Below are 68,432 nucleotides of genomic sequence, written 5' to 3'. Positions count from 1 at the left end.
TGGTAAATCAATAATTCATTAAATTTATAAGATAATATATTTTAAACAAAACACATAGATCCGACTTGATAAATAAATTAATAATCTCTTTATACATCAAAATTATATATATACATGACTTAATTAAAAAACCTTTATAAAATATGGTTTTAATCTTACTAGTTTTCTCTTGAATTTTTTAGTCTTTTTAGAACTCATCTCTAACTTTTCTTAGTATATTAAAAAAACTTTGATGTAGTTTCTCATGTTTTAAGAGAAAATTATGTAATGTGATTGATGTTTTGAGTGCATCTTTGCATGATACAAACTTTAGTATATAATTATCATCTTAAACTTCATCTTCTATGTCATTTTCCATGAAGTTCCTTAACAGCCATGTTTGTTTCCCGGAAAGTGGTTTCCGGGAAACCACTTTCCAAACTTTCCTGTGTTTGTTTGCCATTAAAAAAGTTGATCAACGGAAAACACTTTCCAGTCAAAGGAAAATTTGGCTTGGTTTCCAGGAAAGTGTTTTCCTGGAAAATATGGGCGGAAAACACTTTTCGGAAGTTGTGAAAAATTTAGAAATGTCATATTATTTGCTGATTATATCAAATTTGGTCCTCAAACTTTTGATTGCTATATATATTTTGTTTTGAATATTTATTTTTCAATTTCATCTCTTAAAATTTAATTTTTATATTAACTTTGATCCTCATTTTTATAATTGTTATTTGCTTTTTCCTTATCATTTTCTTATTGAAATTTTTTATCTATCAAATTTGATCCTTATTCTTTTGATTATTACTTATTTTATTTGAAATAATTTATGAAATGTTAATTATTATTATTTTAATTTCTTTATCTTTCATTTTTATTTTATTTTTTAGATTTGATTTTTATTATTTTGATTTTTATTTATTTTATTTGAGATAATTTATGAAATTATTTTTTTTTCAATTTCATTCTCATTCAACTTTTTTAATTTGTAAGATTTGTTCCTCATTATTTTAATAAACTTGAGAAAATAAAATATTAATAAGTTATTTTTCAGTTCATTTTTCATGACATAATTAAACACTAGAAAGTATTTTCCAACTTATTTTTCATTACACTACCAAACATCGAAAAATAATTCACATTCCTGAAATTTACTTTCCAAAATAAAACTACTTTCCAGTAAATAAACGGGGTTATTCATCACTCAACAACTTTGAAGTTTATTTCTTTACACCTTTGAGATTAGAAGCCGTTTAATCATTTATGATACTATATGTTCTTTTTATTAATGTTTTTGTTTGACTTATTGTTTATGAAATATATTAATTGAGTATGCAACGAATGTATAATTTTAGTTTGTTTCAAAAATGAAAAATCTATTTAATAAAATTAATTACATTCATTAACATGTTTTGGTTAAACAAATATATAGAATAATAATAGCTCATAATTTTAGGAAATGCTATAAAGGTTGTTTTAAAAAGCACATATTTTGGTTGAAAAGTTAATTTTATTTGAAAAAGTTATAGAAGAATTTTTTCAATGAATTGAGGCAATTAATAGAATGATGTATCTTATTAAAAAGGATAAATATTGAAACTAAATTATATTTATTAAAAATTAAATATCTATTTGTTTAGAAAACCTTAAAAAAATTATTTCAAAAAACACATATTTGATTGAAAATGTATTTTTTATGAAGAAGTTATAGGTTATTCAATGAGTTGAGAATATTAATGGAATAATGTGTCTTATTCATAAAATAAATATTAAGACTAATTCATATTTATTAAAAATTAAATGCATGTTTGTTAGGAAAACTATAAAAGAATATTTTTAAAAACATGTATTTTGATTGAAAATATACTTTTTATGGAGAATTTAAAGAAAACTCTATTTAATGAATTGAAAACATTGATGAACTGAAGTGCCTTATTAAAAAATATAAATGAAAAAAAAACCACATATTTTGGATGGAAATGTACGTTTTTTTTGGTAGAGAAATTATAGAATATTTTATTCACAAAATTGAGACCATTAATAAAATGATGTGTATTATTAAAAAAAAAGTTAATTTATATTTATTAAAAACTAAATACATATTTTTTTAGGAAATATTAAAAGAGCGAGTTCCAAAACAACATGTATTTTTATGTGTAAAAGTTATATTTAATGGATTGAGATCATTAACTGAATGGTATGTCTTATTATAATGAAACTAATTAAAAATTAAAAAATAATGTTGACCTTAAAGATTTCATGAAAAAATATGTAGCACACTATAATATAAATGGATGTGCAGCCTGTAATTTCACAAAAAATCTTATAAGAGTGTTAAGAAAACATAGAAAAGGACATTTCCAATGTCGTTATGAAAGATGATTTTTGGTTGTGGAATGATATCGCGCGACACCCACCAACAACACACGCATCAACCACATTGTATTTTATATTTATTGAAATACCAAATTGTCCCTCAATCAACTTTATAATAACTAAAAAAACCTATAGGAAAGTATGAAAAAAAAAGCTCTGGATGCAAGTTAAATAATTTTTTTCTTTTAAGGATAATTTAGTCATTTTATTATGCTTATAGAATGTGAAAAGACCATATTTCCCTTTATCAATCCGAAAATAGTAGGGGCATGAGGAAAAAACCATATTACCCTAATAAAAAGTTTAATGATTTTTCTTCAAATGACAAAATAATCATTTTACTATTCCAATCCACATTAATCTATGTCTTAACATACAATAAAAAATCAACTCTCTTAGGTTTTTGTTAATAGTGAAAGTAGGAAATTTGTTGAGAAAACTTTAAAAATAGTATTTTAAAAAACATATATTTTAAATGAAAAGGTACTTTTCAAAATAGTATTTTAGAATTTATGTGGTTGATTTTTTTTAAGATAAGAAAAACTTTTAAAATAACTCGAAAGCTTTTAAAAAACTCACAATTTAAACATTATATAAAATTCTACTTTGTGTTTTCATTTTAAAGAAATATATTTTTTAAATGATAGTAAAATAAAAATAAAATATTTAAAAAAACTTAGCCCAAATCATGTTTACGTAGGCGGAAAACCCAACTATATTGATCAAGTCTAAACACTTGAAAGACCTAACCATGTTCATGCTTTTTCTCTCTCTTCTGCATGCCCCGTACATTGCATGCAAATTCCCCTACCAAGCATTTGATTGAACAAAAGTCAAATCTAGGTTTTATCCAAATCTTATTATCAGTAATAAAAGCCAAACAGATTCAATGGCTATGAAGAGAATGAGATGACACAAAAAAGACAAAAATAGGAGAGCTAAAATACCAAAAAAAAGGGAAAAATAAATGGAAGTTGGTATCACACTTGAGCTTTAATTATGACATCTATAATACCATAAAAAAGATCTTAACGAGATGAATTCATGGACACCTTGAAAAGGTCACTATTAAAGGCTAGAGTGAGTTATGTGTATCACTTGAAGACAACGAGTTACCCACTCATTATTTGGTTGGGACTAGCCCAAACAGCTAGCATTCTAACCATTTAGCCCATGCCCAATTGGCTAAAAACTTGCATTTTAATCCTTGTCCAATTAGCCTAGGTAAGAAAGACAAGTTACAAGTTTGTGTTGGGTTACCAAATATCATACACGAAGCGGAAACAATAAAACAAAATTTTTTATGAGTCCCTAGGATCTCAATAGACAAATTTAAAGTTGTCTAGAGATTTATTACCTGAAAATTTTATATTCTTCGACTTTGAATAATTCTTTAAAGGTTGGATTGTCGCAAACCACAAGCTGTCCAATTTTTCAGCCTCTAATGATAATCCACATGAACCACTAGTGAGAAATCTCCTAAATTCATATTTAGGATAGATGGATTGTTATGCCTAAAGTGTTAGCTTTCTATTCTATGACTTACGTAGTTTTTCTGTCTAATAAACAACCTCCAATAATAAGAGACATAGCTAACTATTTATAGAGAAATCTAAAAACCCTATAAATTGGTAGAATATCAATTTTTCACCTAAATAATATCCACATATTAATTCAAGATAATTTTAGAAATTAACTCGATCAAGTCCTTACTTGATTTTTCTAGGTATAGAAATATAATCCTTGTATTAAATATATTCTCTAAATTATATTTTAATTAAATCATCACAGTTTAATTTTTGAGTAATGATACTTAATGTATGTGATCCATTAGGTTTTTAATATGTTGGCCCAAAAGTATTAAATATATTTCAGTCTTTAATTTCTAAACTATATTTTAATTAAGTCATACTTAATTAAATCATCACAATTTAATTTTTGACTAATGATACTTAATGTGTGTAACCCATTAGGTTCATAATATGTTGGCCCAAATATAAATTATAATTCTAATTAATATAATTAAATAATTTAATTTATTATTAATTCAATAATTAATTAATTTATATTTAAATATAAGATGCATCGTCTACCAACATGTCATGATCCTCTAGATATTAGAAAGATTGTTACAACGAGCTCTTCTTTTATAGTTATATAAAAACCAAGAGTTGAAAGATTTGTAATAAGGTGGAAAAGAGCTCTTCTTCTAGACTAGATAATTTTTCTTATTTTGTGTTTGGTAGATATTGGACGGACTTAGCCTACCTGTAAACACAAAAAAAAAAAAAATAGAGAAGTAAAGTCGAAATGACTCCACCATCGTTGTCGATTTCAGAAATCGACAACGGCACAGTTAGCTGCCGATTTCTGAATTGGCAGCGCCACAGTTTTTTTGCTGATTTTTGAATTAGCAGCGAAAAAGTTTTTGGTTTTTTCAATTTTTGAATTGGCAGCGACACAGTTTTTGGCTGCCAATTTCTGAATTAGTAGTGTCATAATTTTGCTGTTGATTTTTGAATCGATAGTGACACAGTTATTGGTTGTCGATTTCTGAATCGGCAACGACATAATTTGTGGCTGCCGATTTCTGAATTGGCAGCGACACTGTAAAACCTAACAAAACATTAGTGTTAGACCAACCTATCCTAGAGGAGAATGGAATAGAAACCAATCCAAGGATAACCTAAAAGGGGGGGTAAGGACAACCTTGGTCCAATGTCTAAACACCTATTTGCATTTAAGAGGGGTTTACGTGTAGCAAGGAGAGAGAAAGGGACACTCTTTTCAAAACAGGCTGCAAGCTCTTGCTTTCTTCCTTTCCCTAAAAATCTATCTACAACAACTGCATACCTAGCTACATGTATTGCCTTTGAATGCTGGAGAAGAAGGGTGACCCCTGAAAGATAAAAGTGGCTGAAACCATGGAAGGAGAAGGAGTCCAGACCCTTTCCCTATAACTAGCCAGCAGCTATGACTGCAACAATAACCACCCTCTCCAAGAAAAAGACCCACTTACACCAGTTGCATGTCCTATGCCATTAGTGTTTAAAGAAGAAAAGAGTTAGGGAGTTACGTTGATGACTGAAACCATGAGAGGAGAGGGAGTATGACAGACCCGTTATACAACAGAGATGGAAAAGAAGGAAAAACCAAGATTGAGGAAAGAACCATATCACCAAAACCTGTTCTAAAGTTGTCAAAAACGTGAGGTAAGAGAAGTATTCTTCCTTGGTTGGTTTCTACCTTATGATTTCAAAACAAGGAGGGGATGAAAGCCCCAAAGTAGAAGGTTTAGTGTTCATGCACTCATAGTTACGGAACTAAGTGGAATGATGAATATAAGAACTTATATGCAGACTCTTACTAAAGAAATCTAAGTGAGTATGAGTGATTTTAAGGGTGTAAACCTAAGAAGAGGATCGACCAAGTTGGTGAACTAAGGCAGAATTTGTATTGATGTTAATGTCTGGATTTCCAATGAATGATTGATGAACTTGAATGAAATGCGGAATGAGATGAAGAAATGAAAAAATTATAATCTTGTTGAACTTTTAAGGACATACTTGAACTAAAATAGATTACATAATGGCATTATTATCTTGATTCTTGCATGTATGATAGAAGAACTTGTGTTAGAAAAAGTTACGTACAAAATTGTGTAGTCATTGGGACCTTAGACCCTGTTGAAACCAAAACTAGAACTATGTTGGTGTTAATGACATAAATTGCTGCTTGTGTTTAATGAAATTATATAATAATATGTTAAGATAATGTTATGTTGTCTGCAGTGAATTAGTTCGCTATCACATTGTGTGGTCTGCAGTGCATTAGTTTCACTGCTGATTTGTGTTATTTGCAGCGAAGGAATTTTTGCTGCCGAATTGTGTTGCCTACAGCGAATTAGTTTCCCTGCCGAGGGCGTTGTTTGCAGTGAATTAGTTTCGCTGCTGATTTGGAGTGTTTGCAACGAATTAGTTTCGCTGTCGTTTTGTGTTGCCTGCAGTAAACCAATTTTGTTGTCGAATTGTGTTGTATGTAGCAAATTAGTTTTGCTGCCGAATTAAGTGGTTTGCAATGAATTAGTTTCGTTGCCGATTTGTGTTATCTATAGTGAAGGAATTTTTGTCGCCGAATTGTTTTCTCTCCAGTGAATCAGCATTCGCTACCGAAATTGCGTTGTCTACAATGAATCTGTGTTTGCTGTTGAAATTATGTTATCTACAGTGAATTAGCATTCACTGCCGAAATGGTGTTGTTTGCAGTGAATCAACGTCTGTTGCTGAAAGTGTGTTGTCTTCAGCAAATTTGTGATTCGCCCCCGAAACTAAATTGTCTACAGCAAATCAGCGTTCGTTGCCAAAAGTGTTGTTCTGCAACAAATTTGTGATTTGCTACCGAAATCTAATTGTTTGCAGTGTATTAGCATTCTCTATCGAAAGTGTGTTGGCTGCAACAAATTAGCATTTGCTGCCGAAATGGTGTTGCTTGCAGCGAATCAGCACCCACTGCTAAAAGTGTGTTATCTTTAGTGAATTTATGATTCACTACCAAAATTGGGTTATCTGTAGCGAATCAGTGTTTGCTGCCAAAAGTGTAGTTCTATAGTGAATTTGTGATTCACTACCGAAATCTAGTTGTTTGCAGCAAATTAGCATTCACTGCCGAGAGTGTGTTGGCTGCAGCGAATTAAAATTCGCTGTCGAAGTTGAGTTGTTTTGCAGCAAATCAACGTTCGCTGCCGAAAGTGTATTGACTATAGCAAAATTGTGATTTGCTGTTGAAATTGAGTTGCCTCTAGCGAATTAGCATTCGCTCTTGAAAGTGTGTTGACAGTAGTGAAGTAGCATTCACTGCCAAAATTAAAGTGCCTGCATCAAAACAGTTTCTGCTATCGAATTGTGCGGCCAACAGCGAACCAGTTTTCGCTATTGATTTTCTACAATAGACTCCCCTGCTAGAAATGACTTAAATGTCTGAACAATTTTATTGTGTGATGGTGTAAAATGTGGAACACTTGAATGTGAACATATGGATTCTTGAAATAATATGGTGATGAATGTGATTTAAGGATGCAAATATACTGATTTGTGGCATTGATGTCTTAAGTGGTGCAGCCGAGATCAGACCATCATCAGGATAAGGACAAACCGCAAGTGGAACAGGTATGTGGTTCTCACTTTTTCCCGTATGATGTTTATATTTTGAAATGATTTACCTATGATGATATATTATTAAATCCTTGTTGAATGATGAAACGACGATGAAGTGTTTGATTGAATTCTGGATGATTGTCGAAATGACTATGAAATGTCTATCAAGTTCTTGATGAATGTTGAAATAGTGATGAAAATGTTAATGTTCTAAAATGACTTGTTTGAGGTGGATATATTATCGTGTTGCGATGAATATTAAACCGACTATGAGATGTTGATTGAGCTATTATGAATTTAGTCTGCTGACAAATGGTTGTATGAGTATTGCGAAGGACCTATTGTTGTATTTTATTGAGTGTAAATGTGACGAATGGTTGTATGAGTATTTTGAAGGATCTACTATTGTAGTTTATTGAAAGTAATTGTGATAAATATAGTTTATAAGTATTACGAAGAATCTACTGTTTTATTTTATGGAATGTAATTGTGATGAATGGTTGTATTAGTATTAAGAGGGCTCTACTGTTGTATTTTATTGAATGTAATTGTGATGAATTTTTGTATGGGTATTACGAGGGATCTATTGTTGTATTGTATTGAACATTAACCGCCATGAATGGTTGGATGAAAAATATGAAGGGTCTATTGTTATGTTATACCGAATGTTAAACAACTATGGAATGTTTGTTGGTGTAGTACAAATGATATATTATCTTCTTATAGTGATTACATAAACTGCCTCTAAAATGTTTGATGGGTTAATGATTAGTTTCGGGTAATGACATTCTAAGTGGATGACTAGGAGTGAAAAATGATTAGCTTCGGCTAATGACATCCTAAATGGATGACCGGGACTGACAAATTATTAGCTTCGGCTAATGGCATCCTAAATGGATGATAGTGGATGACCAGGAGTGAAAAATGATTAGCTTTGGCTAATGACAACCTAAATGGATGACCGGAACTAACAAATAATTAGCTTCCGCTAATGGTATCTTAAGTGAATGACCGGATTTGGGAGTTATGAGTTAGTTTCAAGAGTTGATGCGTTCATGGATACTATGTTTTGTATATACCAAGTATATGAAAGAACTATGATTGTTATACTTTAAACAGAGAATAACGTTAGTTTGGTTAATGGTATTTGAGATGGATGATCGAATTTGAATGTTGTAATTGGCATTAGAAATTGACGAATTATTAAGGGTGGTATTTACATAAGTAAGGAGAAATGAAATAATTATGCTCTTTTGGTCCATGAGTGAAATGTAACGTTAATATTGCTTTATTATGTTTTATTTTAAATTGCTTATAATACATGAAATTATCTTGTGCTGTAACAGGGACATCATACCAACATGGTGCGTAAGGAAATCCATTTAACGACTCACTCATTTGAAAATAATTATATATTCACATGTTATGAGTGATATGAGTTTTGTATGAACAGACGTGTAAATCGCTTAATTAGTCATCTGACCCCTTTTGTAAAGACTTGTAATGACAAAATGAAATGGAACATGGATGTTAATGTGCGATCATGTAGATATGATGTGTATGAATATACATATACGGTATTCTTCTTATCAGGATGTCATGTTGTGAAATTACATGAGGTCAGAATAAGAAAAGTACTAGTTGTGTAACTTGATGTTCGGCACTCTCGTATGAACTTGTGATGATAACGAGACTAGAACAAGAATGTGAATTTATGAATATGTCAATATGATATATTGTAAACCTATGAGTATGAAAATAAAATATTATGGGCATGTGTATTGAGAACATGTTTTATGAGAAGGTTGATTTATATTATCCTACGTGGATTGTGCCTTGTTAATGAATAAAATGCAATTATAAATTTGCAAGAATGATATGGTGAAAAACATCTAGAACCGGATGATTAAAAAAAATTCCATCGATTTTAGCCATGAAAAAGCCAGGTCGTTACAATACTGGTTTGGTTTGAGAAAAAATAGAGGAATAATTGATCTGAACTGACTCGGTTAAAAACTCGGGTTGACTTGGTTTAAAACATGGGTGCAAAATCCATTGAATTTTATTGGTCAAAATAAGGTTACTTTGATTTTTGTTTTTTAATTTAAGTGTACTCGGGTTGGCCTTCCTGACTCATGACCTGGGCCTTGTCTCTAGTTGATCCTCGAATCAGGTTTTAAAATTATAATAATAATCACTTTTATCCATATGTTGACTAAGGTCAAGTGTTAACCATCTCGACTTATGACTAAGACCTTGTCTCGGGTTGACTTCTAAGTCAGGTTTTAAAACTATGATAATAATTATTTTTATTCTTACATTGTCTTGGGTCAACATGGATTGATCATCCTGACTTGTGAACTGAGCCTTGTCCTGGGTTGACTTTAATGGTCAACATGCCCCATGAACTAAGCCTAGCCCCGAGTCGGGTTTAAAAACTATGATAATAACCACTTTTATCGTTATATTGACTCAGGTCAATGGTCAACTTTACTTGTGACTCGGGCTTTGGCCTAGGTCGATCACCAAGTCCGGTTTTAAAAATACGATAATAACTATTTTTATCATTATATTGACCAAGTCAATGGTTAACTTGATCTTGGATTGATCCTCGAGTCAAGTTTTAAAACTATGATGATTGTTGTAACTCAATTTTTGAACCCATGTTTTTTTCTAAATATTTTCAACATACAAAAAAATAAAAATATATTCTTGATCTATTTACATTATTTTCAACATTTTCAGCGTCCTAAAAGAATTCAAATTTCAAATTTCTTTTCAATGTATTCAATTTTTAATGTGGCATTTTCAAATTCCTTGGTTTTTATCATTAAGTCGGTGTTGATGTCTTTTTTTAAAAAAAAAAATACAAAAAAAAAATAAAAAAAATATATTTGGATAAAAGAATCAAAGTGAAAAGATAGAAAATAGAAGACTAGAATGAATTTAGGTTGCTTGATGGACTTGGAGGAGAAGGCAAATAAATTAATTCTTCAAGCAAGCAACTGCAACAGCTCTTCTCTGCACAACACCGTGACCTTCCTTTCTTAGTACAGCCCAGCCGACTACTCCTCCACACTAGCAACAACATAGCACTAGCCGTGACCTCTTGACAGACTGTCCTCCTCCTTCTGTAGCAGTGCAGTCCAACAACAACGATGATCATTCTCTTCAGCAACAACATCGACTTTTTCTGCAGCAGCTCAGCACAAGGTTCCAGCACTGACTCACTTCCTTAGCACCAGTCGTGCACTCCTCTAGCATTCCATGAAACCACACCATGCCACAATCATGGTGCAATGAGAAAAATTGACGAGCTAGTGGAGAGAGAGAGAGAGAGAGGCAAATTTGAAGATAGAAAGAAGGAAATGGTTATTGTAGAACCGAACCTTCAAAGGACCAGATGTCTCTCCAGGAGTGGCATTTCATGTCACCGCCATTTTAGGAGTAATTAAAGAGGAGATCCAGGCGCTTCAGATCAAATAGCCCACTCTTCTTTAGTTGTGATGGCGTGTGAATCTATATGCCAGTTGTAACGACTTAAAATTTTCATGTAACTTTTATATTTTTAATTATCACGTCTGAATATAATGGGATAAAAAACATTTATACAATCTATGTAATAATATATTCTATTATTGATCATTTGGTTTCTTAAATTTACAACAAAGTTAACTTATATATTTTCTTAGTTCTTTTCTTATTCTCCTAGATAACACAATATCAAATAACTCTATTATATATACGCAATAGCCTAACCACCCGCCAGTTCAATTATTTTTCCATTTGATTCTTTCACATTGCTTTTCATAATTCATCTTATATTATTTTCATTTTTTATTTATTTAAAACATACATGAAATGGATATATACACATAACAAAAGAGATTCAATAACCAGCTATTAGAAATACAATCATTTCATTTAGTCCATTTCAAGATAAAGTTATTAACACAATTTTAAATATTAATAGTACATAAAATAAGTACCTAACAAAATTATAAATAGTGAAATGACATAATCAACGCTAACTCATTTTATGACATAAACTTACAACATATATAACATTATAAGAGTTATTAGTCTTAAGAAGACTTATGCTCATGATTTTTCATGAGGGAAAGGAATTATTATGTTTATTAGCACTTTTAACACCCCTACTCAAAACATTCATCTCAAGTTTAATAATACCTCAACTTATATGAAAATACTCGTGCTCATCATTACAACTAGAATAACATTACAAATTTAACAACTAGCCATAAAATACATGTTTGGGGTTTTCATAAAGGAAAGAGAACAATATGCTTATCTAGAATTCTCTTAACATCGATTACATCATATATAAATTGAATTGCACTCTAGTTTTTGTGGCATCTAAGTTCATATTTATCACTTTTAACATTGCCTTTACAATGAATTATGTAATACATTTAAATTTAAGATTGTCGACTATACGTCACTACATAGTAACTCATTTTCTTGATTTTTGATTCACCAATCAATAATTAATATTTCATTTTCTTAGTCACTGATTTCCTTGGGTACAATCCTTGACACGTATTAATCTTATGTCTACACATTATCATCATCGCTTAACATAATTTGTTTGTAACATTACCATATTTTCTATTTTTTAGGTATCACAACCGTTTGTTACATTATCATCCCATTAATATTTGCTATGATTTAGTAGTACATCAAACAGTATTAAGTCTTAAGTTGCCAATCAACCCCCCTATCATATACACTTTTAAGCATCAGTTAATGGTTTTATACAATAATTTTCATTATACAATTGAGGATAGTTTCAATGGTTTCCATTATTTAGAAACAATAACACCATGATTTCCACTCATTGGAAACAACAACACAATGGTCTCCATTCAAAAATAAAGACAACCACATGAATTTCATTTTTATTTGGAACAATTAGGAAGTAACTTGCGCTGCCTACAATTTAAGTTAAAGGACTTATCAACTTAAGTAAAAGCATTGGAAAATGAGAACCTACATCATCATCCTATAATTAACCAAATCATACTTTGCTTCCTTAGTTATCGTTCTTTTGGGCAATTAAACATCAATAGTTGTAATATTCATAGATATCAATAATCGATCATCAACTATCAATTTATATCATGTCCTTAATCATTGATACTATGGTCATTAAGTATCGTTTCTTTTTTATTCTTAATCACCGATACTACGGTTACTAAGTATCATTCCAGATCTTATCCTTAGTCACCGACACTACGGCCACTAAGTATCATTCCAGATCTTATCCTTAGTAACCGACACTACGACCACTAAGTATCATTCATTTCTCATCCTTAGTTGTCGATACTACGACCACTAAGAATAATTTGGTTATCCCTTTGCCAATGCTAAAAATTCTTGCAAACCCATTTGATTGCCAACAAATCCAACTAATAATAACTTCCTACCGAGTCTATTTTTAATATTTTACTTCACATCTTCAAACAACCTTATGTCGTATTATTTTATTTGAGCTATGTTCAACAAACAACTGATGACATGTAATATGGTCTAGAAATCCTTGTACATATTTAATTCTTCTATACATAACTGTTCATTCCTAACTATGATCAATTTTGTATATGGTTCCTTAAATATTAATTCCGATTATGAATAACACATTATACTCTTTATTTCATTGTATCAGTGAATGCTTTCAAATGAGATTGTTCACAACACTCATTACCGGTGATCCTAGTATGGACCATATTAACCGGAGTTAACCTCATACTTTACTTTCGGCTATCCAACATGAATATTATTATCCAAAGCTAATCTTTAATGCTTTTTTCTAGTTATCCAACATGAATGTCATTAGCCAAAACTAATCTTTAACATTTATTCCAAGCTATCCAACATGAATGTCATTAGCCAAAGCTAATCTGATCCTTCATTCCTAACTATCCAACATAGATACTATTATCCAAAGCTAATCTCATCATTTATTCCCAACTATCTAATATGAATACCATTAGCCAAAGTTAATCTTATCATTCTTTACAATTCATGAATAAATTAAGCAATTGAATTCAGATAGTAATACTATATAAGAGTACTTTGAGAATTTAATGGAATTAGATGAATGTGGAAATCACCAACCTAAGTCAACTATTTCATCAAATTTCTCATGCATAATCTCATCCCATTCCAGGTATTTACCATGCAATCTACATCCTTTGTCTCATTGTATCTAATTTAAATTCACAATCAATTAACACATAGTTTTCATTATATCCAGTTCATTCACAAGAACATTAGTATACAATCTCATCAAATACAATATCAATTCACAATTACATCATAACATTGAAATTTTGAATTTTATAAATTAAAATTGTATTAATTCTAAAAAGATAAGGTGTCGAGCATCCACTTTGATCCTATGCATGTGTTGCTACTCCCTACTACTATCCTATCCCCTTAGCCTCCCATGTACTACTAAGGATACATTTATCATCAACAATGCAACAAACATCAACATTTCATTTCAATTCTCATTCAATCATCATTTTCATTCAAACCATTAGGAAGGAAAATCCTTAAAATTCCTTAGACATACATATTTTCCATGTTCATAATGATTCTTATCAATCCAAATGCTAGAACACTCAATTAACAACAAATTCAAAGTAAAGATTAGAGATTGGTTAATCCTAGCTGGTTTAGTCCACCCAACCCCGAACATTATTTGATGTTTTAATCATAAATAAAGTTTCAGAACTCTTTATTTAGCGTGGTTTGTCTCTATGAAAATATAATACACGGGGCTACAACTTTCATGAGGGACACAACACCTAATTTTTTCATCTACATTTCTAAACTCACTCATTATAACAACATAAGAAATTTGTACAGTAATATATCAGTCTGGACCCTTACTCATTGTTTTACTCATATATGGAGTCATATAATTCCAAATACGTCAATACCAATTCCATTGGAAAGCTAGAATTCATACCTACAGCCTTTATAAAGACATTAACTCCAAATTACATTGTTTTAAGGCTTAACATTAACAATTCTAGTAGCACCCGAAATCTATCTAGTACTATATCGATTTGGACCGTTACTTAGTGTGTTTTCCATATCTAGAGTTATACAACTCCAAATAAGTCAGGACCAATTCTTTTTGAAAGCTAACATCTATACGTAGAATTTTTATAAAAAACACCAACTCCAAATTATATCATATTAAAGCTTAAAATTAACAATTATAGTAGCATCAAAAATTTATCCAGTACTATATCAGTTTGGGCCTATACTTAGTGTTCTTCTGATATCTGGACTTATACAACTCCAAATAAATCAAGACTAGTTCCATTTGCTACAACTTTTATAAAAACACCAACTCCGAATTACATCGTTTTCAAGTTGTAATTTCAACTAGAAGTTGGCTAGTAAGACTGTCAGAATTTTAGTTACATGAGAGATAAATTTAACAAGCATACTAAGTGTTTTCATGCATCACAACATCCATTATCCAGACTCCATATTCAAAGAAATTCTCATTTTCTATATATTTTCAGCAACCTTATAATCACAAAATTGAGAGGGTTTTCAATTATCCTTTACTAACTATAAAATTAAAGAGGAAAACTAATGAATAACAATTTTATCAATAATTCCAAGTTCAAATTGAAGAGTTATTACCAATTTCTTCTTCAATTGTTTTTCCTTTTTAGCACCTATACTTTTCCCTCAAGTTCCTCTCCTCCATCCAAGCTTTCTAATTTCAACCTAAATGTGTTTCTCTTATCACAAACCTATTTGCAAGCTTCATTCTCATAATTTGAAAGGATTTCTCAAATGATTTTTAAAAAGAGGCAAGAGAGAAGCCTCTTCCTTTCTTTTTAGTTGTTGTCTAGCGTGAACAGTAGTAGTTACCATAGTTACATTAGGTTTTCCGGGTCAATTACTATTATACCTAAACTTATCCCCTCATAATTTTGGTTTATTACACTGACCCAACACTGTGGCTTTATTTTCAGGACCTTCCCGAACTCTGATTGAACTCATATTTTAACCCAAGATAAAACAATTTGTCTAATACCCCACATAAAATTTCAGCCCAATCCAACAGTCGGATTGAGAAATACGTTTCATGTTGTAAAATTAGACCATCAAAAATTTCATGTCAAAATTCAAATTTCACATACTATATAATTTACTTAAATTATCTTGGGTCTTAGACTAATTCTTTGGATATTTCTAATCATAATTATCATAAATTTTTTCTTAGAGTTTCTTACCACTTTTAGTCCCTATAGCACGATTATACACAGGAATTATATTGCAATTCAACGCTTCTCACGTAAAGGGTCATACATTGATTTATTTGGCATTTCCTTCTATTTTACACAATATCACCCAATACACACACACACACACACACACACACACACACACACACACACACACACACACACACACACACCGTAACAGCTAATTTGGAACTTTTGGACTCAGCTGCAAAGGAATCCCACTATTTAATTTTGAATTTCCGAACAAGTACCGAATGTTCGTTTTTGTAGATTATAGTCATAGAACCAGGAACATACCCATGGAACAAAAAAGTTTGTACAAAAAATGAGAAGGGAAGAAAACTTCCTTTCAGAAGGGACTGGTTGAAAATTATTTTTGAAATGGAGGTAACCATTTTTTCAACAGTCTATCCAAGTAGGTTTTTTGAAGATGGGGATCATCAAGTCTTTTAATATCTTCAAGAATGAATTCTTAGTCTTGGGAGGACGTTAATTTATTTGGAATCCGTAGAGGCATCTAAAGTAGCACTGGTGGTTACTATTTCATCAATTTGAAATTCTTCTTCAGAAGTGTCTGAAGGAGAATGGTCAGTGTCAGTGGCTTCAATATAAAGATTTTGTATTTGATTGATGGTATCTTCATCTAGTTGGAGCTCATGAAGTTTGGTATTGACTTTGCAGAAACAAGATGTATGTCCTTTCTGGTTACATTTGTAACAGGTAATATTTTTGGGGTCAAATTTGGGTTTGGGTTTTGACTGGAAAGGTCTGTGGGGTTTGTTGAATTTGTAGGGCTTTTTGTAGTAAGGTTGATTTGGTTTGGGATAAAATTGTTATCGGTATATATGGGCCGCTCATTTATAAGGAGGCTTGTGGTTCGAATATTTTTTGGGCTGTGAACAGAATCCACTGCAAGAGGGTTTTTTGGTGGAAAGGTCAAACCCCTTACAAAGGAAGGCTTAAACACCTCCATTCTAGCTGTCCTCCGTGATGCTAGATTTTAAAACTTTTTCCAAAAACCAAATCCAAACATATTTTCAAAACTACTTTCCAAAATATTTTAACTATGGAAGAAGGATTTTATCATGAAAATCCTTCCATTGCTACTTCAAAGATTTTCCCTCCAAATTGGTATTACAAACCCTGGAATTTAGCCAAACCACAATCCTACTATGCCACCATCCTTGAGATTACCAATTTTTTCAAGTTCAAACACTACAAACTACATTCTGATTACACTGAACTAGCATATTCTACATGCATCATTCACAAAGTTATTCACTCTAAAGATTGGGGGCAACCCTTACATCAACCTCTCTCATTTCCCATACACTTCCGTACAAATCCTCAGGACTTCATTACTACTTATACGTATTGGGATTACCAACATGCATGGTTCAAAGCCTTCCTCTTACAAAATCACAACCATAGTCATTCTTGGCTTTTCTACTTCCATAATACAATGAATACTACAAACCTTCCCCTCTGGTTCCTCCAATGATGGGACTACTATGGTTGTCACGTTGACTACCTCAATATATATATATATATATTCTCCTTCAAATTGTTATTTTTACCCAGTCAGGGAGTTTTTGTGATTTATTGTTAATTAATATTTCTCATAATATTTTATTACTTTATCTTATCTGAATTTTAAATCAATCTCCCGAAAATGTTCATCCCAATTCATAAGATTTTTTTCTCTAATTTATCATTTTTCAAATAATAGGTACCCTATTTAACCTAGATTTATCTATTTTTGACTGGGAATTTACACTGGCAATGTTGGAGGTGTGTGGTACATGCGCTGCCACTAATCTAGTAACACTTTTAACCATTTTAGTTAATTCTTGGACATGCTAAACACCTCGGAAGGTCGATCTATAAACTCAAATCATTTTTTAACAATTGCTATAACATTGTGAAGCTTGAGACAAATTGTTTATTGTTGTGTATATTTTTTGACCGTTTGGATATTATTTGATTTGAATTCATGTGTCGTTTTTTGTTCGATAATTTGCTTTGAAATGTGATTTTGTTTTTTTGGGTTGTGATTGCTTTTTGGACATTAAATGTTGGTTCATGATTTATGCTTGGGTGTATGTTGATTTATTTGAATTAACATGGAGTTTGAATGAAGTTTGTGAAATTAATAAGATTTGTGTGGATATTTGACGTTGTTTGGTTTTTAAATATTGAACGATAATTTGTTTTGAATTGATATCGTGGTTAAAGTACTTTTATAAAAATATTTTATTTGCATCTTGCCAAATACATTCTTTGTCAGTTTTTAATAATTTTTAAATGTTCAGAAGACAATTTTGCAATCAATTTTGATTTCCCTACCTTTTTACCCCTCTTGTACATAATATTTGGAATTGTGACCTATGTGCGAGGTGGTTTTTTGATATTAAATGAATCGGTTCCCTTCCATAAAAAATAACAGCAAAAAATCTTTCTTTTTTAAAATACAATTTTTATTGCGTACTGTCAAGTCTCTCAAAAAATAAAAAATCATATCTTGTTTTAAAAAATAAAATACATGGTGTGTTTTAGTATTTTTATACAAAATTCAAAAAATATATATTTGCATGCATTTTGAATTTAATCACCAATTTATTAAAGCCAAGAGAACTTATCTTACATTTCAAAAATATAAAAAAAAAAATTGTTCTTTTTAATATGTTGTATTACGAACTTATATGTAAGATGTATTCCCGATATTAAATTAAAAAACACCAAAAACATTATTTTGTTTTCTGTTAGTATCTAGGATTATGAACTTATACATAAGATGTATTCCCAATATTAAATAGAAACGATAGTTTCTTTTATTTTTATATTGGCATTAGAACAATTAGGTTTTTTAGTCCAATAAGATAAGAACCTGCTTACTGAAGAGGACTTTTCTTTAACCATAAACAAACCAATGGTATGAAAACACAACATTTCTTTAGTTTATATCATATAGATAAACAATGCAGCTTACCTCAGATAAAATGTATTAGGAGTGCTAATATCTTTTATTTACACAATCAGTCCCCTTTCTCAAACTCTGAGACCAATTAAGGTTTCTAGAGACCAAAATATTAGGTGGCGGCTTCCATTCCTTTTTTTACTGATAAATGACTAGAATTCCATGTTCTTTTCTCCCATACCATTCCCAACTATCCCAACCCAAGAGGATAATCATCGCAACGCCGCACACTTGTATAAATAATAACCAATATTATCTTTACATTGATCTAAGTCAATGGTCAATTTAACTTGTGACCGTAGCCTTGCCTCAGATCAACTTCTTAGTCAAGTTTTAAAACCGTGATAATAATCATTTTAGTTCTTATATAGATTCAAATCAACTCAGGTTAACTCTTGTGAAAAATTGAACAAGTTTGTCCCACCTTTTTTAGTGAGACAAATATTTTTCTCTATAACAATCTTAGAAATGATGAAAAAATAATTTTTATATTGTTCAAAGATACGAAAAAACAACTTTACAAAAAACATTATCCTCTCTAGTACATTATTTTCCAATAAACAGAAGAATACCTTGGTGGGGATTGTGTGGCCTTGAATGCAATTATAGCATTGCAATTTAGAAGTTTTGAATGTCATGTTCTTTTAACTATTTTTTTTTAATTTAATCTGTCTTTTGTTACACAAGCACAATCTCTAGAGGACTTAAAAGAAAGACAATGCAGATACTTTCCAGCCCTATGCCCAGAATGTTCTTCTGGTTTGCGGCTTCTTATTTTTTTCTCTTGAAATGTAGCTTAAATAGTCTTTGCAGAAACTTCTGCTCAGACTGAACCCTTTTGTGTGAGACTTGGAATTCTCAATAATCGATGGATGAACTTTCTCTTCTCTCAGTAGCCTGAGCAAGATAGACAACAAATTCTGCTGGAAATGGTCGACTCTGATATAGCTAACATTCTGATGATTCAGAGGTTGACATCGAAAATCTGTTCAAATGATGGAAGGAGGCAAGTGCTTTGCCAAGTTTAGACATGGTGCTGTTTTTCCCAATTCTGCTTGCTGCTTGATGTCCTCTCGTCGGTGGTATAATGAAATTTCTTTCTCTAATTCACTGCATATTTGACACTCGTAGCATTAATTGGACTGGTTCTCTTCTTTGAAAAAATGCTCTTTAATTTCCAGCAGCTGGTAGGAACATCAGTTTTCTCGGTTTATCATTATATTAAAAGGAACATCTGATTCTGCTGCGTGCTTTTCTTTCCCATAAATTACCTTATCTTTCTTATGTTATGCATATTTATAGAAGAAAATGTAACAAGGGAGAGAAGAGAATCATATTCATTGGGCTCACATGTTCTTGTTCGCTTTAGTTTTCAAGCAGAGCGTGTAGTCCTCGTATTTTATTTTATTTTTGGTGAATTTAATCAACACGGGAATTCTCAAAACAAGATTTTGGTTTTACCCACCACGTTGATTTTACTCCCTTCACTTAAGAAATCTATTAATTTTAACTTTACTTCTTATCTGCTCTCAACTAGATTGGAAATCTTCTATGTTTTGCTTATACATTTGCTAATGCTCGAGAGGAACTCTTCCTTGGAAGGGACTGAACTTTTGCAGGCCTAATCCATTCCGTTTTAGTATCCTAAACTGGTGGGGTTAGTGCCTTGTATTTGGAGCAGAAGTGGCTGAACATAACCATGTGAAAATATTTGTGATAACACAAAAATATGCATTACATTGCTGGTGGTAGACATCAGTTGTCTTCAGCAACATTAAGACAAGCTTTTTAAGACAGCTGAGTTAGGAAAAAAAATGCGAGAGGAAGAAGCGAGGAAAGCATGGTGGAACACATATTCTAGCTGATAATATGTTACTCGTATAGGAGAGGAAGCTCATTGAACTTGGACTTAGACTGCAATACTCTTAACATATATATATATATATACACATACTAGTCCAAGGATAATTCCAGAAACCTAAAGATAACCACATCATTAATGTTTTACATATATGAACCTAGAACAACTAATACCTTCAAAATTAATTCCAACAAGTTGTAAACAAAGGTAGTCACACACTCATTACACAATTCAGACAGGCAAAACTAGTCACGTATCCTCATCCAAGTAGTGAGACACCTTGAATGATAATATGTTACTCGTATAGGAGAGGAAGCTCATTGAACTTGGACTTAGACTGCAATACTCTTAACATATATATATATATATATATATATATATATATACACATACTAGTCCAAGGATAATTCCAGAAACCTAAAGATAACCACATCATTAATGTTTTACATATATGAACCTAGAACAACTAATACCTTCAAAATTAATTCCAACAAGTTGTAAACAAAGGTAGTCACACACTCATTACACAATTCAGACAGGCAAAACTAGTCACGTATCCTCATCCAAGTAGTGAGACACCTTGAACAAGAATTGCATCAGCAAGAACCTGATTAGCAGCCTGAGAAGGATGGATACTGTCCCAAAACACAAACTGAGTGGCATTGGGGCAAGTTCCTGGCAACCTTGGATTGCACAATACTGATATTTTCCCAGCAGTCCTCGTCTGGCAGCATCCTCTTCTTGCTTCGACAAAACCTACCAAACATTATAGGGAAAAAAAGAAAAAGAGAGGTCAGAATTCATCCTTATAGTCATAATTCAAATGACCCCAAAGGTTTAGAGAAAGGTTAGGACCATAAGTTAAAGGAGATTTAACCAGATCCTCCAATGGCTTGTAGATATCGAAGATAACTATCTTTAGACCCGGAAGTTGCTTTCGGAGATTATCTGCAGCTAAGTTGAGATTTTTATTAAATTGCCGTGCGACAGTATTGACCCAGGAGACACAGTCATTTCCACGATATCCGAAAAAGTTTCGGGCTTCAGGAACGCAACCCAATGGCGGAAGTGAAGTTACCCCAAGTTTCCTTGCCCCCGAACTATACAGGTCCTGCTTGTAGACAAGTCAAAATTCAGTGAAAACGAAGACTGGTTATAAATATGCCCCACCAAAGTGGGGTCCTTGTAAAGAGAGTCCTTAGAAAGTCTTGTCCTTCAGAAAAGTTTTCGTGAACAGAACGCTCTCAAGACTCAAACCTGAAATCTTCCAGATTGCGATTTCAAGTCCAAGATTTCTACCATTGCCACACCAATATTGGCCTTTAAAAGAAAACTAGAGACAATATTAAACAGTAAGATACCTTAACAAAGCTTGAGAATGTAGTGGCAAGGTATGAGGAATACTGATCGGGAGTGTAAACTTTGTTTACAGAAGGGTTGACATAGTAGTTCTGAAAGAAATCAGCGGTGCCTGCACTCAAGATGTATAATGCGTCTTTGATGATTGATGCTGCTTTTCTACCACCAGCCACCTTCACTAATTTAGTCTGATACTCCTTGAAGTGCTTTAACTGCAGGGACAATGGAATTGCATTCTGCAAAAAATAAATAAATAAAAGTGATTTTGCATGCTTTTTTAGTTTTGTGAGGTTTAAAGTACGGGTATAAACAATTTATAGTTGTTCGCTTACATTCAGAAAGGCAGTTTTATCATCATACCCAGATGCTGCCGATGCAAAGTTGACTCCAATAAGAAGGTTTTTTCCTGATGCTTCTGGGCTGAGATATGCTGGTGCATAAGTCTTAAATCCTAAAGTTTCAGCTGCATACAGAAATTGACGCAGATTTGTTAGAATATATTTCATATATAGGCAAGTGAACCTGAATACATAGGGCAAGCCAATCTCGTGAATTTGATATTTTGCACTTGCCGGTGATATCAATAGTTAATTTTCCATTGCAAAACCTCCCTGTGGGTTTATGATTGGCAAAATCTCTTCCATAAGGAGGGTAATTGGCCTTGAAAATTGTGGATAGATGGTTATTATTGCCAACATCCGCCGATGAGTCACCGAATGATATGATGGCTGGAAAAAGAGTATCTTGAGCATAGCCACCACAGACCAATGCTAAAGCTAAAGCTGAAGCTAAAACAATGGCTTTTCTATAGAAACTATCCATATAGCTGTAGCAAACGAGAGGATTTGTGCTATATGAGGCGCTACAATGGAAATCCAAGAGACTCAATTGAACAAATCATTCAACAAATTAAGATCTTATATAGATCTCTTCCAGTAAATTAATCATCCAGACATGGTGATCTGTACCATTCGTCGAGTAATATATTATTATTATGTCATGAGTAAGGGAGTTAATGAGTTTAGGGGTATTGTATTCTAAATTTTTAAATTCAAACATTTTATACAAATTAAAAATAAAAATGAAATCCACTTATTTTAAAGATTAAGATTTTTTTATAATTTAATCTCTAGCGTAACCTTTTTCATATTAAATATTAACATGTTTTAAATAAATTATAAGTAAATAAAAAATTAAACTAAAAAAACTATTGATTAATATATTTTAATAAAACTCAAAACTCTTTAAAAAAATTTTATTCTACAAACAAGATTTTTCATGGTGTTTATAAAGTATAAAGTATAAAGTTGATAATTTAATCTCTAGCATAAACACTCAAGTTTTTAGATAGGAGATGCTTTTAACAAAATAGATTTTGAGTTTAAATTCAAACATGTACACCAGCCCTACCCAACTCAAACTTGAATTTGAGTTTATTATAAAATATTATTTTAGACTATAAATTATTATTTTTTTCCAACTAAAATTTAGACTTGGGTCTAATACATGAAGAATTATTTTTTCTAACCCACTGGTTTGTCCAATCCAAGAAAGAAAGAATTTTATCTATTTTCCAGAAAATTTTCAACACTACGTAAACAAAATTTTCAGCTCAAAAGTTAATTAATTTAAATAAAAAATATTTATATTTAATTCTAATTTATTATGAGTAATTAAAGTTGTCTTAGTGGTGGAAGTTCATCAGCTTTTGGTTCCTAAAATTTTCTATAAAAAAAGAAAGAATAAAAATGTTTGTGGTTGATTAATTTTGCATTTCAACAGAATTTGTCACTTTTCTTCACTTTATTTTTCAACATTGCTTTTTTTATTTTAAACCTCTGATTCCTCTCTATATTTTCATCTAATCGAGAGCTTAAATTCAATCCTCGTAAAGGAATACCTAAGTAATATTTTATTGATTCGTTGTACATTGTCTAGAAATACACTTAAACAAGGTGGTATTGTTAGAATCCTAGTATATTTATTAAAAAAAGTTTTATTGCACCAATAACAAAAGATGATCCTTGATAATAACAAATCTTATCAATTTTTAAAGTGATTTAACAAGTATCGTTTTTTGATTTTGTGTTAATTCTTACAAAGATATATGTATAATTAATACGCATACTAGGATTGTATTTCAATTTATTTATTTTCTTAATAAGTGTGCTAAATTTATTAAGATAACAAATTTACCATGATCTTATAAATTGTAAAATTATAAACTAAATATACATGCTAATTTGTCTAATTTTATTTGCCAATTTTGGACAACAACATAAATTATAGTCTTTTCATATTAATGAGTTAGTTTGTTTTTATGTTTCAAAAACATTTTTAAAAAAATTTGAATTTTTATTTATTTTTTGTTTGCTTTAAATTATTTTTTTTGTGTGTTTTTAGATCGTTTTGATGTAATGATATTAAAAATAATTTTTTTAAAATAAAAAAAATATTATTTTGATATTTTTCAAAATGAAAAACACTTTAAAAACAATAGTTACTTCAATATTTTGATGCATTTTTCCTGTAAACTTTGTAATGTACTTTTTTATATTAAAAAAAATAAGAAACGGATAAAAAAGTTTAACTGTAAACAACAAATGATAAAATAATAAAACCAAATAAATAATGTTTTTTTTAAAGTAAAATTCTACCACTTTTGTCTTTCTTTAATTTACAATTACATGTATATTAATTAAAAATTATAAACAAAAAAATAATGAAAATGAGTGAAATCGAAAAGCGTGAAGTCCCACCAATTTTGAAATTTATTAATCCAAACCATGCACTATAGTCCTTTTATAGTGTTAATGAAAATGAGAGATATGGCATGATGGGTGGTTTGAGAGAGAGAGCGCACTGGGGTAAAAATGAAATTTTTTTTTTTTGGGAAAAAATAAGTTAATTGGCAGAGTCCATTGAACTCGTAAAATCACTAATAAACTTGTGATTTTACACAATTTTGATCAAGTTTAGTACTAATTTTATAATATTCAAATTTGATATTGCTGATTTTTAATTTTTCAATTTAATTTTGCATAATAAATACATATTAATTTATTAATTCATATAATTTTATAAGTCTCACCTCTGTAATAAGATATAAGATTTTCATTTGAAAAGAAATTATATATAAAACATTCAATTAAATTCGAAAGCAATTTCAACCGCTAGCATAGCAGATGACAAATCCTCATCTTCAAACCACCATCTTTATAACAAAGTTAAATGGTAAAAAACCTTAGAACTCACACAAAAAAATGGATTTTTTTAGCCAATTACATAAGAATTTGGGTTTGTGATTTGTGAAAGTTTGGTTTTCATAAAAAGAAAAATAGGAGAGGGAATTTTGAATATTTTTTAATTTAATTTGTTTTTGATTTCTTTTCTTAATGGAATTGATAATTATATTATTAATTTTATGTTGTTATTAATTTAATTTTATTCTTAATTTCTAAAATGATTAATTACAGTGAGGGGATTGAATCATTGGTAGGACTTAATTTTCTTTCTTTCTTTCATTTTTTGACATTTTTAATTCTTTATTTATTTCTTAGTTCTTATGACTTTATCACATATAAAAGAACATATTCTAAAATATATTCCAATGTTAACATTTAAATAACATCTTTAGTCATAAAGAAACTAATAATGTATTAAAAAAATAATTGATAACACAATAACTTCTGAATTCATTAATAATTTTGTTGATCCATATATAATTCGTAATTGCTTTTCCAAAGAAGCAAAATGTGTTTGTTTATAAAAGGCACCTCACATGAAATATGTATTTTATGAAATGTACTGCTTGACGTACCTTTTAAATAAATATTCTTTAAATAGTTAGATACTATCAATAAACGAAATCCAACTGTATTATTTTTGTCCATGAATTATTAATTGAAGTATAATTAAAACTAGTATATTGACGAAACTTGCTAGTGGTTAATAATAATTTTTTTTAAAATGTTAAAAAAATATAGAAAATATTTTAAGTGTTTTTAGTCTCAATAACTTTGGATCTAACGGTAATTCTAGACCCCAAACCATGAATCTAGCGGCCAAGTTAGATCTAATAACATTAAGTCTGGTGGCATTTCTAGACTTAATAGCATTGGATGTGGCGGCAATTGCAAACCTAAGACATTAGATTTAGTGGCTAAATAAGACCCAATAGCCTTGAGTCTGGTGATTATTCCAGACCCAAGACCTTGGGTGTAGCGGCCAAGTTAGATTCAATAGCTTTGGGTCTGACTGTAATTCAAGACTCAAGACCTTAGATCTGGCGGTCATGCCTAATAATTTTTTTTTATTTTTTATAAAAAACATTTAAAGTATCCTCGAAGTATTTTAAACTGAAATTCTAATTAATTTTCTTTTATGTTTTATACAAAAATATATTTAAACTATCCTTGAAGTATCCTAAATAGAAATCCTAATTGATTTTTTAAAATTTTTTTTATTTTTTATTAAAAACAATATTTAAACTACCCTTGAAATATCCTAAACATAAATCCTGATTAATTTGTTTTATAAATGTTTTCTATTTTTGTATAAAAAAACATTTAAACTATCGTAAAAGTATTTTAAATAAAAATATTAATTAATTTTATTTTTATTTTTTCCTATTTTTTATAAAATAACATTTAAACTATTACTGCATCCTAAACAAAAATTCTAATTAATTTTTTATAAATTATTTTTATTTTGTATAATTTTTTTTAATTATCATTAAAGTAATCTAAACTGAAATCCTAATTTATTTATTTTTATAAATATTTTTATTTTTTTTTAAAATATTTAAACTACCTATAAATTATCCTAAATAGAAATTATAATTAATTTTTTTTATAATATTTTTTTAATTTTTATATAAAAAATTTAAACTACCCTTAAAATATTCTAAATAGAAATTCTAATTATTTGTTTTTATTTGTTTTATTTTTTATAAATAAACTTTTAAACTATTTTTAAAGTAATTTGAAAAAAAATTCTAATTTATATTTTTTATAAAACAACATCGTGCACCATAATATGACAAATTTCTTGAAGTAACCCAAACCTTTTGTATTCTTTATAATTTGTTTCTAAAGACAAATCAAATCAATTTTGTTGAGACTGCTAAAATGGATTGAAAATGAATTTTACTTTTATTTTTCTCGCATGACAAAGTATTTACTATTTAGATTATGAATTTGATTAAAAAGAATGTAAAGGATGGAAAGGATGGAGGAGAAAATTCTTGAACTACCATGTTTTATTAATTCACAAATTTAACCAATATAATAATAATAATAATAATAATAATAATAATAGCAGGAGGATCAATGAATTGTTTTATATTAAATAAAAAGTTTTGACCAACACAACTATTCATTGATGCACTAAAACTAAATAAATGTTTGGTGTACGTACAAAATATTTTGGAGTGACCTACAAAAATCATTTAGATATTTAATCCGGTAGGAATGTTAAACCCAACTACTTTGAACATAAAAAAAATAATAAAGACTATTTTTATGGTGCTACAGTGTCATTAACGTATAAACACTTTATATCTATAAAATGATTTACAATGCAATAAATTTATATCTCTAGTACATTTATAATGTTTTTCCAGTAAGTTTATAGTATAGGATATCGGACCGACCTGTTTATAGTAAATTTATATCTCTAGGTGCGATATTTTTTGCTGTTCATCCATGCTACTGTGGCTGTACATTTCAATAATTCTTTGGCTGTGCATAGTTTGATCGGTGGCGAGTGTCCGATCATTTTGCATTAAATGTACACCTACTTGTTATCTCCTGAGTTAATTTTTCTTGCAGTGTGGTGAGCCTTTTGGTGTGTTGTCAGTGGGTGGGGGTGCAATGCCCTTTATAATTGTTAATGCACATCGATTTGCCTTGCCCTCTCTCTTCTCATTGGCATTTAATTCATTCTGACAAGCCAATGCTTTCTTTGCTTCTGTGTTTTTGTCTTTTGCCTTTCCATTCTTTACATGTTTGTCTCTCAATTCGCTGGCTTTTATATATCATATCTTGCATATTTTGACAAGGTTCAGTGATGGGATCTGGCCACGATATTAAAAAAATCTATTAGAAGTGTCCATTAATGTTTAAAACAAAAAAGGATTAAAAGGGTGTTTAATGTGCAACGATATTAAAAAGATGTTTAATGTAATAAGTCAAAGATATTTGAATTAAAAAGATTTTTATCTACTTTTCGGGTTATATATAAAGCAATAAGAGGAGTTTGAATGCGGATCTAATTTGGTTAGAAACTAGAGATATATACTTTTCTAACTATATATGGTAGGCCTATTAATTCATCCAAATGAGAAATAATAATGTATTTGAAATTAAAATTAAAATCTGCCAGTAAAATGCAAAAATAAAAAATAAACATTGGATTCTATTTATTACAAGGAGTTCTCAATGCTATTAGAAACTTATATGACAACCTTCGACTTACTTATTTTACAAGAAGAATTCACTGCTCAGAAATTAATTTTTATTATACAAGGCATCAAACTTTTGTTCAACAAGGATTCTTCAACAATTATCTCTCTTATGTATTTTTCACTATCATATGAAGCAAAAGGTGAACAATAATCTTAGACTATTATTTTATTTATATTTTATTTTTTAAAACAGAATTTTAATTATTTTGAGCTTTATTTAAATTGGGTGCATATCTGACCCATTAGTTTTAGGGTTTACATACAAGTACTCTTATGTAAGAATTTTATTCAGTTTTGACAATAATAACAAAGTTGTCGCATATTGTATCTGTGATTCTCATACTCTAGTTCTTGATTGAACTACTCAAACTTATCAAAGAATTGATCAATGACACTTTCTATACTTGTTTGCATCTCGATATAGGTGTATGACTGGGGTGATCTTTTTATAGTCATGGTTCCTTAAGACAAGGTTCCTACTAGGTCAAGCTCAAATTCAAACTTGATTTTAGCTTTTTTAGGAGGAATCACAATAGCACCTGAAATCTGCCTAATATTTGGAGTTTTACAATAGAATTAAGCAAGACTAGTTTCATTTGAAAACTAACACTCATATGCACAATTTTCATGAAGAAACCTATTCCAAATTCCATCATTTTCAAGTTATAATTTCTATTTGAAGTCAGATGATAAATCTTTCTAAATTTTAGCTTCATGAAGAACATAAATTTAACAAGCAACTACATGTTCTCATGCATCACATAATCATTCAAAGTAATCTTTTAACATGTCTTTCAACACAATCCAGGTGTTATTATTAATGCAACATAACAACACTTTCTAAAATAACACAAATATCATATCAATCTAAAAGAATGCCACGTATTCATTCATGGATGAATTCTCTGGCTATAACCAGATTAGAATGACAGAAGAAGACAAAAAGAAGATCACCTTTATCACGTCTTGGGAAACATTATGCTCTAAAGTAATGCCATTTGGATTAAAGAATGTTTGGGCTAGGTCACTTTATTCCACAATATGATGCACCAAGAAGTGGAGGTCTATGAGGGTGATATACTTGCAAAATCCAAAAAAAAAAAAGATCACGTAGAAGTATTGTGAAGACTATTTGAGAGGCTACGAAAATACCAGCTGAAATTGAATCCTGCAAAATGCTTACTCGAGGTAAGGACGAGAAAACTGCTAAGTTTTATAGTATGTGGTCGAGAAATAGAAGTTGATCCAGATAAAGCCATCCAGGAAATGCTGGTACCTAAGATAGAGAGGGAATTAAGAAGTTTCTTTGGGCTTCTAGATTATATAGCTCAATTCATATCTCGGCTGACGATGACATTTGAGCTGATTTTTCATTTACTTAAGAAGAAAAATACTGGAGCATAGGACAATGATTGTCAGGAAGTCTTTGACAAGATAAAGAGGTACTTGCAAAACCCTCAATTACTAGTACCTCTGATTAGTACTTAAAAGTGCATTTTTATCAAGGTTTTATATCATCATTTTGCACTTGAAGTATCAATAACTCCTTAACTAAAGCATGTTTTATAATAACATATCTAATTATATAAGATACCTTTAATTTATGGTAAATGTTCATCTTAAATGCAGGCCTATCACATAAATGAAAGAATTGATTGATGAGTTGAAGTACTGAAATTGAAAGGATAAAGAGATGGCCAAACTTAGAAAAGAGAGGCTGGTGCAGTTCAAACTGGAACATTGTTCGGTAATTGGGTCATATCTGGAGCTGTAGATCTTGGATTTAGGTCCATTTTATATAGATGGAAAGATAAGACATAGGCCTATAACTTTCATGTGGAGCCCAAGATTTAAAAAGGCTGTTTTCAAGTCCAAATTGTAGCAACAACAAAGAAGTCCGAATCTGTCCTGCAGCCCAGACACTGTTCAGTTTTCAGCCCATATCTCAAGTTCTAGAAGTTCAAATGATCTCATATTTTTACCCTGGAAAGATGAGACAATTTTCTAGAACTTTCATGATTTAAGTTTGTTCAAATTATGACTTCATCAATGACTTTTTGGCAGACAAGAAGATAAGAATTGTCACCAAATCAAGATGTGGCCACCCACTCATCAATTAGTCAACAAATCAATAGTTCTGAATTTTGGCCTATAAAAGGAGGCATTTGTCATGTATTTAGGCATCTTGGTTTTCAGATCAAGATCATGTTCTTGCTTTCTCTCTTTATATTTTGTAATGCTTAAGCTTTGCTTATAATTAATCTCTTGCTTATGCTTTTCATTTCCTTTCCTTGTTTATTTATGTTTCTTTCTTTCATTATGTTTAACTAAGTTTATTATGTCAAGGTGAAAAGGGTACACTAATGGTGTAAGAATAAGTATAATATAAACTTAACATGGACCTTAATGTTGGATACTAACATGCTTTATATTTGCTATCTTGTTCACTTATAATACTTTGCTTGTTAAATGGTTAATCTAGATTTATGTTGTATAACATTTGGTACAACAAATACTTGACACTTTCATAGCCCATACTGTATGGTATAACCGACACCTGAGCTGAAAGGAACTTGATTTGTTGTTAACATAAGTTATAATCATGAATGCCTGACAACATTTATAAGTATTAGCATTATTCGAATAAGATAACTAATGTAATCATGTTAACAATTTATAATCCGATTGGAACCTCCTTTGTGTGTGGTTTCCAGTTGAATAATAAGAGTTTATACTATACTTGTTTGATGTACCATTAGTGGATCCTCTAACCTTGACATTTGTTGTTATCATTGTTTAATCCTACGTTAATCTTCCATCTCAAAAGTTCTCATCAACTTCTTCCTCTTCTTCTTCACTATTATTATTATCATCATCATCATTATTGTTGTTGTTACTATTGTTGTTGTATTATTGTTGCTTATAATTTATACAAGTAACCTCCCTGTGGTTCGACCCCGGTCTTGCCGGGTTATTTATTACTTCGACACTCCTGCACTTGGAAAAAGACATCAATCTTTTGGTCGTGTCAAGTTTTTGGCGTCGTTGCCGGGGAGGTAAATTCTTGTACAAATTATAGTATTTATTTTATTTTCTCTTTTCTCTTTTCTCGTTTCTTGTATCTAACTTTGTTTCTTTTCTTTTATTTCTCTTTCTTTTATTTTCTTCTTCCTTTTATTCTCTTCTTACACGTGCATGAGAGTGTGGTTACGTACATTAAGTGGTAGACTTTGTAAGGTATCCTCATCATTTTCAGAAAATATGGTTGAAGAAGATAATCAATCACTTCATAATGAGAATAATGAGAATATTCGGGTTAGAACTCTTAGAGACCACATGAATCCCACAAGAACAAGTGCACCCTCATGCATAGTTTTTCCTCCTGATGCATCTCATTTTAATTTTAAGACAGACATTATTCAACTTTTACCATCTTTTCATGGCTTAGATTTAGAAAATCCATACTTGCATTTAAGGGAATTTGAGGAGGTTTGCAACACGTATAATGACTCAAATTGTAGCATGAACACCATTAGATTGAAGCTTTTTCCTTTTTCATTAAAAGATAAAGCTAAAACATGGCTACAAAATTTGAGACCTGGATCCATTCGTGCTTGGGATGAAATGCAACAACAATTTTTAAAGAAGTTTTTTCCATCCCACAGAACAAACTCTTTCAAAAGACAAATCATTACTTTCTCTCAAAAACCAGAAGAAACATTTTACCAATATTGGGATAGGTATCGAGACTTGCTTAATACTTGCCCCCATTATGGTTTTGAAACATGGAGATTAGTTTCACATTTTTATGAAGGGTTAACTCCTAGAGATAGGCAAATGGTTGAATTGATGTGCAATGGAACTTTTGAGGATAAAGACCCTAATGAAGCAATGGAGTACTTAGATTTGCTAGCTGAAAATGCGCAAAATTGGGACATAACCCAACCTCATACATCTAGTGGGGGTATGTACAACCTTAGGGAAGATCATGACCTCCAAGCCAAGTTTGCATCTTTAGCTAAAAAAGTCGAAGCGCTAGAATTGAAAAAGAGTGGTCAATTAAAATCTGTTCAGGACATTGCATGTCAAATCTGTGAAACCAACGAACATTCAACCAATGACTGTCCAACCTTGCCTTCTTTTAAAGAATGTCTCCATGAACAAGCCCATGCATTAAACAGTTTTCAAAGGCCCAACCATAACCCATATTCGCAAACATATAACCCTGGTTGGAGAAATCATTCAAATTTCAGTTGGAAGAGTGAGAACAATAATGCTCAAACATCACAGCCACCGTTTCAAGCACATCATAATTTCTAAAATTCTCATGGATATGCATCTCCTTATGCTCCACCTCCTAGAAGAAATCTTGAGGAAACATTGCATGCATTTATGGAAAAGCAAGAGGCAATTAACACTCAACTTGCTCAAAGCATGACAGATTTTAAAGATACTCTTGCAAAATTGACATCTGCTCTCAGTTTCCAAGAGAAAGGTAAGTTTCCATCTCAACCACAACAAAATCCCAAGGGGCAATACAATGCGAATGCAAGTAGTTCTGGAAGCCAACACATGGATCAGGTCAAATCAGTCATCACTCTTCGTAGTGGTAAGGTTATTGAAAAACTCATTCTTGAACCTTGTGAGAATGATGATGAGTCAATCTCTAAGGGTAAGGAAGAGGTTGAATCTGATCATTGCAAAGAAAAGACTGATTCTCCGCCAGCACTTCCATTTCCTCATGCCATGACCAAACAAAGGAAAGTCAATCACAACTCTGAAATCTTTGAAACCTTCAAACAGGTAAGGATCAATATACCTTTGCTGGATGCTATTAAACAGGTTCCTTCTTATGCTAAATTTTTGAAAGATCTGTGCACTGTGAAGAGAAAATTGAATGTGAAAAAGAAAGCCTTTTTAGCCGAACAAGTAAGTGCCATTCTTCAGAACAATAATGCTTTGAAATATAAAGACCCTAGTTGTCCTACAATTTCTTGCTTTATTGGAGAACATAAAATTGAAAGAGTCTTACTTGATCTTAGAGCTAGTGTGAATTTACTTCCATATTCAGTTTTTCAAAGTCTCAATCTAGGTGAGTTAAAACCAACTTCTGTGACTCTTTTACTTGCCGATAGATCTGTAAAAGTGCCTAGAGGAATAGTTGAAGATGTGTTAGTACAAGTTGATAAATTCATTTATCCTGTGGACTTTATTGTCTTGGACACACAACCTGTTGAAGCATGTAATTCATTTCCTGTTATTTTAGGGCGTCCATTTCTTGCAACTTCTAATGCATTGATTAATTGTAGGAATGGACTAATGAAGCTATCATTTGGGAACATGACATTGGAGATGAATATTTTCAACATTTACAAGCAACCTAGAGATGATAATGATTTACAAGAAGTAGATCTTATTGAAGAATTAGTTTGTGATCAACTTGAATCTACTTTGAGTAATACTGAGTTTGATGAATTTGAAGATTTGCAAATGACTTATTCTCAGGAAGAAATCACGGATGAAAAAGGCATTGAAAATGTTGATGCGAATCTTTTGTCAAGAGTGACAACAGATTCGATATCTGACATCACACCAACCGATGATTACTTTCCTGACAAATCCTTACTTTCTCTTAGTTCAATGCCTTGGTTTGCTAAAGATATCAATTTCCTTGCCTCAGGAGACTTGCCAACTCATTGGAGTACCGAAGACAAAGGTAAGTTTTTGAACGAAGTAAAGAAATTTTATTGGGATGACCCTAACTTATTCAAACATTGTCCTGATCAAATATTTCAAAGATGCATTCCTGACAATGAGGTAAGTAATGTCATTAAATTTTTTCATTCTGAAGCATGTGGGAGTCATTTCTCGTCAAAAAAGACCATTGCAAAAATCTTTCAAAATGGATTTTATTGGCCCACCATGTTCAAGGACACGCATGCATTCTGCAAAGCTTGTGAAAATTGTCAAAAGTCAGGATTTATTTCAAAACATAAGGAATCTTTAGATAATCTTCTATTGACTTTGAAGACATATCTTGGTGGAGATGTGCATTGTGCATTTCAAGACTTATGACCCCATTTCCATAAAGAACATGATCGACTTAGTCTTGGGAATCTGACTGTAAAAGACCCCGTTTGCCAGCTTTTAAGAAAACTGGATGGGAAGCCTATCCCCGACCCATAGAGGGCGTTTAAGCCGTTCTTGGACGTAAAACCAAGGGAAGATGTGAGCCACAATCACAACTACGATTTGAGTCTGAGTTTGTAAAAATTTATGTCTTTCAGTTTTATTAATAGCATAATATTTTTTTCTGATTTGTTATCTCTTATATTTGTTTAAGTGTGTTTCAGGTTTGTCAGTGTTCGTTGTTTCAGGTGATGTCTTCTATACTCTATCTTTCTACCTTAGGACATTGAGGACAATGTCTCGTTTTGGTTGGGGGGAGAGGGTAGTAGTTGACATTAAAAAAAAAAAACTAACCAACTAACTGTTTTTTTTTTGTAAAAACCATTTGGCAAAACTGTTATTACTAGGATGGTAGAGTAAGGGAGAATTTTATTGACTCTTGAGACGCATCTTAGTAAACATTTTCTAATGGTTATTTGCAATATTCATAACAAGGCCTATTAGAATACTTCTTGAAATATTCAGGTTACAAACTCTCGCATTATTATCACTTGATTCTGCTCATATACTCATTTAACAAGTATTCTTAAACCTTCATTTTCACACACACACTTTAACATATGATTGTGGGTTGCACATTGGATTATTACATTATTTATGTTCTTTTGTTAAAGGTAACAACTAAGGGATAGGGATAGTCTATAATTTGCAAAACAAAAAAAAACAAAAAAAAACAAAACAAAACAAAAAAAAGAAGAAAATGATGATAATAAAAACGTAGATAAGTTTGATTTCGTAGCCTCTCTAACCTAAGCAATTAAGCCCGAAGGGGTGTTTTAACACCTAATACCCTAAAGTCAACTGACTTGGGAGCTATTGGCTCAAAGCTTGTTACATGGGTTAAGGAGAAAAGCTTAAGGGAATCAAACATTGCACTATCTACGTATCAGTATCTGCAACCCGAGTTACTAAGCTCGTAGGGGTGTCTCAACACCTAATGCCCTAAGATCAACTGGTCTGGGAGTCATTAGCTGAAAGCTCGTTACATGGGTTAAAGATGCATTGTGTTTTAAGTTATATGTATAGATATTTAAAAAAAAAGGTAAAATAAAATAAAATAATCCCAACCCAAGGAAGTTAACCTTAAACATTAGAACAAAATATTGTTTTCTTCCAATAAAAGCCCCATCATCTATGTTTCATACATTTAGCACATAACAAGGAAGGTTTATTAATATTGTGTTTAAGAGATATTGAGCAGATATATAAAATTTAATGAGAGTTTGTTTATCTGGATAGATTAATGGAAGTTGAATGATGAATGTCTTGCTTTGTGGAATTTGCAAATTGTTTTTCTATCTTAACGCTTTAATTACTAGGGACTAGTAATAAGCTGGTTGGGGGGTGTGATTAGTACTTAAAAGTGCATTTTTATCAAGGTTTTATATCATCATTTTGCACTTGAAGTATCAATAACTCCTTAACTAAAGCATGTTTTATAATAACATATCTAATTATATAAGATACCTTTAATTTATGGTAAATGTTCATCTTAAATGCAGGCCTATCACATAAATGAAAGAATTGATTGATGAGTTGAAGTACTGAAATTGAAAGGACAAAGAGATGGCCAAACTTAGAAAAGAGAGGCTGGTGCAGTCCAAACTGGAACACTGTTCGGTAATTGGGTCATATCTGGAGCTGTAGATCTTGGATTTAGGTCCATTTTATATGGATGGAAAGATAAGACATAGGCCTACAACTTTCATGTGGAGCCCAAGATTTAAAAAGGCTGTTTTCAAGTCCAAATTGTAGCAATAACAAAGAAGTCCGAATCTGTCCTGCAGCCCAGACACTGTTCAGTGTTTAGCCCATATCTCAAGTTCTAGAAGTCCAAATGATCTCATATTTTTACCCTGGAAAGATGAGACAATTTCCTAGAACTTTCATGATTTAAGTTTGTTCAAATTATGACTTCATCAATGACTTTTTGGCAGACAAGAAGATAAGAATTGTCACCAAGTCAAGATGTGGCCACCCACTCATCAATTAGTCAACAAATCAATAGTTCTGAATTTTGGCCTATAAAAGGAGGCATTTGCCATGTATTTAGGCATCTTGGTTTTCAGATCAAGATCATGCTCTTGCTTTCTCTCTTTATATTTTGTAATGCTTAAGTTTTGCTTATAATTAATCTCTTGCTTATGCTTTTCATTTCCTTTCCTTGTTTATTTATGTTTCTTTCTTTCATTATGTTTAACTAAGTTTATTATGTCAAGGTGAAAAGGGTACACTAATGGTGTAAGAATAAGTATAATATAAACTTAACATGGACCTTAATGTTGGATACTAACATGCTTTATATTTGCTATCTTGTTCACTTATAATACTTTGCTTGTTAAATGGTTAATCTAGATATATGTTGTATAACATTTGGTACAACAAATACTTGACACTTTCATAGCCCATACTGTATGGTATAACCGACACCTGAGCTATGAAAGGAACTTGATTTGTTGTTAACATAAGTTATAATCATGAATGCCTGACAACATTTACAAGTATTAGCATTATTCGAATAAGATAACTAATGTAATCATGTTAACAATTTATAATCCGATTGGAACCTCCTTTGTGTGTGGTTTCCAGTTGAATAATAAGAGTTTATACTATACTTGTTTGATGTACCATTAGTGGATCCTCTAACCTTGACATTTGTTGTTATCATTGTTTAATCCTACGTTAATCTTCCATCTCAAAAGTTCTCATCAACTTCTTCCTCTTCTTCTTCACTATTATTATTATCATCATCATTATTGTTGTTGTTGTTACTATTGTTGTTGTATTATTGTTCCTTATAATTTATACAAGTAACCTCCCTGTGGTTCGACCCTGGTCTTGCCGGGTTATTTATTACTTCGACACTCCTGCACTTGGGAAAAGACATCAATCTTTTGGTCGTGTCAACCTCCACACCAGGAAGGCCTCTAATCCTGTATTTATCAGAGATAGAAATAACCATGGGCTGTGTACTAGGTTAACATGACGAGTCAAGAAAGAAAGAGCAAGCCATTTACTACTTGAGTAAAAAATTCAATGACTGTGAGTCTAGGTACACAACAATTGAAAGACTATGTTGTATTTTGGTGTGGAGCACAAAAAGACTCAGATAATATATGGTGTACTACACAACCTGGTTGATCGCGAAGTTAGATATGCTGAAATATATCTGCAAAAGCCTTACCTGTCAAGTAGAATAACAAGGTGGCAAGTGTTATTGACAGAAGACAACATTGTCTTTATGACAAAGAAAGCTATGAAATAAAATGTGATTGCCTACCATCTTGCAAATCATGCGGTGAAAGACTACGGGTCATTAAATTTTGACCTTCCTGATGAAGATATGGTGGTAATAGAGAATGACAGTAAGGAGAGTGATTAGTGGATCCTTTACTTTGATGTGGCAGTAAACATATCAGGAAATGGGGCCAGAGCAATAATAATTTCCCCAGAAAAGAAGCAGTACCCTATTTTAGTAAGGCTACAATTTGAATGTACCAATAACAATCGAGTATGAGGCCTGCATCATTAATCTAGTAGCTGTTTTAGAACTCAAAGCTAAGAAGCTTGAAGTCTTTAAGGATTCCCTACTAATCATCTGCCAAGTAAAAAGAGAGTGGCAAATCAAAGATGAGAAGTTGAAGCCATATCAAAACTATCTCCTGAAGTTAGCTAATGAATTTGAAGAGATCAAATTCACTCACATAAGCACATATTAGAATCAATTTGCTGATGCTTTGGCAACCCTAGCTTCAATGACATAAGTTGTTATTGGGGGAAAGATCTAACTAATAGATATCAAAGTCAGAAACCTCAAAGCTCACTACTACATAATTGAAGAATCACTAGATGAGAAACTGTAGTATAATGACATCAAGAGGTTTCTCCAGCACCAAGAATACCCTCAAGGAGTTTATGAGACAAATGAGAAAACAATGAGGAGAATGGCCATGAACTTTTACTTGGATGGGAATATCTTATATAAAAGGTCATTTGATGGGACTATACTTAGGTGTTTGAATGAGAACAAGATTAAGCAAGCCTTAAAGAAGGTCCACGAGGGGATCTGTGCGACCCATGCCAATGGCCATATGATGGTGAGATAAATGCAAATATTAGGGTATTTTTGGTTGACCATGGAGAGAGACTGTGCAAACTATGTCAGAAAGTTTCATAAGTGTCAGATATATGGTGATAAAATAAATGCACTTCCAACATCGTTATTCAATATGACCTCGCCTTGGCCATTTTATGTATGGGGTTTGGATGTCATAAGATCAAAGACACGACCAGAAGATTGATGTCTTCTCCCAAGTGCAGGAGTGTCAAAGTAATAAATAACCCGGCAAGACCGGGTTGAACCACAGGAAGGTGAACTATATAAAATTATAAATAAAAGAAAAGATTTAAAGAGAGCTTTGAAATGCGATAATGATGTAAGGATTTAAACAAAGATAAAACAATTCACAAGGTTAGAGGATCCATTAATGATATTTCAAATAAGTATAGTATAAATTTTTTTTATTACTTGACTGGAAACCATACACAAAGGAGGTTCCACTCGGATTATAAATTGTTAACATGATTACATTAATTATCTTATTCGAGTAATGTCAATATTTGTAAATATTATCAGGTATTCATGGTGATAACTTATGTTAACAACAAATCAAGTTCTTTTCATAGCACAGGTGTTGATCATACCATACACTTGGGCTATGAAAGTGCTAAGTATTTGTTGTCCCAAGGGTTATATAACACAAATCTACATTAACTATTTAACAAGCAATGTATTAAGAGTGAGTAAGATAATAAATATAAAACATGTTAGTATCAAACATTAAAGTCCATGTTGAGTCTATACTATACTTATTCTTACACCATTAGTGTAAGCTTTTCACATTGACATAATAAACTTAGCTGAACATTATGAATAAGAGAAACATAGATAAACAAGATAAGAACATAATTATATAAGTATAGTAAAGAAAATGAAAAGTATAAACAAGAGATTAAGGAAAATATAACATGGAATAAAACTTGAACATTACAAAATACAAAGAAAGAGAGCAAGAGCAAGATCTTGATCTAAAAACCAAGATGCCTAAATGCACGACAAATGCCTCCTTTTATAGGCTAAAATTTGAAACTATTGATTTGATGACTAATTGTTGAGTGGGTGGTCACATCTTGACTTGGTGACAATCCTTATTTTCTTGTATGAACAAAAAGTCATTGCTAACATCAGAATTTGAACAGATAGTCTTCATGAAAATTCTAGAAAATTGTCTCAGCTTTCCAACAAAACAAAAATCAGCATATTGGGACTTCTAGAACTCAAGATATGGGCTGAACACTAAACAGTGTCTGGGTTGCAGGACAGATTTTGACTTCTCCGTTGTTGCTACAATTGGAACTTGAAAACGGTCTTTTTGAATTTTAGACTCTTTATGAAAGTTTTAGGCCTATTTCTTAGCTTTCCATACATATAAACCAAACCTATATCCAAGTTCTACAGCTCCAGTTATGATCCAATAATCGAATGGTGTTCCATCTTGGACTGAACCAACATCTCTTTTCTAAGTTTAGCCCTCTCCTTATCTTCTCAATTTAAGTAGTTAAACTCATCAATCAATCCTTTTATTTATGTGATAGACCTGCATATAAGATGAACATTTACCATAAATTAAAGGTATCTTATATTATTATACATGTTATTATAAAACATGCTCTAGTTAAGGAGTTATTGATACTTCAAGTGCAAAATGATGATATAAAACCTTGATAAAAATATACTTTTAAGTACTAATCAATCAATCAATTTTAAGTACTAATCAATCAATCAATATTAAGTACTAATCAATTAATCAATCCTAAAGTGAGTAACATGCATATATTCATTATGGTGGCCTTCGACTACTTCTCTAAATGGGTAGAAGCCCATTCTTACACCCATGTAACACATAAAGTAGTCAAGAGATTCATTGAGAAGGATTTAGTATGTCGTTATGGTTTACTAACAAGATTGGTAACTCATAACGCTCAAAATTTCAATGGAAAGTTGATTGTCAAACTCTGCACTAAATGAAAGATTAAACATCTCAACTTTTCCCTTTACAGACCAAAAATGAATAGAGTGGTCAAGGCAGTTAATAAGAGTCTCAAAAAGATCATTTAGAAATTGTGGTCAACTACAAATATTGGCATGAGATGCTCCTATACACACTTCATGCATACCGCACCATAATTAGAACTTGCACAAATACAACCTTGTATTCTTTGGTATATGGGATAGAGGCAGTTATGTCCTTAGAAACAGAGATTTTATCACTATGAATCCTGAAAGTTATAAGGCTGGATGAATTAAAGTGGGTAATATTAAGATTTAAGCAGTTAAACTTGATCGATGAAATAAGACTAGCAGCTATTTGCCACCACCGGTTATACCAAAGAAAAATGGCAAAAGCATATAATAGGAAGGTCAAACCAAGGGTGTTTAAGGAAAGAGATCTGGTGTTGAAAAAGATCTTACTAGTATTAAGAGAAGATTAGAGTAAGTGGGTGCCAAACTATGAGGGACCATATATGGTGAGAAGTGCTTTTTCAAGAGGAGCCTTAATTCTGACCAAAATAGATGAAGAAGATCTACCTAGACCTATAAACTCTGATGTTGTAAAGAAATACTATGCCTAGTATGTCATTCCCATCAATTAATAACATTGAAGTTTGACTAAGATTTCTTTAGTGTGTTTCTTTTTTTCTTTAAAAACTGTGCATGATTTTTTTCATAAAAACCTTTGGAAAATCAAAGTGTTAGTACAAAAACAAAAGCCAAATTGGTGTTTCTTTTAGCAAAGAAGTTTTGAGAATTCAAGTGATTCTATTAATAGGTGATCTTACACCCAAAAACAAAACCTAAAACATAACCAAACAACCCATATAATAAAACTAAGGTCTTAGCTGAACAAATAATTTCACAAGGAAAAACAAATATTACCGATCCTAAACGCACACATTTAAAATGAGGAAAAACCATCTTTAATCATCCTTTTATAACTCTAGAATATCCATTGCAGTCCCTATTGAGTTGAGTGAGTCTCTCTTGAGAACAATAACCCCGACTAAGATATGCAAAGTAATAGAGGTAGGTGTGAGAATTAAAGAAAAGTATTCCAAATATGCAAAAAAAAAAAATAATCCTCAATGATTAAAAGTGCCCAAACCAAGCTAAAGAATCAAAAGGATTAAAAGGTTTGAGCATATAATAAAAAATAACTAATATGATGATGTTCAAAACCAAATGAAGAAAATAAAAAGAAAAGGCCCAAGCTTAACACTGGGGGCACAATGGACCAAAAAAGATCAAGAAATAAGCATTAGTGATCCTTAGTCTTGAAATCCCTTAAACACCTTTTAAGCCAATGAGTATCTTTTTTTTTCATGATTAGAAGCCAAAGCCTACGTTGCGTGCTCAATCAAGTCCTTTCTGATCAAAGGCAGACAATTTGGATCGATAAGCGATGCTTTTCTATGTGAAACAAACTCTATTATTCATAAAATAAATGCTCTGGAGATTGATTCTCTAAAACCCTCAAGTTAAAGCATGAACCCTCTTGACCAACAAAACTTAAAACAAACATCACTTCATATTTTCAAGAACATGAAATTTCTTAAAAACCTGACAATGGGAATTGCTTGAACTCTTTTTACAACAAATTTGCTTTAAACTAGCGTCGAAATGGCTTTTGTACTTGGAATGGCTTTGAAGTTTCAAAACTTTACAAGAAAGCGATCCTTGTAAATAACCAACCTCGTCCTACATGACTTCATCCCTAGAAAAAACCTAGAACACTTGAGGACATAATCAGGCCAGAGCAATCCAATAAACATAATATGATTGGCTCTAACATTTCCTTTCTAGGAAGACAAAAGATGTTGAACAAAACTGAAGATAAAGGTCTTTAAGCAGGGATCATGAAGACACAATCTAAAAATTTGTTATTTCTAGACGTCAAGAGAACGAGTTATGGCTCAAGTAAGCAAAAGTAGAACACTACTAGAGTTAATTGATAGAGACTTGACTTTAGAAAAGGGAATTCTGTGGAGAAAAGGGAACCTATATTTCTTAGGTAAGTATATATGCATCATAATACATTGCACTTAAGTCATCATTAAAGAAACTAATGAAAATAATCTTTAATGGTTGCATCATAATACATTGCACTTAAGTCATCATTAAAGAAACTAATGAAAATAATCTTTGATGGTTAGTAGTTTACCAACCATATCTTTTTAAGTGTACATTTGAGCCCTCAACCATCTCAGATAAGGTGTTTTCTAACCCTATTTCTCACCCTTTTCAGAGCGCTTTTGAGCCTTCAACCATCTCAAATAAGGCGTTTTCTAGCTCTATTTCTCTTTTGAGAGCACATTCGAACCCTCAACCTAGATAGTGCATTTTCTATCCCTATCTTCTTTTCCTTCGTATTGTGTTTTCTAGCCCTCACATATTAGATAATGTGTCTTTTTGCCCTATTCGTTTTTCTTTTAAGTGCATCTTTGAGCTCTCATCTCTCGGGTAGTGCGTTTTTTTAACCTTACCTCCTTTTGAGTGTGCATTTAAGCCCTATCATGTCATCCCTTTAAGGCATCTAGCCAAATTCTTTCGCCAGGTAAGTCGCATATTTCCATCTGGACAGGTCACCGATTACAATAAGACCACTTTGAAAAATCGTTTTTCATCTAAGCAGGTCGTCTATTACAATCAAACCACTTTGAAAAATTTGTATTTTCCACTTAGGCAGGTCGCCCATTATAATTAGATCACTATAAAAAATCTTTGGATTTTTCACTTGGGCAGGTCATCCATTACAATTTGATAATTTAAAATTTTTTGAATTTTACCAACGAGTAGGTTGCCTAGTATAATTATAAAACTTAAAAAAAAAAGTTTTTCAGTTTTTCAAGCTTTAATTTTGGATTGAATTGGGAGCCTAATCGTACCTTATTTTACCCAAAACTGAAAAGACAATGCAAATTCAAGGTCAAGTTACATGATTATTGGAGAAATCTACATAAAACTTAAGCCTAAGAACATAATTAGATTTTAACAAGCCAATTTGATTTAATCATGGGCCAAATTAAAGTTTTATTATGTTTAAGATATAATTTGGGTACAATTGAAGGATTTAATTAGGTGTAGGGACTTAATTAAACTTTAAATGGGTCAAATTCATTTTATTAGGGGCTTAATTGGTGAAACATGAAGTTTGGGAGCCCAATTTAGGCTTAATTGAAAAGATTAAAATTTAGGAGCCAAATTTAATTTTTACCAAATCAATTGGTTTACATCAGAGGTAAAATCACAATAAAATTAAAGTTTTATGGTCAATTAAAGGCTAAATTGAAGAAATTTGCAGCCAAGGATCTCTATGTAAAAGACGCCGAATTATAAGAACAAAATTGGATGAAATCAGGGGTGAATTTGAAGAAAATTAAAAGTTTAATGGTTAGTTAGATCAATTTGCATTAATCCAAGACCAAGGACCAAAATGAAAAAGTCGTTGAAATCTGGGGTTGAAATTGAAGTTCGTCAGGGGCAACATTGAACAAAATTAAAAGTTTGAAGCTAATTAGGGGTGTAAGTGAGAGAAATCATAAATCCAACGACTAAAATGAACTTTACCGAATGATGCTATTTTGGGTTACTATTCATCTTTTTCTTCAGATTTTCACCCAAAAAGACTGCTTAGGGGGCTACCTTCCTAAAGCATTTAATGCTTCATCTCTCCACCAAATTTGACAAAACATGCACGCAAATGATGGCTTAACATCTAACTACACCCCAGTGTGGTTCATTTAGCCGATTGACGCCACAACAACTGTAACACCGCTTTAAAGGGGCCAACCGGACCACTTTCTGCAGTAAATCTTCCAAGCTATGATGGCAACTTTGAGCCAACGGTTAGGATCCTTCACGGTCGAATTAAGGGCCAAGATTTAACACCATTAAAGAAAAATGTCCCTCTTCCATCCCTTATAAATAGAGGTGGATTTCATGGCCTGAGGAAGGAGAAAATATGGTGCAAAGTTAGGGGAAAATCATCGCCTTCACCTTTTTTTCTCTATAAATTTCTTCTTTCTCTCTCTCTTCATCGCCTCTTCAGCCCTTACAACTTCAAAACCACCATGAACAACAATAGCACAAACTCCTCCACTGATAACTTTTCTCTCTCCTCTGCAAGCTTCTCTTTCTTTCCACCGCTAAAATTCTTCCTCCCTCAGCAGCTAACGTTGTCCACCATTTCCTTTACCAATGCCTTCGCAACCATCAACTGAACCTCCTCATCACAATTGAAGCCCCCTATGCCAGGTAATCCTCCATCTCTTTTGTGCCAGACTTCACTCCCCAAGTTTTGCATGTAAGACGTGAATTAATTCAAGTCATGCAACTGTTAGCTTTCACCAGCAGCTAAAGGTCTGGGCCAAACCCGTTTGGACCAAACCTCGATGACTGGATCAGGTCTGTCCCACCAAAAAAAAGGGAGCCCGGGCTTGTTGGGTCGTTGTCAGCCAAACCCAAATACCCGGGCCAGCCCATAAATAAGATAGGGGAACAAGTTTGTAGGGCTATTTTCGGCCCAACCCAACCAGGCTAGGCTAACCCAGCCCAATATATTTAATAATAATATAATAAAAAAATTAAAATTAAAAAAATATTTGGGTAATTTTTAAAATATTTGTGATTTTCTCGTATGTTTTCTCAATAATTTTGCATAATATTGGGTTGTAGACTTACATTCTAAGATACACTTACATTCTAAGATACAGATCCAGTATTAAAATATTTGATTTTTCTCCAAAACATTTCTAAATTTTTTTAAAAAAAATTAAAAAATCTAATTTTTTTAAATGAATTTCCTCTTTCAAAAAAAAAATGTTTTGTTTTCATACATATAACTAAATCCTAAAAGTTTTCCAAACATGTTTTCATTAAAAAACAACAAAAAATTGCAATTTTCTCATATTTTAAAAATGCAAAGAAAAAAAAAGATATGGCCAAAATGTTAAAAACCCTTCACCAATTATTTTGTTCATTTTATATTAGAGTTTAGATGTAGACTTTAATATGTATGGGATATAAAATTACACAGTAGAGTATACCCTCAGGTATTAAAGATATAAAAAAATAAATAAGATGCTAAAATTTAGAACTTATAATGGTTAGGATTTAACCTGATAAAGTAAAGATTTCCTCACGAATGAAGATCTTCCTTGAAATTTAGACGAGACCAACTAACAGAAACTTGACTTAGAAAAACAATTAAACAACAATGCAGTTAGCTTAAGCAGGGTGCATTGGAGGTGATGCATATTTCCCTTGCACAACCAGTTCCTTGCCCAAACTCTTGCAGACCATAGGTTTCCTAGTATCATAATACTAAATAGCGCTTATAATCATAATTTTATTATTAAACCCAAAACTCTTTTTTTCCCAACAGCACCCCTTTAAAAGGATCTTTAAAGCACATCGTTCAACATCGCCTTACGATAGAGAACATGTAGAGGAAGATCACAAAGTTAACTCATCGATTTGAATAGAAGGACCCACGAGTCCAAGGCTAGGAGGATAGTGATCATGAGTCCCAAACCAATATAAAAAATCTATTCCAAAGGAAGGAGTAGAGGAGGAAGCCTCTTGATTATGAAGAAAAAGAACTAGAAATTTTGCATTTTGTATCAAAATCTTTAAATTTATAGGAACTTTACAAGTAAAGGATTTTATAGACTGATTGAACGAGGTTGAAAGAATTTTTTAAGGATAAAGAGATTCCTGAACAAATACGAGTGAAGATAATCACGGTCAAGCTGGAGGGCTAGGCTTCTACTTGGTAGGAATAGTTTAAAAGATATTGGGAGTGGCAAGGCAAACAAAAGATTAATGATTAGGAGAAGATGAAGAGGTATTTTCTTCTATTTAAGTTACTTAGAATTTTTTACTAATAACTCTATACATTGATGATTTCTACCACCTCGTGACTAGGAATGATATGTCATAAATGAAAGAGTAGTTGGTTGCCAGGTACCTATATGGATTACAACTGTCCATTCAACATGTGTTGTATTTGAAATCTTTGTGGACATTTTTAGAAGCCTAACAGAGGGCCTTGACTATGGAGAAATAACAATTTTCCAGGGTAACTAACATATGTGGCTTTTGATTTTTCCATGATAATAGGGAGGTGTGCACCAAAAAAAATTCCATTTAACTTGAATCAATAACTAAACAAACCATAAGTCAGGTTTTGATTCTAGATCTAGTTTTAAATTTTGATGTTTCAAATTTTATGAGTTAGGGCATCGAATTTCTAATTGCCATAAGCTAGCTAGAGAGTTATCCAAGTAAGAATATATTTGTAGAAGAACCTAATAAAAAGGTAGGTGATCTTGTTTTATGGTTATTCAAATGGTAGTAAAGAAGGTTTTGCAAGGTGATGGCGGTGCTACCTTAGTAATTCAAAAACACTTATTTGCTCTTAAGGGTGATTCAGATGGGGATTGGTGACATGACCAAAAGATTGATGTCTTCTTCCAAGCGTAGGAGTGTCGAAGTAATAAATAACCCGGCAAGACCGGGGTCGAACCACATGGAGGTTAACTATAACTATAATAATAATAATAATAATAATAATAATAATAATAATAATAATAATAATAATAATAATAATAATAATTTAAAGAGAGCTTTGAGATGTGATATTGATATAAGGATTAAATAATGATAAAAACAATTGTCAAGGTATTTATGATTATAACTTATGTTAACAATAAATCAAGTTCCTTTCATAGCACAGGTGTCGGTTATACCATACGGTTTGGGCTATGAAAGTGTCAAGTATTTGTTGTACCAAGGTTATACAACATAAATCTAGATTAACCATTTAACAAGCAAAGTATTAACAGTGAATAAGATAACAAATACAAAACATGTTAGTATCAAACATTAAAGTCCATGTTGAGTTTATACTATACTTATTCTTACACCATTAGCGTAACCTTTTCACCTTGACATAATAAACTTAGCTAAACATAATGAAGAAGAGAAACATGAATAAACAAGATAAGAACATAAATAAGATATAAGTTAACTAAGTAAAGGAAAGGAAATGAAAAGTATAAACAAGAGATTAATATAAACAAAACTTAAGTATTATAAAGAGAGAGATAGCAAGAGCACGATCTTGATCTGAAAACCAAAATACCTAAATACATGGCAAATGCCTCCTTTTATAGGCTAAAATTTAAAACTATTGATTTGATGACTAATTGTTGAGTGGGTGGCCACATCTTGACTTGGTAACAATCCTTATCTTCTTATCTGAATAAAACGTCATTGCTAACATCAGATTTTGAACAGATAGTCTTCATGAAAGTTCTAGGAAATTGTCTCAGCTTTCAAAAAAAAAAAAAACAAATCAGTGCATTTGGACTTTTAGAACTCGAGATATAGACTGAACATTGAACAGTGTTTAGGCTGTAAGACAAATTTTAACTTCTCTGTTGTTGCTAAGATTTGGACTTCCACATAGTAGAATTAATTCTTGGAATCCCATGAATGTTTTAAGCCTATGTCTTAGCTTTGTAGCCATATAAACCAAATTGAAATCCAAGATCTACAGCTCCAAATATGACCTAATGACTAAACAGTGTTCTAATTTGGACTGAACCAACATCTATTTTCTAAGCTTGCCATAAATTAAAGGAATCTTATAGTATCAGACTTGTTATTATAAAACATGCTTTAATTAAGGAGTTATTGATACTTCAAGTGCAAAATGATGATATAAAACCTTGGTAAAAATGCACTTTTAAGTACTAATTAATTGGCTATGCACGAGTCTCTTTCATCCAATTTGTACCATCAAGGAAAACAAAAACACCACAAACCCTACAAATTGAAGTGGTTAAATTGAGATAGCAAGTTCATCTTGGATAAATTTTGTCTTGTTTTATTTTTTATAGGCATGAGATATTTTGATAGTATTTAGTGTGATATGGTATCTATATATGCATGTCATTTATTGTTATGTAGACCATAACAATATGACCTGAATGCTATGCATGACGGACAATGTAATATGTATATACTTAGTATAAAGAGGAAAAATATAGTATTTGTGCCTAAGAGAGGGTAAATTGTTGAGAGTAAGGGTAAAAATATGTTAATTTATCCTAATTTATGGAGAATAAGGATATTATAAAGAGTTGGAATGGTTTAAGAAATGGTAGGACATGGAGCAAGCCATTAACGATATGATTTTGTAAAGATTCAAACTATTTTGGGAATTGATTATTGGACTGCTTTATTTAAGTTGACAATCTGTACAGTATAAGCACGCTAGAGGTCAGTAAAGTGCAAGAATATTAATGTAGCTTTTTAATGGTCGACAACAACAACAATATAGGTGGATGGATGGCAAAAAATGCAACAATAAGTTATTTCCAACTTAGGGAGTCTGATGTAGGAGAAGTTTTCTTTAATGTGTAGTTTTATATTAACACGTGTAAATTTTGATCTAACCATTAGATTAAAATGATAATTTTTTAGAAGATTTCTGAAACCATATTTCCTTTAGAATTAAAATTTTATAGCTATCAGAGTTTATAAAGTATATTCTTCAACAAGAAAGAGATAACATTATTGGTGGTGATATTTGTTAGAGCTTCTACTTCTACCTATTTAGTGAAGTATCCCCAACCATTAGAATGAATTGTTTATTCCCTACGGCCTTTGAGTAAGGACCCAATATGTTCATTCCTTGTTGGAAAAAAGCCATGGGGAGAATATGGTTGTTAGCTCGGTGAAGAGTGTCTAGAGACTGATGCAAACTTCTGTCATTGGTCATATTTTTTTCACCAAGTTGACAACATCACTTAAGATTGTTGGCAAGTAAAATCATTCCTTAGTGACTTGAGTAGCAAGAGCTCTAAAGCTGGTGTGTAACTGAACCCAAAGATATTGGGTCTAACACCTTGCAAAACCCAAATGCACTTGAGCTCAGCATGTAGCTGAATCCAATTGTGTTATGTCTAGCATTTTGCCAGACCTACATGTATTTGGACTCAGTACATAGCTAAACCCAAAGATGTTGGGTCTGACATCTTGCTAGATCCATGTATATTTGAATTTAATGCATAGCTAAACCTAAGAGTATTAGGTCGGCATCTTGTTAGACTTATATGCACTTGGGTTTAGTGCGTAGGCAAACCCAAGGCAGTTAGGTCTGACATCTTGTTAAACCCATATGCACTTGGGTTTAACGTATAGCTAAACCCAATGATGTTGGGTCTTGCATTTTGCCAGACCCACATGCTCTTGGGTATAACACGTAGCTGAACCTAAGGATGTTAAGTATGACAAGATGTCAAACCTACACGCATTTGAGCTTAGCAAGTAGTTGCACCTAAGAATATTGGGTTTGGCATCTTGCTAAATCCATGTGTATTTGAGTTGAGTGCATAGTTGAACCCAAGGATTTTAGGCCTGGAAGTAATGTCAAACTCATGTTACCTAGGCTTGGCATCCTATCAAGTTTAGATATGTTGGGTTATTACTTTGTCCTTGACAATATCATGGAGTTTTAAACAAACATATCAAAGATATATTTATCCATCATTACTTTATATATGTAAATTATAATTATTTTTTAAAATTGCAGCTTAAAACATGAGAGGTATAACTTGTATGTTTATCTTCTCCTATCCAATAACCAGTGGATAGTCATAAAGATATTTCCCCGTTTACTTTTCATGTTTCTTGGTTTTTTAGCTCTTATAGTGCTTTTGGTTCATGCTCAGGATCCATCATATATATATATATCAATTCAAATGTTCTGAGACAAGCAATGAACATGATTTAGGCTATCTGTTTGTGTTTATGTTTTAGACTTCATTAGCATAGATTGTGGTTTAACATTAAATACTAGCTACATAGATGCCACAATTGATCTGAATTACATATCACATGCATTACTCATAGAGACTGGAGTAAGTAGGAGTGTTGCAATTGTATCTAGTTCAACTAACTTTGACTGGTAGCTATGGTATGTAAGGAGCTTTCCTCAAGGTGAAAGACATTGTTATAATGTAACGATCACCAAAGAAAACAAATATTTGATCAGATCTTGATTCATACATGGAAATTATGATGGCCAAAATATTGTACCAGAATCTACATCTCAGGCCTAATAAGTGGGTTAGTGTGAAAAAATGCATCCAATCTTATAGACAAGGAGATTATATATGTATTTACATGAAATTATAAATACAGGCTATGGGACACCTTTCATGTCAGCATTAGAAACAAGGCCCTTGAAAAATGACATATATGTAATCCAATTTAGATAACTGGTGTACTTCACATGGTTGGATAATGGTTTGTTAACCAATCAAACAGTCAGGTGAGGCATTTTAAACACAGAGTTCTTTGTTGTTTTTAAATTTTGGTAAGTACTTTTAACTTAATATGTTGCAGAAATGTCTTAAGTATCCCGTTGATGTGTATGATCATCTATTACCAAAGTCAAAATCCTTTACTGCCACCATCACCACCCCAAGAAGTACAAAAGCTTATTACCCTAGTCTATTTGATATAAAAAAATAACAAGAAAAAGAAGTAAAAGCTAAAAAAAATTGAAAAAAATAGAGATAAAAGTAGATTGTAAAGACAAACAACATATGAGTCGGTCAACCGGTTATTGAAAATTCCTTAGCTGGTCAACTAGTTGATTATATATGAAACTATACTAAATAGAATCTCTAAAACAACAAGAACAATGATATCTCATGACTCTCGGAAGCGCCAAATGTACCAGAAAATAGTTGGGATGTGAAACCTTGGTTCTAACTCTACCAAAACAGGATTGGACTAAATAAAAAATATCCTCACATACATTGTAATGAGATTAGTAAATTTGATGAAAGAATCAATTATTTCTCTTATGCTAGATGAAATAAACCAAGGCTGAGAGGGCTAACCAAACAAGGAGATGTGTAAATTCATTCTTCTTTTTCAAGTGTGTATATCCCTACGGAAGTAATTGATGTTATGTCGAAAAAGATTAACCTATAAAAGTCATGCTTGTGATAGCACTCAAACTGTAGTAAAGAAAGGGCACTAAAAGAATAGATGTTCATGTGTTTCAACCTGCAACCCACAAAGAATACATGCTAGATAGGAAATGATCTGAAAAGCATATAGTCTGTCTATATTGTTGAGATAACCCATAGAAGCAAGCCACATAATAAAATAGTATCTTGAGATGAAATCCAAGAACCAGAGAAGATGGTAAATAGAGTTTGTGAGTCTGGAATCTCTAAGAATCTCCCATGCCAAGTCAATGGAAAACCTTCTCGATGAGTGACCATTCCAGACATGGTGGTCTAGTAAGGCACTCCTTAGGTTAAAAGTAATCAATTCCTAAATAGGTTGGAGCTCTAAACTACCCGATGGAAAAGCCCAAGTATCCTCCTCAATAATTTCTAAGACCTTAGGATTCCACAATAGCCCAGTAGAAGGGAGCACCCTAAAAGGCACCAAGTCGCATAACCGTTGCCCATCTAGAAACCAACAGTCTAACCACATAGAGGTAGTAGTCATATCATCAATACTAAAGACAAACTTTCATTTACACCAATCTCTACAAGTAAAATCTTCCTCCATGACCAAAAGGACACTAAAAGAGGTCTGGCATGCTAAAAGGATCTGCCTCTAGATATTATTGACCCATCCATACCAAACTGATGATCTATATAAAAACAATCGCTAAACATGCTTGAGAATAACTACTCTATTCCAAGTTTGATCCTTTTTTATTCCTAGGCCATCCTTTTTAAGGGAATAACAAACATAGGCCCCGACCACCTTAACACTTAAGTGGGAGAAAGAGCAGCCTTTCCAAATAAAAACAGCCAATACACCCTCAATCCTCTTAATAATATAGCAAAGGAGAATAAACATGGAGGACCAATAAACTTGGATGGAGAAGAGAACTAATTTGATTAGTTGAAGACGTCTAATATAAGTAAGAGAAGTTGAGGTCCACAACTTAATCCTAGAGAGAATCTGCTCCAGCAAAGGCTTACAATTAGAGTGAGTCAGTCTAGTAGATATTAATGGAACACCCGGGTATCTTACTAGTAGAGAATCTAGTCTGAAACCCAAAAGATCCTGCAAAGAGGTCTCAAGCTCATCATCAACTTCTGATAAGAAGACTAGGCTCTTCTCTGGATTTATAACAAGACCAGACAACCTTGGAAAATCATCCAGAGCATTCCTCACAATCCTTATTGAGTCCCTATCTTCCCAATAGTAGATCATAAGGTCATTAGTAAAGCACAAGTGAGTAATGACATTTTGCTGGCACCGCCAGTGATAACGAAACCTCGGGTTCTGTAAGGCCTCTCTAAGAATGTCTCTTAAACCCTTTATAGCCAGAACAAACAAATAAGGGGACAAAAGATCACCTTGCCGAAGACCCCTGGAAGATGGAAAGAAACTATGACTCTCTCCATTCATAGCCATAAAGAAATGAGTCATAGACATGCATATCTCAATCCATCTAACCATGGCACCAGGTACCCCAATAGCTCTTAAACTCGTACGGATAAAATCCCAACTAACCATATTAAAAGCTTTCGTGAAGTCAATTTTCAAAGCACATCTAGTCATAGCTAAGTGGTAGTTATGCATTAACTCTTGAGTCAACAAGATAGAATATTTTCCTTCCCGGAACAAATACAGTCTGAGCAGATCCAATAAACTCCGGAAAAATCATTTTCAATCTATTCATAATGACTTTAGATATGCATTTATACATCACGTTACAACAACATGAGATAGGTCTAAAGTCATTTATAGTGGTTAAAGTTTCAACCTTTAGGACCAAGGCAATTTTTGTAGCATTACAGACCTAAGCAAAGTAGAGGAATAAAAAAAAAATACCTCATAATAATAGTGAAGTCTTTACCAATAATGTTCCAACTTCTCTTGAAAATTAAAGATGTATAACCATTTAGTCCAAGAGTTTTATCATCTGGGATGGAAAATAAAGATTCCTTGATCTCTTGACGAGTAATGCATGACTTAAAAAAGATACACTATCATGAGCAACAGTCATGAACAGCGCAGGCATTCCAGCAAATGCCAGCGAGCCCCTGGAATTCTTTATAGACGCTCAGGATACAACTCTTAAATTTTATGTCTACATGCACTTTACTGAAATCGTAAAGCTTGAAGCCAACCAGTCCCGACACTTCAACATTTCCTTAAATGGAAAATACTGGCCAGATCTTACTCCAAGTTACTTGTACACAACTACGGTGTTTAGCCCTTCAGCCTTGACAGGAGGAAAACATACGTTTTCAATCTTTTAAGTCCAGAGGTTAAACCCTGCCACCCTTTCTCAATGCAATTGAAGTTTATTCTGTAGTTGAACTCCCACATTCAGACACGCCAAGATGATGGTATGTATATTTTTATATGTGCATTTTCACTATTTGTCTTGTCCCTTGTTTTAGCATACTTAATTTGGAAGTTATGACTGTATTCATGTTTAACATAATAGTTAATGCAATTGCGAGTACTAAGTCAACCTATGGAATAAGAAGTAACTGGCATGGAGATCCAAGTGCTCCTCGAAATTATGTGTGGAAAAGTCTTAATTGTTCCTACAATGATCATACTGCTCCACCTAGAATCATATGATTCATATCCTTGTAAGTGTGTGGATTTTAGTAATCATAGACAATTTTTATTCCCTGTATCACATATATTTATGAACTTTCCGCTAGGAATCTGTCGTCGAGTGGATTGATGGGGAGACTGCTCCTGATATTGGCAGCCTGAAATTGCTAGAATCTCTGTGAGTATTTTGATCGCATTCCAAACCATATGAATGATTAACATATTGGTACAAAAAGAAATTTTCTTATGATTTCTATTACAATTTCAGAGACTTGTCAAACAATAATTTGACAGGACCAGTGCCTGATTTCCTGTCTCAATTGCAATCCTTGAAATAACTTTGACTTTATGGCTATTAAAACTGATATGTAACTTTCATATTCACACCATATCAGAAGGGTAATAATTTCCGTACTGCTGCAGAAACTTGACAGGAAACAAGCTCACAAGTCCCCGTTCCAGCTGACCTGTATCGGAAAAAGCAAAGTGGTTCTCTATCTTCCATCAACCATTTACAATGATGAATATTAAATACATTTGTGTTCTGTCTACAGATTAAACTATTGATAGATTGTTTCTTTCAGAAAAAGAAAGTTAAGGGCCCATGAAGACTTCCCACATTCTTTCATCCGTTTCCTTTTTCTTTCAACGAAATTGAAAATTAAAGATTTAGTCATAAGCTAAATTATTATTCATTTTTAAACCCTCAAAAACAGCATCTTGCAATAATTCCAAGTCTTTCTTCTGTTTTCAAATTTTACATCATTCAAGTGTGGACGGAAATTCAGAACTTTGTTATCCATCAGTTCCATGCCAGAAAAAGAAAAAGAAACAACAATACTGTTGTTCTAGTAGTTGCATTGATGGCAGCAGCTTTTGTCCTGGCAGGTTTGGCAATCGTATTATGTTGCTTAAAGAGAAAAAAGAAACAAAGTTTGGTTTCCAATAGTGAAGGTTTTAAATTTTGTAGGTTTAAATGTGCATGTATAATTGCAGATGATTTCCACAATTAATACCTACCTCTGAAGTTACTGAAATTTCAGCATCCGGGAAGGTGGAACACAAAACCGGCAGGGCACATGAGCCTCTAGAGGAAAAAAGTCGGCAGTTCACGTCCTCAGGCGTCCTAAAAATGACCAACAACTTCGGAAGAATTCTCGGTAAGGGAGGATTTGGGACAGTTTACCATGGCTACTTGAATGATACTCAAGCAGCTGTCAAGATGTTGTCTCCATCATCGGTTCAAGGGTACAAGGAGTTTGAGGCAGAGGTAATTCATAAGTACGAATTAAAATAAGTTTTCAGCTCCTCATTTGCACACATTTTCATATTCTGAATATGTTTCTTTCATTTACAGGTTAAACTTCTTTTGAGAGTGCGTCATGGAAACTTGACTAATCTTGTTGGGTACTGCGATGAAGGCACCAACATGGGTCTTGTGTATGAGTACAAGGCAAATGGAAATTTGATAGATTATCTCTCAGATTTGTTAATACCTGAACTCTATTACAATATTCTTGGAAGAAGATCATACAATCTCTTTTTTTCTGGAATGTATCACCATTTTATTCCAACAGGAGCAGACAGGAATCAAAATATCTCAAGTTGGGAGAGGAGGCTGCGAATTGCAGCTGAGGCAGCACGAGGTTAGAAAGCGTGTGGTTTGCATAACATTCAGCATATATTTCTGTTTTTCTTTTTCTTTCTTCGCAGAAATTGCACTAACATGGTATAAACTTGGAACGCAGGATTGGAGTATCTGATGGTTGGAAAATTGAAAAACGAAGAATACGTCGTCTACTTTAAAAAAAAAAAATTAGAATACAAACGGGCATGAAATTAAAATATAAAGGGCTTAGGCAAGCAGGTTTGGCTTTGTAGGCCTGCACACTAGGTATTTTTTATCCTTTTTTATTTATTTTTATTCTTCTTTTTTTAAGATTTGAAATAAAAATTTAATGTATTAAAAAAATATCTCTTTTAACATTAACACGATGTTTTTTAATATAAAATTATAGAGTGAATTTCTTTTTTTATATTCATGATTTGTCTACGTTTTTTATTATCAAAAAATTTATATGTACAAAAGACAATACCGAAGAAAAGAATTTCATTGATAAATTGCAGTAACATTTGCTGATGAAATAGTTGTTTGCTATGTCCCTTGGTATACATAAAAAAAAAATGTATGTTGGTATATACCGATAGAATTATAATAAAAAATAATGAATGAGAAAAATAAAAAATAAAAAATGACATGTCAAGCCTACAAAAAATATCACTCATAAAATAAACTCATCTCTAATATCTGTCTATAAATCCAATGATAATTAATTCCATGCAGATACTTGTTTACCCTTAAGAGAAAAGTAAAAAACAGGAGCACGTTCAGACTTCAATATGCGAGGCTTATATTGTTGAAGCAATCACATTTATCTCATACTATTTTGAGCTTCATTTAAAAACAAGAATTAACCGTGTTTCAAGATATGATGACAAAGGAAAAATGCCTTTGAGTGAGAATTTTTCATTATTTTTCCATCTTAGAGGACTTATACAAAAAAAAATATAGTGGGGGGAAGATACTTCATAGAAATCGAATTTAAACATGTATATAATAATGTGTATAATAATTAACATGTCATTGTTTTTTAATAATTTTTCTTTTATACTCTCATAAACTGATAGACTAAATAATTTCTCGTAGGCAACATTTTTAATTTTTACTATCTCAAAAATCACACCTGATTGAAACTCAAAATTTTCAATTACAAGATAAATAATTTGTCACATGGTTCAAAATACATGTAAGCACTACTTAATTATTTTTATCTCTTGTAAAATTTAATTTCATTACACCTTTCTTTTTAAATGTTAATGGTTGTAATCTTATACCTACTTTATCAAATTAGGAGGGAATCCTAATGGTATTTTGAATTTACTTTGTTTGGGTCCTGAAAAAAAAAGTGAAGTTCTATAATGGGTATTTTCATCAATGAACATGTCTTTCATACTAAAAAGTATGGTTAAGGTAGAAAGATCTGAAACAATGGAGTTTATGTTAAGGGATCAACTTCTAATGAGTTTGAAATTGATTATTATAAAAGTTAGAAGATGTGATTGAATTGCAAAATCATATCGAGCAAAATAGTCTTTTTATTCAAATGATATTGGTTTGATACCATTAATAGAGAAATCAAAGTACATCTCCATCATGGTTTGATCGAAATTAATACAAAGCTTAAACTTCGCAACATCGATGATGCCTTTGTTTTTGCCAAGTAATGCCGACAAGTTTAATACACATACACTCCTTCCTTTAGAAATGATCATTCTAGGGTTGATTGGTTGTCCGTAGTGAAAACCAAACCGAGGGTTTGTGTTCAAGTTGTTTAGGATGATAATGATGAAGTCATTGTGGGAGATGATGTCTTTCAACTTGATAAGTTAGTTAATTTATATCGAGTTGTTTCGTCTACCAATTGAGATGAAAATTCAAATTTTGTCGTTACTAAGAATACTTTTGTTGATGTTGATTCTGAGGAGTTAAATGATATATTGACAATTATGGGACATATAAAAGTCAATAAAGATGATGATATCGACGAGCAACAATTCAATGTAGAAGATTATGGTGGACATGATGATGATGAAATTGAAAAAAAAAAAGAATTCAATTTGGATTAATTTATAAAACACCAACCTTATAAATAGACTTAATGTAATATTTCTTGGTTGTTCCTTTATAATGAAATTAATTTATTATTACATGACAATGAAACATGAATTTTTGTTATTTTATTCTTATAAATAGAAATGGTGTTATTGTGATGTGCTTTTACTGCATTTGCAGGATGGATAAATATAAAATACAATAGTGTAATTAAAAAACTTGTTTCATACCAATGGAATCACCAATGATTGTTAATTATAGATGGAATCATCGACGGATTAACTCCGTCGAAATGTTTCAGAGAGTTGGAAAAAAATTAAACCTCATACCACCAATCATTACAAATGGAATCATCGACAAATTAACTCTATAGAAAAGTTCTAGAGAGTTGGAAACACATTACACCTCCATGCCACTGAATATTACATATGGTGTCACTGATTGATTAATTATATCGAAAGTTCAAGAGAGGTGAAAAATAATTATACCCTTATACCACTAACAATTACTGACTAAATCACCGACAAACTCAAAATTCATCGGTGATTTTTGGGGGTTTCTTGAAAATTTCAGGTTAAATTAAAAATTAAATTCGTAATTACAAACATAATTACCAATGAAAATTTAAAAAATATATATATATTTTTAATGTCCATCGGTAATTCTATCTGTAAAAAGCCCCAATTAAAAAACTAGATTCTCTAACTTTAGAACACCAACTCATCTTCTCTCTTCTTTTTAAACTCTCTGTAAATTCTCTTCCTCTTCTTATTTTCTTCTCATTCTCTTTCTCTCTCACTCCATCCTTGCACGAAAACCCTCTATATTAGGTAAATGTGTTTATTCTTCCTCTCTTTTTTTGTTACTTAAATAACTCATCATTTGTCAATCTATCACTCGATCATGCACTCACTTATTGAGCCTGTCACCATTTTTGTTAGGTACTTACCAATGACCTTTTAGTTTTGATCGAATATGTTGTTGTGATTGGTACTTACCAATCTATCACTTATTGAAAAATATTATTGAAACATTTCTCAACTTATCATGCACTACCTTTTTTACCCTGTCGCCAAACATATTACTCAAAACAAGATTTTGAGAAATTTAATTTAGTTTGAATGTTTGAAGTTGTTAGCTTGATTTCTGATTCAAAAATAGAAAATTGAAAAAATGAAGATTCAATTATTTATGGTTTTATTTTATAGTTTATTGTTTTGTTGAGGTTATGAGTTTGATTAATGGTTCAAAGAGTGATGTTTCAATAACACCCTACCATGCATACATAAACACACATTTTTTAAGCAATGACGCATTACAAACGACTCATAAATATCAAGGTGGCATGATTTTAAAGTATAAGATTGACCTAAATTACATTAAGAAAAAACTAGGTGATTTGACTTATTTAACTAGGTGATTTCACAAATAATTTGTTACAAGTATGAGAACAAGAACTTGTCGTAAATAAAATCAACTAGTCTGCGTATTTGTAGCTACATAATATTGATGTGTATTTGCAGGTTATTAGATTATGGGAAGTCTCGCATATAGGGGGGTGCTACCAAATACTTGTTTAAAATAGAAATTTTATGACCTTTTTTAATCCTTTAATTTGTATAGATGCCAAGAGAAAAGCAGCTGTTCATCATACGAACATGAGTGCTACTAATTCTTTTAGCAATGCTTCTAACGACCATGAGTCGTTACAGTCTATAAACAGACACTTGAGGCACAAACAACCTCTCTCAATATAGACTTGTCGAGTGTGATGCCACCTCACTGAGAAGGTCCATTCAGAGTAGGATGTATACATTGGGAAGTACATTACCTAGTGAAAGCTCAATCACTCAATGTAAGTTTGTTTTCCTTTCCTGCATGATTAAAAAAATAAAGAATAGTTAAGAATTTTTAAAAATAAATTTCAATTAATGAATTGAATTTTAGGTTTTCAAATGTTTAGGCTACTTACACGATAACATTGGCGATGAAAGTGTCATTGTTTCAATAGAGTCAGGTATTTAAAAATCCTGAATGGAAACCCATGATTGATGCATAGTTTAGGAAGTTCAACGATAGTATATACTTAAATAGTTTTTTTATTATGTTAATTCAGTTAGTTTATTAACTTTAATGAATTAATTATTTTATAAATTTGATTACTAGAAGGTTTTGGGAGAATCACAGCGCAACTAGGTAAGATTGAACTATCAATGTCATATTTTTTATTTAAATGTTAAAATTGTATTATTCATTATCTTAATAGATAATTTATTTCTACCATGAAGTTTGTGTGATTTTTTGTATAAGGTGCAGAAAAAAACCAAAACAATACTAAAGAAAGAGGTCTTCCACGTTGGGAAGATGTGGTGGTTTGGGATTTCAGACCTCCACACATCGCGGAGGCTATTTGGGAAGCTTATATCCAGCATGTGACTTCAAAGCATTTCATGCGGTGGTCACAGTCTAAGGCGAAGAACTAGAATGGAGAGATTTATGGTTTGATTATCATCCACATTAGTGGATCCATTCTGTTTATTTTGCATACAAAGCGGATGGTAAGATTCTTTTTTTTATTACATTAATTTATTTTTAAATTGTTGTTTTTTTAAAAAAATGCTTAACTATAATCAGTTTTCTTTTGCAGGCTACGGTTCTTGGAACCAAGACTGATTGATCATTTATAAAAACTCGCGTGTGAAATGATGATAGTCAAAAAAGGGTGCAACAGGTCATGGATAGTCGAGCTCAGAATTTCATGGTAAATTGGATTTTTCAACAATTTTTTCCTTATGTTATTATTTATTTAAATTAACTAACTGTTAGTTAAAGAACAGTTAATAATTTTTTAAAAATAAATTTCAATTAATGAATTGGATTTTAGGTTTACAAATATTTTGGCTACTTACACGATATCATTGGCAATGAAAATGTTGTTGTTTCAATGGAGTCAGGTTTCTAAAAATCTTGAATGGAAACTAATGATTGATGGTTCATGAAGTACAAAGATAGTATATACTTAAATAGTTTTTTTATTATCTTAATTCAGTTAGTTTATTAACTTTAATGAACTAATTATTTTATAAATTTGACATGTAAAGAGAAATTTCACTGGGATAAGGATGGCAACGCTATTATTAGAAGGTTTTGAGAGAATCACAACGCAACCAGGTAAGATTGAAATATCAATGTCATATTTTTTATTTAAATGTTAGAATTATATTTTTCATTATCTTAACCGTTAATTTATTTCTACTATGAAGATTTTGTGATTTTTGGTATGAGGCGCCAAAAAAAAACAAAAAAAATGCTAAAGAAAGAGGTCTTCCATGTTGGGAAGACGTGGTGGTTTGGGATTTCAAACCTCCGCACATCGTGGAGGCTATTTGGGAAGCTTATATCCAGCATGTGACATTAGAGCATTTCATGTGGTGGTTAAGAACTGGAATAAAGAGATTTATGGTTTGATTACCATGCACACTAGTGGATCCATTTTGTTTGTTTTACATGCAAAGTGGATGGTAAGATTCTTCTTTTATTACATTAATTTATTTTTAAATTGTTGTTTTTTATGAAAATGTTTAACTAAAATCAATTTTCTTTTCTAGGCTACGATTCTTGAAACCAAGACCGATTGATCTGTTGTAAAAACTCACAGGTGAAATGATGACAGTAAAAAAAAAGGTACAACAAGTCATGGATAATCGAGCTTAGAAATTTTCGTGGTAAGTTGAATTTTTCAACAAGTGTTTTCTTAAGTTATTATTTCTTTAAATTAACTAACTAAAATCACTTTTTTTTTGTAGGCTATTGTTCTTGGAACTATGACCGATTGATCTTTTGTAAAGAGTCACATGTGAAATGATGACAATAAAAAAAAGGTACAACAAGTCATGGATAGTCGAGCTTAGAATTTTATGGAAGTTGAATTTTTCAACAAGTTTTTCCTTAAGTTATTATTTCTTTAAATTAACTTACAAATTTTTTTTCAAGAAATATATACCATGTGATTGTAGGAGAGATATGAGGATGATCCTCTAACCTATCCTGAATTCAATCTGAATTTGTGGTTGGAGGCTAGATCATCTGGTGGACCAAATAAAAATTAAGTTTATGGTATCTCAACCACTATGGCTAAGGATTTATGGATGTGATGTAATGTATCGATCGTTGGGTCATTGCAATCAATTTTAAGCTCTCAATCTTTAGAATTCTAGCCAATTTTAAACCAACAAGTTGAAGCCAAAATGATCCACCTTGCTACTGAGACATAACAAGTTAGTGTTGATACGACCGAACTCTTGCGATTGTATATGGAGCAGAAATCATACATTGGTGGTACATATGGTCCACCTTATTGGCCCCCCAGTCCCGACCAAGACCTGTCGCCTCCGACTCCTCTTCCAGCCCCTCTCTTTTAGATGAATTGTATTGAAAATGATGAGTTTTAAAATATTTAATAGATATTTGGATCTTTATTCTAATTTAAATTTTTTTATTTTTTTATACTCTATTTATTATATTTAAAAAAAAATAGGCAAATTATTGACGGATTAACTCCCTTGGAGAGTTCCAAAGAGTTGGAAATTGTTTTATAAGAAATGTCACTGACAATATTTAATCATCTACGGGCATATTTCGTCAGTAATATTCCATACACACCAATGTAAATACTGACTGAATGATGTTTGTGAGTTTTTTTTTTGGCGCCCTTTTATGTTTATAAATCCAATGATGATTATATTACCTACAAAATGAGCAACCAATTACTAGAAATCACCAATGATACATTTTACAACAAATAGAACCATCGATGATTTTGTTGATAAACTTATTTCCTACATAATCAATGTCTTAATATCAACAGAAACATTTATTAGTAATATGCAAAATTCTGATAGTGTTTATTTTCAAATTCAGTTTTTTTTTTATCTGCAAATTATTTTACAATCACATGTATATATTGAAAATAGACTCCAAGAAATCTAATATATTTATTCTTGTATTTTTTTTAATACATTCACGATGTAATATGAAAACTCTATTTTTATTAAAATTTAATTTTATGATTCTGATTTAAAAAATAAATAAATAAATAATGCACTCGCTTTTACTTTTTTAAAAAATTATTTAGGGAACCCTTTTTTATTAATAGTTATTTTCCAATTAATTTTTAATTTGATAGTATAAATGTCAAAGAGATTGTTGTAATTTACCAGTAAAATATTTTTTATTTCATATTTTATACAAATAAATTATATTTCATGATGTATTTATAAAAATAAAATTCATTTGGTCTTGATAAAATTAATAAAATATTGTGAAGAAAACAACATTTTTTGTATTTTTTTTAATTAAAAAACTATTCACAGCATCTTGCTGGCGGTGAGGGGGGTGATAAAATTAATATTTATCTAAATCCCCTTGTAAAAAGATTATTTTATTAAAAAAAACTGTTTCAAAATGTCGATAGCAACTGAAAACCCGAATATTCAATTATTCAAACTGTGCACGCGGCAAAAGGAAATACTTTTTTATCAAGTCAACATGTGCTGCCTGCCTGATGTCAATATTAATAGGAGACCAATAATGCAAGGTCCATTGAATGTTGCCTTAGCTAGTAGCTAGTTGTAACAAATCGAGCGATGATGCACCTAGCTCCGTTTTCTTCCCCCACCGCTCGAGCCGGTAGCAACAGTTGGCTAGCTAGCAAGATCCCATTAGAATATATAATTCAGAAACGTAGCTGTCCATACAAATTCAACAACCATATCAAAATTCAGATTTCCAACTTGTGAAAGCCTACAAAATATACGAGTTTTCATGAGATTTCTGCATAAGAAAATTGGTTATTTTCTGGGACCTTTATTATTCGAGCTAGCATTTGTCAACTTGGGTTGAGAAACTTGTATAAAAACAAAAACCAAGGGAAAGATCTAGGCTCTTTCACAGCCGAATATTGTCTAAATATAGTATATAATCCCCCGACCACACACGCAAGGAAAAAAGAAAGAAAAAAAAAGAGGTATGATCCAATCCAAAACCACTTTTCAACTCCCACACGGGAAAGTAAGAAGCCCAAATATCAAAATTTATATGAGCCCATATCATCAAGCCATCATGATGATGAATATCATTAGCTGGAGTATAATTCTAGGAATTAGAGTTTTAAAATGCAGAAAGGAACTCTTACAAACCACACCTGCCAAAAAAGAAGCATAAACATGTGCTAAGCAATGAGACTGGGGGAGACTTTCAAGGGCACGCTTTGGGTTGAATCAAGGAGACAGGACCACTGACTGCTGACCAGGGGCTCACATCTCTAAAGAGAATGTCTCTTGCCTTGGTTAGCTAACAAATTACTACATCAAATAAACCTCATAAAGATCTCCAAGAAAAGTGAGCTTTTAAGTGCATCGAATACATTAAACAAATCTTACAGCAACAATCTTAAACTGATTCCCACTTTCTAGCCCTTGATCTTAATCATATGTGTTATAATTGCCATCCCCCTTTTTTTTATGCAAAAGAAAGACAATATTTCATTAACTAATGCTATCCCTATCCTTGTTCTTACTGTTTCCACCAATCGTTTCTTCAACTGTCGTTAATTTAGTGGAAACTGCAAGAACAGTAAGTGGGATAGACTTTGCAAAGCTAGATCTCTCACTCTTGAAAAGTGGATGTGATCATGTTGATAACTAAGTAACCATCATTAGTGAATGCTTTTGACTCTGGGTTATTGGAATGTAATGATTAAGATTACTTGGCAAAGGATCTTGGGTTAGCTTTTGTACTTGTTTTTAGGCTAGAAAATGTGCTTTGGATTCTTAATCATTGGCGATGGAAATAACGATGATGACTACTATGATTAAAATCCATTATCAAGGGTTTTTTTTGGGTTCTTTGGTATTAGCCTTGAGAGGGGTGAATATGATTAGGGTTTTGGAATGGAAAGTGATTTTGCAAGGGAAACGAGTGGTTGAACGGTAAAGAAGAGAAAGCAATGTTTGGTGGCTGTGGACAATTCACTGAGTCAAGCTTGTGGCCTAGGTTTTCTAGTGCCTTGACTTGTGATCTTAAGAACTTGAGGTAGTTCGCAGCCTCATCAAGCATTGATGCTGTGTCCATCTTGCTACCACCAGGGACCAACCCCTGCAGAACCCTAATTCTGTCACTTATCCTCTCCCTCCTTTGCCTTGCTGCCACTGTTTGTGGATCAGTTGATATTCTAACATTCTTCCTCTTAGGCTTCTCCGCAACTTCCAAGCCTAAATTCACTGGCCTAAAAGCCGCTGCTCGATAAATCATCTCCTTCATCTGTGCAATGGCTTCTGGATCAGGCTCCTCAATAGAAGAAGAAATTGATGAGCTTGGCTGCTGAAAGTTGATGTTTGATGAGCTTGGACGCTTATCTGATCTGGGTTTCTTTGATTTTGGCGGATTATCTGAAATTAGTCTAAAACCACCTTCTTGATTAGAACACTCACTTTGGAGAATATCGAAAAAAGGATGCTTTAGACCCATTTTCAGCTCACTGCAGTGATCATTACTTCTCTTTGTAGAAACAGGCTTAGTTTGCGAACAATCTCTATTCTTTCCATATTGATCTGAAGAACAATGAGAGACAGTTTCATCAAGCTCACTTACTGGGCAATGCATCTCCTTATTTCTTGGATTGCAAGTATTGTTCTCAGACTCCCCAGATGAAACTGCAGCACTGCTATTGGGGGCGAAATTCCACAAGTTTCTACAATCAGAGAAAATCATGGAAATTCCATCATCTTCAACTGATGTGTCTGTGTTGCTATTGGTCGCTGATAGCAAGCAATCAAGCGACTCAAGAGAGCCCGTCGAAACACAAGCCTTGCTATTTTGTAAGCCATTGGTATTGATTCTTGGTTGGCCACCCATGCTAAAATCAGCCATGCAAGTTACAGAAAAAGGTTTACTGATCAAAGAAGAAGAATACAATTCTTGAGCTGAAGCATCTCCCCAATTGCATATTGTTCCAGCTCCAGATGATTTTGCCAGCATTGTATTTGCAACCAACCTTGTAACCTCTTGGTGCTGCGATATATAAATTCATAAGCATAAATTGATTCATTACATTATTTTGGAACAGAAACTGTTAAAGCAGGAAGTAGCTAGTATTAACAACTCTTGACTACTCCACTTACTGTTTCAGAACCCGAATTCAGCTGTGGTGCTGATGTTTGAGTTTTTTGGAGCTCTTGAATTTGATGGAAGATGTCCTCTCCAAGATCCACGCCATCATGTTGTTGATTGCTCCACAATGATGGTGAGTTTGTGAGAACTTGTGAGTCGACATCCCATCCCAAACTATCCATTGATTTTGAAGAATCTTCAGTAGAAACAAGAAAGTCTTTTTATTCTTAAAACCATGAAGAAAAACATAAAGCAAGTTAAAGGGTGAAGCTCTGCAGAAAAGAGAGAGAATAAGAAATAAAGATCCAACTGCCACTCATTTGCTTAAAATACAAAAGCAGCTAGCTAGCAGAGGGGAAAATATTTACTCTTTATATTATTAGTTATACGAAGTTCTTTCAATGTAAGTTGTGTAGAACCAGAATTGGAACAAACCTCTGGCTTTGTATTATACTTTCTGTGCAATCTGGGACAGCCAGTAACCACGAAAACTGCGGTGATCGATCCTGAACAAACAAAACAACCATTGCTAACGTCAGTTTGGTAACTAAAATTTGTCCTCCATTGTGTAATAAAGACAAACACCGAAGAAATTCAAGAAACTGGTCCAGGAATTCGTGCATGTAATACGAGAAAATCAAGAAAATGTAACGATAAAACATAATTTAACGAATTAAGGAAGAGAAAGTGAATATAAAGAGAGAATATTGTTTTCTTCTACCTTGAACTTGAGAACTTGAACTTCAACAAGCAAGATGGATGACCAAATACCTAGCTATAGTGATACAGTGTAATGCTACTTCTTAAGTAAGGGGAATGCTTATATAGATATAAAGAGCATATGGTTTAATTTTATAATCCTAAAAATGATGCTATTAGTATTTGAACATGTAAAATATGAGGGGAAAAAAAAGGCTACCTAAAAAAATATAATTTTCAATATTTGATAGGAGGAGAGATACAATGGGTTTGGAAAAGATAAGGGTTTGTGGTCAGTTCGGTGGAGGATGCGAGAGTATATTTTATTGCAGATGGGGAGCATGAGATTGCAGAGAAGCATATTGAATCTCAAAAACCGACTGATTGTATTAAATGTTTAAGTTGGGGAAAGCTCTGACCTCCTTTTGGATTTCTCATGCTCTTCCATGCGCACTGTAAAGTTTTCAAGTAATTAAAACAGCAGCTAGCAGAGCATCTTTTTACAGTATCCACTACTTTCTAATTCTAAAGAGCTTGCTTTTCCATTAATCATAGTTTTAATCATCACCACTATTACTGCTTTCACTTTCCACTACAGTACTTTTCTTTCACTTTGTGAGGATTTATACGGTACCTTTCCCTGGACCGCTCGAGGATGTTCCTGTGTGTGGCATTTGTCACTCCCTCGTTACAAGGACACAACATTTAACCGCATACCGCAAGAAATTTATTACTTTTGTCACATTTCCATGATATAAATATGGTCATTATGCTATTAGTGTAGCGAATGGGGAGATTATATATATATATATATATAGACTTCATTAATACAAGGAAATCGGACCATTAAACTGTAGATAACACATTGATACAAGGACTTCTCATAGTAAATGATTGTGGAATGTCACTGCCCTGCTATTCATGAACTAGCTCTATGCAACAAGTCTTGTATGCAGGGGATTGCTGAAGTTTTACTGAAGGAAAATACCAAATTAAACGGGCAACTTGTTTCTGTTTACTGTTCGTGTGCCTATAACTCTACAGGCAGTCGTCTTATGGTAGCTAGCCCCACGGGGAGTACAGCTTGAAACGTGCACTAAAGACATTAGAGGTCTAGCATTTATTGTGAATGATGAGGCCCAACTACATCTTGCATTTCCTCAACAAAATTCCAGACTTATAATATATATGGCTGATGTCAGAGTGCCAAACTATGGTGATTTGGAATGTAGAAGCAGTGTAACAGTGAAAATGAATGGGAAAGTACAAGTTCAAACAGTAGAAATATGATTAAAAAGAAGGAACGAAACCTGAAAAGGCATTTTGAACATAAAATTAAGATGTTGGCAGGCAAGGCAGAGCAAGGGCAGTCAGGACCAGGGGGAGGGAGATAGCACAAAACTAACAAGTTGTTTATACAATTTTGTCTTTCTTCACATACTAGTTCTAGTTCCTTCTTCTTTCTTTTCCTTCCAGTAATCTTCATT

General features: G+C 32.1%; 2 protein-coding genes and 1 pseudogene across 3 annotated transcripts in view; 1 reads left to right on the top strand and 2 right to left on the bottom strand.

The window, feature by feature from the left end:
* Positions 1–21,053: 21,053 nt before the first annotated feature.
* LOC133688133 (GDSL esterase/lipase APG) lies at positions 21,054–22,879 on the bottom strand. Its single transcript, XM_062107525.1, has 5 exons — positions 22,578–22,879; positions 22,338–22,468; positions 22,008–22,241; positions 21,502–21,757; positions 21,054–21,402 (listed from the first exon to the last, which is right to left on the bottom strand). Exons 1-5 carry the CDS (start codon positions 22,825–22,827, stop codon positions 21,206–21,208), a joined length of 1,068 nt encoding a protein of 355 aa, XP_061963509.1. The 5' UTR covers positions 22,828–22,879; the 3' UTR covers positions 21,054–21,205.
* A 30,957-nt stretch (positions 22,880–53,836) lies between these two features.
* On the top strand, positions 53,837–56,167 carry LOC133681394 (putative leucine-rich repeat receptor-like protein kinase At2g19210; annotated as a pseudogene).
* Positions 56,168–64,466: 8,299 nt separating this feature from the next.
* Positions 64,467–68,432, bottom strand: part of LOC133695392 (transcription factor bHLH87) — a 4,274-nt gene continuing 308 nt past the window's right edge. Inside the window, exons 1-4 of one of the 2 annotated variants that reach the window (XM_062117372.1) lie at positions 66,968–67,373; positions 66,682–66,752; positions 66,258–66,442; positions 64,467–66,147 (exon numbers count right to left, since the gene is read on the bottom strand). In XM_062117372.1, coding sequence (XP_061973356.1) covers positions 64,990–66,147; positions 66,258–66,428 — 1,329 coding nt within the window. In that variant the 5' untranslated portion in view covers positions 66,429–66,442; positions 66,682–66,752; positions 66,968–67,373 and the 3' untranslated portion in view covers positions 64,467–64,989. Of the gene's footprint in view, positions 66,148–66,257; positions 66,443–66,681; positions 66,753–66,967; positions 67,374–68,432 lie in introns of those variants that run through there. The other variant, XM_062117379.1, reaches the window with a different exon arrangement.

Source organism: Populus nigra, chromosome 1, assembly GCF_951802175.1.
Source record: "Populus nigra chromosome 1, ddPopNigr1.1, whole genome shotgun sequence".
NCBI classification, from domain to species: Eukaryota; Viridiplantae; Streptophyta; class Magnoliopsida; order Malpighiales; family Salicaceae; genus Populus; species Populus nigra.
The sequence above is the reverse complement of the archived record's forward strand: the minus strand, read 5'-3'. Positions and strand labels throughout refer to the sequence as shown.

What these genes read in the sequence shown, in the direction of transcription:
- LOC133688133 (XM_062107525.1), bottom strand. Translation starts at nt 22,827, where the DNA reads ATGGATAGTTTCTATAGAAAAGCCATTGTTTTAGCTTCAGCTTTAGCT. An exon ending in ATTAACTATTGATATCACCG is followed by an intron (nt 22,469 to 22,577) that starts GCAAGTGCAAAA and finishes TTCTGTATGCAG; the next exon opens with CTGAAACTTTAGGATTTAAG. An exon ending in TAAATCTCCTTTAACTTATG is followed by an intron (nt 21,403 to 21,501) that starts GTCCTAACCTTT and finishes AATGTTTGGTAG; the next exon opens with GTTTTGTCGAAGCAAGAAGA.